At 36.6% G+C, this 72,089-nt stretch overlaps 1 protein-coding gene, 2 long non-coding RNA genes and 1 pseudogene across 4 annotated transcripts; 1 reads left to right on the top strand and 3 right to left on the bottom strand.

Moving 5' to 3' along the window:
• Positions 1 to 29,831: 29,831 nt before the first annotated feature.
• On the bottom strand, positions 29,832 to 33,645 carry LOC147493161 (uncharacterized). Of its 2 annotated transcripts, none has more exons than XR_015198778.1 (2): positions 33,391 to 33,645; positions 29,832 to 30,243 (listed from the first exon to the last, which is right to left on the bottom strand). It is a non-coding gene; the product is annotated as an uncharacterized LOC147493161 (long non-coding RNA). The 2 variants fall into 2 exon arrangements; XR_015198779.1 differs by lacking the exon at positions 29,832 to 30,243 and adding an exon at positions 31,661 to 32,260 and having other exon boundaries at positions 33,391 to 33,606.
• Positions 33,646 to 34,568: 923 nt separating this feature from the next.
• LOC147493160 (uncharacterized) lies at positions 34,569 to 35,848 on the top strand. Its single transcript, XR_015199916.1, has 2 exons — positions 34,569 to 34,889; positions 35,451 to 35,848. It is a non-coding gene; the product is annotated as an uncharacterized LOC147493160 (long non-coding RNA).
• Positions 35,849 to 37,481: 1,633 nt separating this feature from the next.
• LOC147493159 (uncharacterized) lies at positions 37,482 to 38,161 on the bottom strand. The gene is made up of 3 exons (XM_086567763.1): positions 37,882 to 38,161; positions 37,676 to 37,786; positions 37,482 to 37,573 (listed from the first exon to the last, which is right to left on the bottom strand). Exons 1-3 carry the CDS (start codon positions 38,159 to 38,161, stop codon positions 37,482 to 37,484), a joined length of 483 nt encoding a protein of 160 aa, XP_086423889.1.
• A 29,293-nt stretch (positions 38,162 to 67,454) lies between these two features.
• On the bottom strand, positions 67,455 to 67,548 carry LOC147493158 (small nucleolar RNA R71; annotated as a pseudogene).
• Positions 67,549 to 72,089: the final 4,541 nt, after the last annotated feature.

Below are 72,089 nucleotides of genomic sequence, written 5' to 3'. Positions count from 1 at the left end.
TATTTGGCCACTTATTTTAATTTCACATATTTGCTTGAAGACAAGCAAAATGCTGTTTGGAGGTGGTTTGCTAAGAGCCCAAAACTGTACTTTAAACCCTTTAATAGTATTTCTATTTAGCTAATTATGTTATTAATAATATAGGTTTATCACTAATTACGTGATTTTGAATATTTCAGGCTTCGGAGTTGAATAAATGTCAATTCGTTACTAATTAGGCGCTAAAAGGATTAAAAACCCCAAGTCAACACTGTTAAGTGAAAGTCAAACCGGATTAGAGAGCTAAAGAAAAATCAATAGAACTTCAAAAGGTCATATCTTTGGACTCATGCCTCGGAATTAGGCCCATTTTATATCAAAATGACCGGCTCAGAAAGCTCTTTCCAATGGTCTAGGTCTTGACACGATTAGAGTAGTATAAGTTAGTGAAAACACATGATACAGTAACACGACCAGAATTGGAAATCTTGGATTTAACCAATTGGGTTACGGACTTGATTTATGGGTACATAACCTAACTTAAAAGCTCATGCATGAAATTGTAACCTAACCCTCTCCTATATAAAGAGGGTTAAGGCTAAAACAAAGATTGGCTACTCCCCCCATTAGTTTAATTAGTGTAATTAGGGTTCTCTCTCTCTCCCTCTATAGTTTAGTTTAGGGTTAGAATTAGTTTATGTTTGTAGCCACCATTAAACTGCCAATAAAAATACTTTCAAGTTCTTTTATTATGTTTTCCCTTTATTGTTTAAGTAATTTCAGTCCAATGAATCAAAGCTAAACTCCCATTAGAGGGAGGTTAATGAAACTTTGAGAGGACTTGATTTGTTTAGCATAGATTTGTTAATTAAGGTTTAAAGTTTGGATTTTTCTTGACTTAGAGATAAGAAGAGAAAAATCTAAACTAGAGGATTGTGAGTTTTGCCATGAGAATGGAAAACAAACCTTCCTCTCATACTAATTTGATTATGACTAGAGATTATATAATTGAATTAGGGATCATAAAAGTCTAAGATTTATATTTAACCTTTTAGTGAGAATATAAAGATTAGGGTTTCTTAACAATCTATTCTAACACTTCTAGGAATTGAAAAGTAGATTTAATTATCTCTCTAACATTCTCTATCTTTGATTCACATCATTATATTGTTAGTTAATTTAGTATAAATTCGTAGTATCATCATAATAGTTAATTTCTTATTCAAATCATTACTCTCATCTTTATTCCTTTTGTTTGATTAGTTGAATTTCATTTATGTCTTGATAGTTTAAGAGTGGAACGAATCCGTACTCTTTATATTACTTCATTATTTGAGAGTAGGAATATTGATATAAGCACTTATTTAGTTAATTGATTATTTGTGTTTACGCTTAGATAGTTAGTTAACATAAATTTGACTTTATCAGCCTGCTGCCTAAAACTCATGGGGCTATATGGCTGATAATATGTACATCTACAACTACGCGTATTTGATAAGTGCTCAAAAAGTGCATTTTAACCCTTGATTATACCTCTTGTTTAGCCATCTTAATGGAGTAATAGTGCTTGTAAGTTACGTTTTATGATTATATAGGTGAAAAAGAGAGTTTTGTAGAATATTAGAGAAAAAGGGGTAAAACAGAGCAATTCGGAGCATTAAGGATCACATAGGAAGCCTGTGGACAATCATGGAGAAGGGCAAGGAATTGAAGCTATGAAAGATGCAATTTGGACCTGTTTTAAAGCCTTTTTGGAAGCCCAAGGCAAAAGGATTCGTTGCTTGGACCAAAGCCTGCAAAAGAGAAAAGAAGGATGGAGCAAAAGCGGAAAAATAGACTCCTGCGTCTGGGATGCAAGGTCCGTGCGTCCAGACGCCCATTGTGTCTGAGACGCAAGGCCCATGCGTCCAGACGCAAGAACTGACACTGTAGCCCACCTCTTTTATTGTTATGGAAACGAAGTTGGACTTTGAAAGAAGTCGATTTGTAAAAGGAAACAAGCCACGATTTGGGATGTTTCTAGAACTCATTGTAACCCCTATAAATAGAAGACATAAGTGCCTCATGAATCTCACCAATTCACTTACATTCTTGTCTCTAGAACTTGAGGCAGAGAGAGATTAATAAAATATTCGGTTTTCACTAGTCAAGTCTTAATAAATTAGTCTTTCTAATCTTATGTTCTTCGACTCTTCTTCTTCTCGTTCTTCGTGTTCTTCGTTCTTTATGGAAGGCTAATCTTCTCCTTCATGGGAGAAGATGAAACCAGTGCCTAGGGTTTGATTCTTCTGGTTCATGGTGTTTTCCAATCAGGTTAGTTCTTTATGTTTTTAGTTATTAATTCCATTGCCCACACCAGGGGATGGAAGTATAGAATAGGGTTTATGTTTTGCAATATTAATATCATGCTAGTGTTCTTTGCTTTTCTTCTAGTAGTATAGTTTTTTAGAGTTAGGGAAGTATTCTTTGTGTTGCCCTAGAAGGGGTAGCTCAGGGAGTGGCTGCCTAGGGGAAGTATTCTTTGTGTTTGCCTTAAGTGGTGATTCATTGAATGGCCGCCCTATTAGGAAGTACTCCTTGATGTTGCTCTCAGTAATACATTGAATGGCTGCCCGAGCTTACATAAAAGAAAAGAAGATATTAATAGCATAAACATAGGAACAACCTTAAGTAGAGTTATTCGTTAATGATGTTTCGTCCAAGAGGGCATCGGCACTCGCTCGATTGCCTAATTGTAGTCTACTTGTGAGAACAACCATGAAACAGAACAAATCAAAGGTAGCGGTGGATTCTAATCTCTTGAATTCCCTCTCCTATAAATTCTCAATAGTTTAGTTATTATTTTATTTTAGTTTAGCATTAGAATCTACAATCTCTACAATCATAGTTTTTAATCCCTCAAACCCCCTTTCCAGTCCTGTCCTTCATATAACATACACTTAAAAATGGAACGATATCCTACTCATCCTTTACTTATTAAGAGATAATTAGATTTTGATATGCTTCTATTTTGTTCAACGACCATCATCCATCTACATCATCCATATACCATCTCATACACACGAAAGGAGCGCATGTCAAATGGCACCACTGTCGTTTTAAGTTGTTTATGTTTAACGTTTTCTTTCAAGATTAGAACTTTGGATCTTGAGGTAATTTTAGCCGCATCATCCTTCTTTTTGAGAAAGAGAGAAGCTTGAAGGACATCTCGAAGACAAGATCTACCATCCAGGTTAGTCGAATCTTCATTCTTTTTATTTCATTCTTAGTTTAGTTGCATCGTAGTTTCATATTATTGCTTTCTAGTATAATTGCATTTAGGACCTTTTCAACAATTGAAGTTGTAAGCCAACACAGTGAAACATCAAACTTTAGCATTTCTTGTCTGAATTTTGACAAATGGACTATCGTCTGTGGGTCGTGGTACTTAAGCAATCCAAGTGATTCACCATAACCCTAGAAGAGACAGCTTTAGACAACGGGTAAGATACTAGCTGCAAAGCCCAACCCAGTTGAAGGAAAGTAGTTTTGCATTTTAGTATAATTTAGAATAGTTACATATTAGTTTAATTGCATTCAAGCATAGTAGGATAGTTTTTTGTCATGCATTTTTGCATAGCATTTTCTAGTGTATGCCCTGTCATCCATATCATCGTCCGGTAAGAACACAACAGTGGACAGGGTTTAACAACTGACTCACAAGAATACTATGCGAGATTGATACAATGGTCGCACTCAATGATGGAGGTGTTATGAACCAGAACAATCCTTAAGCTATCCCACCCATGCAAGCACAGCAGAGGAAGAAGCTAAATGATTTCTATTCGCCAATCATTAGAGACCCACCTAGCAGTATTGCTTTTCCAGAGACAGAAGCTAACCAGTTTGAACTTAGAGATTAGTAATCTTTATGCTTCCAAAGTTCAGTGGTTCAGACAATGTTCAGCCTTATGTTTGCATGAACAAATTTCTATTAGTCCTCAGAACTTTCAAGAACCAGAATATCAGGGATGAGAATATCAAGTTAATTCTTTTTCCACTCTCACTCAAATGTAATGCATCCGAATGGTTAACTGCACAGCCGATCAATTCAATCAACAACTAGGAGAAGTTGAAAACAAAGTTTATGAACAAGTTCTACCTACCCCAGAAGACAGATGTCATGCAGCAAGCCATCAGCAATTTAAAAGGGAAGGTGACTGAAGAATATCATCAAAGCTAGGAGAAATTCAATAATATGCTAGTCTCATGTCCACATCATGGTTATGATAAGACGACACTCGCTCATTTTTTTCTTTCGAGGACTTTCTACTATGAACAAGCAGATGATTCAGTCGATGCATCAAGGTAAGTTTACATCATTGGATGGAGAGGAAGCCTACAACTTTCTCGAGAATTTAGCTGAAAAAACTCAATAATGGAGTACTAGCAACGAGGACGTAGCTAGAGTGGAGGGGGTGCCGAAGCAATTCGGTAACCAAGTTCATGAAGACCCAGATCAAGTGATACTATCAATTATGGCAAGCCTATCAATAGGACTTGAAACTCTGAACAAGAAGTTTGATCAATTCTCTATGAATCCTCTGAAAGCAAACAATTTCCAAGCTAAACCTCAGCCATCCAAGCCTTGTTATGTCATCTGTGAGCTATGTTCTGATGAAGGCCACACCACTGAAGAGTGTTCATACTATCTGGATACTAATGCAGAGCCATGTAGTATCAACTCTTTAGGAAGAAAAAACTAGTTCAATCAGAGACAAAATTATTGGAAGCCACAAAATACAAATCAGAGGAATTTTCCTCCAGGATTCCATAATCAGTCTAATCAGTTCCAAAATAACCAGTATCAGTTCCAAGACCACCAACAACCATACAGAAATCAACAGTCATACCAGAACCAACAATACCAAGCCAACACAAACAGAGAGTTAGTACCAAATCTTATGAGTGGATACATTTCCCCTACACCTCAGTCGGACAAAGTAGTTATCCCATATCTGGAAAAAGCTATCACCACCATTGTCAATGAGCTGAAATAGAAAAATTAAAGAACCCAGAAGTTAGAGAATAACTTTAGTGTCATTCAAGGCTAAATAGGGCAAATCGCTACCACCTTGACGGAGAGATCGAAATGAGCATTACCAAGCCAGCTGGAGCCAAATTTGAAAGGAAGAGGTGTCTTGCAGGTAGATAACCTGGAGATTACTCAGTCGAATAACCAAGTTAATGTTGTTACCACTATAAGGTCAGGCAAGAAGGTTGATAACAAGATTGTCTATGAACCAGGAAAAGATTTTGCGAAGCCTAAGGTAACTTATGTCCCCACCATCCCACCCAGTTCTAACACTCCATATATATCTAGTGTTGTGCCACCTGCTGAAAAAACTGTTGCAAAAGAAGTTGAAGGAACTACTATGGAAGTAAGTAAGAATAAGACATCATGAGTGACTCCACCTGTCACTCCACTATCTGTTACCAAACCAACCGAAGCCGAAAGAAGAGAACCAATATTGAAGAATCCGCCAACATCGTTTCCTTCGAAAGTAGTGAATACAAGAAAGGATGACCTGTACAAGGAGATTTGCAATGTATTTCAAAATTTGCATATTAATATCTCATTTCTGACCACCATCAAGCAAGTTCCCTCGTATGCCAAGTTCGTGAAAGATCTAGTGAAGAAGAAAACAAACATTCTGAAAGATGCTTTTATCGCTCAAAGATGTTCATCGTACCTACAGAATCTAGCGGTTGTGAACCTAAAAGATCCTAGAAGTCCAACTGTTACATGCAGAATTGGAGATTCTTTAGAGGAGCAAGCTTTATTAGATTTGGGTGCCAGTGTGAATCTTCTACCATATTTCGTCTACGAGAAGTTGGGCTTGAAGGATCTAAAACCGACTGATGTTACTTTACAGTTGGCAAATAGATCAGTGAAGATACCTAGAGGAATCATTAAAGACGTCATAGTCAAGATCGAAGATTTCTATTATCCGATTGATTTCATAGTACTCGACACAGAACCTACATCTGGTAGGCATATACCAATCATTCTAGGCAGACCATTCTTGGCCACTGCAAATGCACTTATCAACTGTCGAAATGGTAATATGACGTTATCTTTTGGTAATATGAGAGTTGAGACCAATGTTTTACATATGTTACAGCAACCATAGGAGGTGTATGCTGTGAACGAGGTATGCATGATTGAAGCATTAGCACAGGATTATCTGACTCATTCATATCCTGCTGACGAGTTGTTGAAAGCTCTGAGAAACTCAGACTGTGAGGAACTTAGTGTCGAGGCAATCAATGTTATTTTGGATTCATCACCTGTCATGGATGACAGCAAGTTGATAAGAGCCCAAAACTGTAGTTTTAACCCTTTAACAGTCATACTTTTAGACCAATTATGTGAGTAATAATTAAGAGTTAACACTGATTACGTGTTTTTATGCATTTCAGGTTTCAAAGTCCATTATGTGCAGAAATGTGCCACTTTAGCGAGATAAAGGAGCAAAGGTCGGTTACTAAGGAGTTCCGTGATTAAAGGCCAAGTTTCAAGAAGACAAAGCCTTTCTAAAAGCCTGGTCAAAAGCTGAAAAGTCAACGCGGGCCGAAACAGCACACAAAGTCAGCAGAACTTCCGAAGGACATATCTTTGGACTCAGACCTTGGAATGGGGCCTACCTTATGTCAAAACGACCGGCTCGGAAAGAGCTTTCCAATGGTCTAAGCCTTGACCCAATCAGAGGAGCAAAAGTGGACGAAAAGTCTGTGGAAGCCAACTGCAGCTGAAGAGGCCTTTTGAATTTGAAAGAATTGGGTTTTGGGCCTGATTCTCTGGCCCAAAACATGGCTCCAAGCCCATGCACGATTTTTGGATCTGAATGTATAAAAACAAAAGCTTGGTAGTTACTTAATGGTAGATAGTTAGACCTAGATTAGATTTAGATTAGTTAGCCTCCATTAATGAATTCTAGATCTAGTTTTTCATGTAGATTAATTAAGTTTAGTTCCATTTCAACTATTGTATTAGATTAAACCTTTGAATCTTTTTCTTCATTTTGATTAGATCAATAAAGTAGTATTTTTATCAATTTCGATTTTGTCATTTCCATTTCTAGATCTAATTTCAATTCCTGTCCTTATTTCATTTTAGTCATTAAATTAGATTTCATTATTGTTTAATTAAGTAAATTTCAATTCTTTATATCATGTATAGTTTAAATGTAATCGGAAATGATTGTGTAATGATTCTCGGCTAAACCTCCATTAGAGGGGGTTGAGAAGCCTTGATGAAAGCTTGATTCGAATATCGTGTAGAATCGCCGTAATTTCCTTTCCACTCTAGAAACGATTAGTTCACCATGAGAATGGGTTTAATCGCTCACATGCTAGTTATGAATTGGTAGGAATGCCATGTGTAATTAGGGATTAGGAAGAACCAATTGTTCTCGCGGCATTCAATTCGGATTACTGACGATTAATCGTTAATAGGATTAAGTCGAGTTAAGGTAGAATCAATCCCCCTCTAACTCCTTATCATCGAATCAACGTAGCATTCCCTTAGTTATTCCCATCGTCGACTAGTTGCATTTCGTGGGTAGTTGCATCGTAGTCTAGTTGCCTTTTTCGTAAATCTCTCATTAGACTTTAAGTTTAGAGTACTTACACTTGAGAACATAGCATGCGAAAGGACTAAGAGTGGAACGAATCATTCTACTCCACTATATCTCATAGGATTGAGAGTAGAAACTTTGATAAAAATATTAAGCATCATAAGATTAGTTTTAGTTTACTTACGTTTTGATTTAATCGTTCATTTCGTGAGTAGACTAATTATTTTACTTTTATCAAATGGCGCCGCTGCCATCTTAGTTTCACTTTCGTATTGTTTTCGTAGTGTTAGTACTGTTCTTAAAGTCCCATTACACCCACCCACCCTTGTTTGATTCATACTGTGGTTGTCCATTTCAGAGTTGAAAAATTCGGGTAAAAATTACCGATCGAAGATGCTCATCCTTTGAGCGACCAGCCTATAGCCTGGAGCAAGAGCGAGACCCGCCCTAAAAACACTGTAATTTGAAAATTACCCGGAGCGCGACCTTGCCCTATCCGAGCGCACCCGCGCCCTTTGTTAATTTTTCCGGATTTCGACAGTTTTGATTTGAACTTTGATCTTTCATATTTTTCAGTGTTCTAACCTGCTATATACACTGAACAAGCGTAACAAGACGCTATTCATAAGCGAAGCAAGGACGCAATCAGGTATTCCTTTCTTCCACACCTCGCTCTCCTGTTAGAGGTTTATACTAGTATATCAGAATTGTTTGGAGTGTTGATGTGTTTAACTAAGTTTGGTTTTAGCCTTGTATGAGATTAAGGTCCGCGGCGAACAAAACACCGACGCCATTACACAACAACGTCAACAAACAAGTCTATCTAGTATACCACCCACTACACCTCTAGCTACTATTTCACACACATCACCTGACACAATGCCCGACGAAGAAGAGAGGCCTCTCTCTGACTTCTACAAAGCCTTGAGCGATAGCCCCAAATCGTGCATCGTTCTAGCGTACTCCAGTGGGATTTCCGAATCCTCCAAATATTTTTAATTTGTTACCCGCTTTTCATGGATTAGACCATGAAAAACCTTATCAGCATCGTGGGGATTGAACAAGTCCTAACAACATTCCACCATCCTACGGTTGGTAATGAACAAATTAAATTAAGGGGTATTCCCTTTCATCTTAGCCGATAAAGGCGCGTCTTGGTTAACTGCCCAAACACCTAATTACGTGGACTCGTGGGCTAAACTTGTTCAAATGTTTATAAAACATTTTACCCACCCCTAAAGACGGATGAGATGCTTTCCAAGATTCATTTCTTTCGACAAAATCCTCATGAAACATTTTCGAGGCTTGGAATCGCTTCACCGATCTCCTTATAGAGTGTCCACATCATAACTTAGCGAAAAGACACGTTAGTTCGTGCCTTTTCAAAGGACTTCTACGCCACCATAAAGAAGTCCTAGACATAATGAATGGGGTAGTTTCTTAAGCAAAGGAGCTTGGAGGCTTATAAATTTTTAGATGACCAAACTAAAGCGAAATAACAACCGGGGTAGTGACGATTACTCCCGCTCCGCTAGTTCTTCTTCAACAGCTTAAGGCTACCAAGATGTTTGAGGTTAAATCAGATCCCGAGCTTAAAACTCTAATTGAATCCCTCACAAAAAGGTAGAGGCCATTTCAGTACAACAAAAGCCAATCCCGTCATGAATGTAAATTCAAATCCATGTAGTTTCTGTTGGAGCCCCTCGAGCATCCCGACTCCCAACGTCCTATAGCCTATGAACAGGGCTTGTTCCATTAATAGTGAACCTAACGCCCTTGGAGACAAAATCCCAACTTCGTTGGAGAAATAACCAAAACGCGTCACACCTCAAGGGTACAATAACTAATATGTTAGGCCTACGCACAGCTTTAACCAAGCCCCACTACGACAAGGACAGGGTCAAGGGAATTTTAATAATTATAACAACCAAGTGCAACCTCGACAAGGTCAAGCACAAGGTCAAAGTAGTTATAATAATTATAATGCTAGTAGAGGTATCGTTCCGGTAAATAATAACTACCCAAATTCACCCATAAATAATTCACTTGAAATAGTTCCAGTCACACCACCCGTGACTACTACACCCACACAACCGGATCGTCTTGACACCTTCATACAAGTGAGCCAAAAACTTTTCCAAACCATGGCTCAATCTAACCAACGGCTTTCTACAACCGTTAATAATTTAACCAAACAGTTAGCTCAAGATAAAGCCCAACCCAAAGGTGTGTTTCCAAGTAACGAAATACCTAATCCTAAAACAACAAATACAGCCTTTGAGGTAACCGATAATACTAGTAGTGAATATGAAAATGTAGGTGAGCTAAAGGCCATCACCACTCTCCGTTCTGGCAGAGTGGTTGATAACAAAGTAACTATGCCTATAGTTACCACACCAGTAGCCCCTACACCTGCTATATTACTAGATACCGAAATAGAAACTGAAGAGCCTACCACTGTAGAGGTACCAGTTACAACAAAACCTAAGAAACATGAAGCCACGGTTAAACACCCAGGTAATACCATTGCTAAATATAGACAGAAACCACCGTTTCCACAAAAATTAGCCATGTTAACTAGGGATACAAATTACGAGGAGATTAGGGATGTTTTTAAGAACCTAACTATAAACCTTCCTTCCTCGAAGCTATAAAAAGCTACCACACCATGCTAAGTTTCTTAAGGAATTGTGTACTACTAGGCGTAAGACCAATATACCAAAAGACGCTTTTTAAATGAACAATTCCCAACTCTATCCTAACATAATGGAATTGTTAAGTACAAGGACCCGGGTCGCCCCATCTTTGTCTATGCACTTTAGGAGATTCCTATCGACGACCGCATTATTAGACTTGGGGGTTAGTGTAAACTTACTCCCGTTTTATTTGTATAGACAAATAGGTCTAGACGAGATGCAACCCACTAGAATGACGCTGCAATTAGCTGATCGATCTATTAAGTATCCTAAGGGTGTCGCCGAAAATGTTACGGTAAAAATTCAGGATTTTTACTATCCGGCTGATTTTGTCATCCTCGACCACGTGTCGCTAACGACTCTGTCCCGATCATTTTAGGGCTTACCTTTTCTCGCAAACCGCCAATGCGCTCATTAATTGCCGCTGATGGTTCAATGTCCATGTCTTTTGGCCATCTTGTTGAAAGTCAATGTTTTAAAACAAAGACACATTACCCGATTCGCCTATGGATGGAGAGGTTAGCATGATCGAGAGCGTTGCTTTCGAGATTATTTCAACAACACATTCCCCGATAATCATATGCCCAAATTTCTTTCCTTTGGAAGTTCAGGACTCAACATTTCCATCCCTACACTAGTCGATACACATATTACGGATGAGGATGAGATAGATGACTTTCTCAAAGATGTAGAGGACTATCATAGTAACGAGGATATGACCAATCTAGATGAGCAATTCGATAAGTTTCTTCGAGAAGGTGATGAATCACCCTATCAAGAACTACTTTGCACAACATCCACCTCGATTCCCTCCTTCCACCCTTTCAAAGGAATCCCGAAGTTTAGAATGGATCCTCGCTTTGTTTCTTCCGTGGTTTCATAATTTTTAAATCCACCTAGTAAACAAATACTAGGAAGGACAAACCATTTGACACCTTCATTTTCAGAATTGAGACAGTCCTACACACACATGAAATGAATTTTGTTTTGTGCTAAACCACATCCTCATTGTTTACAGGCTGTCTTTCTACAACTTATCCATATCCACCATATTCTTCACAACCATTCACTTTTCCACACTTATTTACTAGAACAGCCACTCATTCAAAAATGAAAAATAAGGTGCATGATAGGTTACATAATAGGGTTATCCGACTTCGCTTTCATTTCACTAGGTTGAGTCATAGGAAATCTTGGTGCTTGATTGTGTTTGGATATGTTTTCTATAATATTTATTTATGGAATGATCCACAATTATTTCGGTTGTTGATATATGATAAACTGCATGTTCATACATACGTCTAGATAAAGTCTCGAGTATCTGACTATAAACGACTCAACTTTTGTGTTTGGTGCATTTCCTTTCATTTCCATATATTGGTGAGTGCACCATTAAGGTAACCGGGCCCTCCCTATGGAGTGTGTGGCTGTAAGTACCGGATCCGAAGTCCACGTTTGACATAATTCACGTTTTCCACTCTTGCATGTTTTCTCGGATTTTTGAGTCATGTTTCTCTATGGGGTGAATTATGTCTTTATTGTTTATTGTTTTTCTTTTTAAAATTAAAAAAAAATATATATATATATATATATATATATATATATATATATATATATATATATATATATATATATATTAAAGAATAAGTATAGTAACCTAGGAAGTCTCGAATCTAACTTTAAAAGACCCCATTGCTAAAAACAAATTTTCTAAGCTTCAATAAAAATTTGTTTGGGGTGGGGTGTTCGTGTTTTCGTACTAAATATTTATGTTCCATTAGAGTTGCTTAGGCCGTTTTATTGTATTATGATTCGGGTTGACATAATCCATGAATTTAGAGTTCAATTGTTCGCATAACGTACGTCATGCACGCACTTTGAGGCGTTTTCCACTATTTTATATGTCATCCACGGTCGGAATGGAGTGTTTTATGGATCATTGGATTGGAAATTCTCTCCTGATCATTTCCATATCTCATTCGCAAAAATCGGACCGGTAACAAAGCGGCAATTTTGATTTGAAGTTTCGCAAAAAATCGAAAAAAATCACAAATTTCGATTTTGGGCTTGGGCCCAACCCGCGCCCAACGACAGCGCGACCACGCCCTTCACCTTCACCATCAGTTCACCGTTTTCTTCTCCATCCGCCATTAACGACCAAGCTCCAAAACCTAAAAAAAACAAAATCAAAATAAAAATAAAATAAAAATTTACCCATGCCCCAAATTAAATCCCAACCCAAATCGATTCCAAACACCACCGACCACCACCACTACCGATTTCCATCACTAAAAACCACTGAAAATTCAAAATTTTGGTGCTGCCGACCACCACTCCACCACCACCACTGGTTGTTTCAACTGGTCTATTAAAATCACACCACTACATCACATTTAAACCCCCACTACATTCCAAACTTCCAATGGCTCAACAACGCCGAATTTTGCCGGAGCAAGCTTTTACCGCCGACCACTTCGCTACCGCTTTTTACGGTGGCGAGATGATCACGAGATCGAATAGCTTGTGGTACTTTCGACCGAAGCCTATTACCACGAGGACTTAGTCCGGCGGTTCTATGATACTGAGGGAGTTGGAAGGGACTAGGATTTTGTTGTTGTAGCGAGGGCGAAGGAAGTGACGATCGGTTGTTGTTTGTGAGATTCTAGGCATTCCGCCTAGAATCCATCTGATGTCACCTCGCAGAGTCCCATAATAATGGGGTAGAGCCATTGATGCACGAGACAGTTATTGAGGGGACTACAATGCAAGATCGCATTGTGTCCGACAAGCTTCCCCTTAGGACCAACCAATTGGCTATAGCTCGATGGATTGGTCGGAACATCCGTGGAAGGGAAGGTCGGCGACATTGGCCTGAATCGCCTCCATATCTTATGGATACTCCCAGAGCGGAAGTATGACTTCGCATCTTAGAGTTTTACCGAGCATGATTAGGGGAGTAGGGAGGACTGTTGCCCCCCCCGTGTTGATAACAAAGATCATGCTCAAGTTGAGAGAGCAGCTTCAGCGACCGATCGGACATACATCACTCTCCACCGTAACCCTCGCATCTATAAGGAGTATGTCCAACGGGTTTCGAGATTGGCTGAGGATAGAGAAGAAGAAGAAGAGGATGGAGGAGCTGAGAATGCCGAGAAGGCTGGGGGACATCAGGATGCCTTCGAGGATGAGGAGGACTTGACCTGTTTTGACGCGGATGCCTTGGAGAGGTCTTTGGACGATGCGAACGCATGGCTGTGATCCATCGAGGCATCGCGTTAACACTATCTCGTGGAAGACCTCCGGACTCGACAGCAACGATGCATCACAACTACGAGCTCCATCCGCCGAGAGGATGAGAGGTGGGAACAAATGAGCGCCGAGCTAGAAGCTCAACGCCGGTTCCGGGACGAGTTGCTGACGCGATACCCACCTCACGGGGACTCTCCTTCTGAGGACACACCATCCGTGCACGGCCGCCCGTCGATCTAAGGGTGCCGGTCTTTGGCTCTTGGGAGCTCGGGGAGCGTCTTGAGCATGTTCCCTCCGCCACCAGTTCCGGAGTAGCTAGGGATAGTATAGTTTGAGGTTTTATGTTTTATTTGTAATTTCATTATTGTTATTTATTTTATTGCAAGTTTATTTCCGTAATTTGAATTTTGTAGTGTAATGTACTCCGAATGAAAATTTTAATATAAGGGGTTATTTTCGGTATCGGGTTGTTTCATATTGATCCCACCTTCCTAACTTGTTTGGGGGTGGTTTTATCAATTCAAGCATTATTTTTATAACCCTCGTGTTAGAATTTATTGCGGAGTCAAGGTGAAAATATGGCCATTTAGGCATATCTATGATTGAGTATCATTGTAGGATGAAATCTAGATTAAATAGGTACATTCTATCATAAAATCAACCTAAAAGATACTGGGTTTGAATTAGAATCAAGGATATGAGTTGTTTCCGTTTTCGGTTTGGAAATTTTAGGATTTCTGGAAACTGCCATAATTAGTTTTGGCAACTTCCCGATCCATTTTAGCAACTTTAAAACTATATAAACTTGATACAATCTATCCTCACAACTCACACTACACCTAAACTCCATCACTCACCTTTTACTCCCGCCGATTCCCTCGTTTTATTTCATTTTCCGAAGTTTAGAACTCGGCCTTTTCGCCTCTGATATTTTTCTGAGTTTTGTCGAGGCGCCCGCTTCAAGCCGAAGTCGCGACCTCAAGCTCAAACACTGGAAATTTCAATTTCTTCAGAGCGCGACCGCGCCCTGACTTCCATGGACCAGAAAATTTCCAGTTTTTCGCGCGTAGTATCCGGATCATTCGCAGCTATTCCAAAGCGTAATTTTGAGATGACATCTCCAACATTGATTTCAGAACAGTCTTTCGAAGATGTGTTCCAAAGCACTACTTATGGTGCTTGGTTTCGCGAAGCGATCACATTCGTTGGCTGGGAGCCGCTTATGGTAAGACCGGATGTACTTTATTCTCCAACACTAGCATCTTATTTTTATGATAACTGTATTTTCTTTGAAAGACCAGATGGAGAACAAGTGTTCTCCATCAACATTGATAATGAACCAAGGGAAATTACCGTGTTCTTGCTAGCATTTGTTCTTGACTGGCTATGCCCGGCTGAAATACAAGACCCATGGTGCTATTAGGTTAGATAATATGTATGTCTACACTTATGAGTTTTTGCATGAGTCGTATGGCGCGGGCATTTTCCGTATTGAGGACCAAGGGGAATATAACGCCCTTTGGTAGCCCCGTCCATGAACATAGAACCGTTATGTTTTGGATCATCATGCTAAACATTTTAGGGAATGGCGTTTTCTTACGTGAATGATGCCACTTGCGCCGCTTCTTCCTTGCTTTAGCCACGGGGCGTATGTGTCATGACCTTCCCGAACCTTGATGTCTAGTTTAGCTCGATCCCATAGCATGAGGCATAAGTACCTTCTTATGCCCGTTCTAGTTTCTCGTGATTATGCTATGTTTCTTTCCCCCGTTTTTTGTACACGCTTCACGGATTGGATTACGATTAATCGCATCGCGACCCACCAATAGTATTATTCGATCTTTTCGCGTGCGATGACTTGGCAAGGGTGGAGGATACAACCTCATCCGGGTTGCACCCTACACCCGTCCGACCAAGTGGCTCTTAATAGGTTAGCAATCATAGATGATAAATGGCGGGAAGCCCGGCAAATTATCATGGCATGGCAGGATCTTGAAGGAACCTCACTTCTTTATGGAAGAAGAGGATGAGTAAGATGATGAGTAATGCTTGGGCTTAAAGGTAAGTTTTCATTCTAGTTAGTGTCCGCTTATGTCCCAAGCAATTTCATTCTTGTTAACCCCATAATGGGTAGAACTTCGTATAGAGTTAAGCGTCGCTTTTATTTCCTATATTAGTAATGCGTTCTAACCTTGTTTTACGATGTTCCCCGAATTTCACGCCTTCAATGGTATTTTTCCTACCCTCTTTATTTAATTGCTTTGAGGACAAAGCATGCTTTTTGTTTGGGGGCATAGAAACACGATAATTAAGGCATCTGTTAGGATTAGATAGATATAATATGCATTTATTTTCTAGTTAAAATTTAAAAAAAAAATCAAAAATATAAATAAATAAGTTATGCTATACACTTAGGAATATTGGTATTGTTTCTTTCTCCATGCTCTTAACAATCTAGAAGTCTCACGTAGCTGTTGTATCAGAATAATTGTTAGAAACTTAGGTTAATATGTAGGTAATAATATTTGCATCTATCTATAAATATATTGCATGAGTATCTATGATTGTTAGCAGTAAGTTTCTGAAATCTAGGCTAGAGTACTTATTCTACAAATCCTGTGAGAATATAGCCTAAAGCTTTATATGAGCGAAACATTTGAGAAATGACACAAGGGAGAAGTAAAATCCGGATAGAGATATCACACGTCCACTTGTTTGATCACTATGCCATATCCTAAGCGAGAATTTAGGCCCTTTTTGGATCGATATAGCCAAAAATTCAAACCTATGAATTATTTCCCGCTAGTCGCCCCTCTGAGCCTTTCTTTAGCCTTTCATAAACCACAATCCTTTTACCCTATTACAAAAACAAAAACAAAAAAAAAATAATAATAAATCAACCTACCCAATTTAGAATAAGTCTGAGAATAGAATGAGGAAGAAAGAAGAAGAGAAAAATCTGTGTAAACAAAAGTTAGTTAATTGCTTCAGAAAACAAAGAAAAGAAGTTTCCATCCAAGGAAAAGAAAAATAAAAATAAAAATAAAATAAAAACTCCAAAAATAGAATAAAAGGGAGTCAAAGCCAAAGAAAAGAAAAGAGAAAAGAAAAAGAAAAATATGGCTAAGGATGGAAACAAAGTGTAGAAGCAAAAGTAAATAACAAGGTTTTCTCTTGTTACATAATATGAAGACTCTATTATCTCAGACTTGTCCTTTTTGAATATCCATTTCCTTCCTTCTTAAACCATCTCCTAATCCCCGTAACACCTAATAAAGACCTCTAGCTCAATTAGGAATAGGCTAGTGTGATAGTAAGTGGCAGATGTGTTTGATCGACTCCGGCTTCCTTGTTGTCATTGAGATTGTAAGGTAAAGTGTGCCCACTACAAGCACTAGAGTAGCTAAACTTGAGTGGAAAAATCAGAGTGTTGTATCTTGACTATTATTGTGAGAACCTACTTAAGGACGCTTATTCGAAGTTTCCAGAAACGGACCTTCTAGACATTTCATAGTATTACTCATTGATATATGTTTATTATAGATGATTGATTATTATGCATATATTAGCTTAGGTTTTGACTTGGTTATTCTTGTTCATAGCTAGTGAGATGTATATAGATAGTTTGGAGCATGAATAAGGAAACAATAGTTTATTTCTTAGTCATTGTAGTATAGATGAAGTTTGTGAGTACCTTCACTGGAAAACTCTCACGAGGCTATAACTCGTCCACTAGGGAATTCCTAGTGGTTTAAGGCCTTGTTGCATATGGTCAATGCAATCGCACTCTACGCTAAACGAAGTAGATAGAACTCCATTTTTAGTCACTTATGTTAATTTCTCATCTTTGCTTGAGGACAAGCAAAATGCTATTTGGGGGTGGTTTGATAAGAGCCCAAAACTATAGGTTTAACCCTTTAATAGTCATACTTTTAGACCAATTATGTGAGTAATAATTAAGAGTTAACACCGATTCGTGTTTTATGCATTTCGGGTTTCAAAGTCCATTATGTGCAAAATGTACCACTTTAGCGAGATAAAGGAGCAAAGGTCGGTTACTAAGGAGTTCCGTGATTAAAGGCCAAGTTTCGAAGACAAAGCCTTTCTAAATGCCCACCAAAAGCTGAAAAAGTCGACGGGCGAAAAAAAACACACAAAGTCAGCAGACTTCCGAAGGACATATCTTTGGACTCAGACCTCGGAATGGGGCCTACCTTATGTCAAAACGACCGGCTCGGAAAGATCTTTCCAATGGTCTAAGCCTTGACCCAATCAGAGGAGCAGAAATTGACGAAAAGTCTGTGGAAGCCAACTGCAGCTGAAGAGGCCTTTTTGGACTGAAAGAATTGGGTTTTGGGTCTGATTCTCTGGCCCAAAACATGGCTCCAAGCCCATGCACGATTTTTGGATATGAATGTATAAAAACAAAAGCTTGGTAGTTAGTTAATGGTAGATAGTTAGACCTAGATTAGATTTAGATTAGTTAGCCTCCATTAATGAATTCTAGATCTAGTTTTTCATGTAGATTAATTAAGTTTAGTTCCATTTCAACTATTGTATTAGATTAAACCTTTGAATCTTGTTCTTCATTTTGATTAGATCAATAAAGTAGTATTTTTATCAATTTCGATTTTGTCATTTCCATTTCTAGATCTAATTTCAATTCCTGTCCTTATTTCATTTTAGTCATTAAATTAGATTTCATTATTGTTTAATTAAGTAAATTTCAATTCTTTATATCATGTTTAGTTTAAATGTAATCGAAAATGATTGCGTAATGATTCTCGGCTAAACCTCCATTAGAGGGGGTTGAGAAGCCTTGATGAAAGCTTGATTCCGAATATCGTAGAATCGTCGTAATTTCCTTTCCACTCTAGAAAACGATTAGTTCACCATGAGAATGGGTTTAATCGCTCACATGCTAGTTATGAATTGGTAGGAATGCCATGTGTAATTAGGGATTAGGAAGAACCAATTGTTCTCGCTGGGCGCTCAATTCGGATTATGACGATTATTCGGTTAATAGGATTAAGTCTAGTTAAGGTGGAATCAATCCCCCTCTAACTCCTTATCATCGAATCAACGTAGCATTCCCTTAGTTATTCCCATCGTCGACTAGTTGCATTTCGTTGGTAGTTGCATCGTAGTCTAGTTGCCTTTTTCGTAAATCTCTCATTAGACTTTAAGTTTAGAGTACTTACACTTGAGAACATAGCATGCGAAAGGACTAAGAGTGGAACGAATCATTCTACTCCACTATATCTCATAGGATTGAGAATAGAAACTTTGATAAAAATATTAAGCATCATAAGATTAGTTTTAGTTTACTTACGTTTTGATTTAATCGTTCATTTCGTGAGTAGACTAATTATTTTACTTTTATCACAAGTTCAAAGAAAAATTTGAATCGCCTATGCTTGATGGACCATCTAAAGAGCTTAAGAATGAGCTGCCTAAGCTAGAATTGAAGCCTTTGCCGTCTACACTCAAGTATGTTTTCTTGGGAGATTTGGGAACCTACCCAGTAGTCATTGCATCAGATTTGACTGAGGAGCAGAGATCCAAGTTAATAGCACTTTTAAAAGAATATAAGACAGCTATAGGTTGGACAATTTATGATATCAAGGGGATCAGCCCTATGATAGTTCAACATAAGATTCATTTGGAAGAGGATTCCAAGACTTCTAAGCAACTACAAAGGAGGCTTAATCCAAAGATGAAGGAAGTAGTTCGAGAAAAGGTCGTCAAACTCCTTGACGCTGGCATTATCTACCCTATTTCTAATAGTCAATGGGTTAGTCCAGTTCAAGTTGTGCCGAAAAAGTCCAAAACCACAGTGAGTTGATTCCAACTAGGATTCAGACTGGATAAAGAGTTTGCATCGATTACAGGAAGTTGAATAGTGTATTAAGGAAATATCATTTTCCATTGCCTTTCATCGATCAAATGTTAGAAAGATTAGCTGGACAAGCTTACCACTGCTTTCTTGATGGTTACTCAGGATATTTTCAGATCCATATTCACCCTGAGGACCAAGAGAAGACCACATTCACATGTCCGTTCGGAACATTCGCCTATCGTCGTATACCTTTTGGTCTATGCAATGCACCGGCCACTTCTCAGCAATGCATTATGAGTATTTTTGATGACATGGTGGAGACATACATGGAAGCTTTTATGGATGATTTTTCAGTTTTTGGATCATCTTTTGAGGATTGCCTGCACCATCTCTCCTTAGTCCTTAAACGTTGTTGCGATACCAACTTAGTTCTAAACTGGAAAAAATGTCACTTCATGATAAAGGAAGGGATAGTGATGGGTCACCAAGTTTCAAAGGAAGGAATTCTAGTAGATCGAACGAAGATTGATATTATAAAGGATCTACCCAAGCCGAGAACTGTCAAAGATATTCGTGCCTTCCTAGGTCATGCAGGATTCTACATTCAATTTATCAAGGATTTCAGCAGAATTGCAAGACCATTGTCACATCTGTTAGGGAAAGATGTTGTCTTTGATTTTGATACCTAATGTGTTGAAGCTTTTATGAATTTGAAGGAATTACTCACTTTAGCACCAATCATTCGTGCGCCCGATTGGAGCCAGCCATTTAAGATCATGTGTGATGCATCTGATTATCCTATACGAGTCGTTCTAGGACAAAGAGACAAGAAAGTGTCGTTCGCAATCTATTATGCTAGAAAGACTCTAAATGGAGCTCAGATTAATTATTCTACCACTGAGAAGGAGCTCTTAGCCATCGTATATTCTCTTGACAAATTCCATCAATATCTGATAGGTTCAAAGGTAATAGTCTATACTGACCATGCTTCCTTGCGTCATTTACTCGCTAAGTAGGATGCCAAGCCTAGGTTGATCCGATGGATACTAATTTTATAAGAATTTGATTTAGAGATACGTGATAAGAAAGGAATAGAGAATGTCATTGATGATCACCTTTCTAGATTGCTAGTGGAGAATAAGAAAGACAACTTACAAATCTATGAGATTTTTCCTGATGAACAGTTGCTCAGTATATCAGAAGTACCATGGTATGGCCACATCGCAAATTATCTTATGACCGACAAGGTACCATCTCATTGGAGCAAGCAAGAAAAAGATTTATTCTACTCAAAGGCCAGATATTATTTTTGGGTATAGATTTCATGGGACCATTTCCGCCTTCTTTTGGTTACACCTACATTCTACTGGCTGTGGACTATGTTTCAAAGTGGATTGAAGCAGTTCCTACAAAGACCATCGATCATAAAGTCGTCATGGACTTTCTGAAGAAGAAAATTCTACCAAGATTTGGAGAACCGAGAGCCATCATCAGTGATAACGGTTCTCACTTCTGTAACCGTATATTTGGGAATCTTATGGCAAAGTATGGAGTAATTCACAAGCTAGCTTTACCATATCATCCTCAGACTAATGGTCAAGCAGAAGTTTCAAATAGGGAAATCAAGAGTATTCTGGAGAAGACAATTAATCCTTCTAGGAAAAACTAGTCCCATAAACTACAAGATGCACTATGGGCATACATAACAACATTCAAAACACCCATAGGGATGTCACCCTATCACTTAGTATATAGAAAGGCGTGTCATCTACCTGTTGAGTTAGAACATAAAGCCTATTGGGCAGTGAAAAAGATGAATTTCAACCTAGATCAAGCAAGAGATAGGAGGAAGCTTCAGATCAGTGAATTAGAGGAATTGAGAAGTGATGCTTATGATAAGTCAAGGATTTACAAGGATAGGACTAAAGCATTACATGACAGAAGAATTCTGAAGAGAGAATTTGAACCTAGATAAAAGGTTCTGGTCTACAACTCTCGTCTAGAAATTTTCCTTGGAAAGTTGAGATCTAGATGGACAGGACCGTTTGTAGTAAGACATGTCACACCTTTTGGAGCTATTGAAGTAGAAGACATAAAGAGAAGGACTCGTTTCAAAGTCAACGCTTATCGACTAAAGCCTTTTATGGAGTTATCTACTGGAGACGTGGAGGCCGTTTTTCTCAAGAATCTGGTTTATCAGACCACTGTTGAAGTGGAAAATTGGGGTAAGTTACCTAAACACCTTAAAGATTACATTCTATGTCTTGCTGAACCTGTTACTCTGTCTAGTTTAAGTGTTTTACATGAGGAAGCCAAGCGTCATAAGCTTGACTCCTTAGGATCTCATTAGTATAAGTGCCACTGATAGCCGGACCCTCAGATTTTCTTAACTTTATCCTTTACTGAGAGGAGTTGCAAGCGTCGGGGTCAAAGTCTCATCACTCTAGTAGACTGAGTATAAAATGTCTACAGGAAGTAAGCATGTTGTCGAGAGATCAATTTTGAGATGGAAACCTAAGTGTTCACCACCTGTTAGTTTGTGGGATTTACTCCTTGTTGACCTTCAAAGGAAGATTATTTTTATCGCTCGTGTAGTGCTCGATAAAAGTTCATTTGCTCGTAAGAGGAGAGTGCATAAGCTAGGCTGGTGTTAGAATTGTCATTTTGAACCCTGTCCTAGGTTACAGCCATTAAGAGAAAATTGTTGGTACGGTACAAGGTATACTTTTGTCAATCACCTACTGAGAGAGATCGGAAGAATCCCTACGAAGTGAAACCTAGTGGGTGGGAATACTAGTCTTGAGGATCTGACTATAAAGGACTCAAAAGTCTTGAGAATCTGACTTTAAAAGACTCACATTACATCTTGGGGATCTGACATAAAAATAACTAAAAAAAAAATTAATACATGATTATAAGGACTAATGCGGATTATGAGGATTCATTTTGATTTGAACTAATTGTATTTGATTTTCTCTATTTTGTGAGCTTAACCTTTATATGACAGAGAAAGATCAAAATATTGATATTTGGCATCAATGGTAATATCCTACCTTTTTCTCATCCATTTCATTTACTTCTTTATATATTTAGGTCAATGCATGCATAAGTAGGGGGAGGGTGTACTTGAGAAATGAATTTCAAAAATTAGTTTTCAAAAACAAAAATATTTTTGTTTCTATATCAGCAGCATGAGAAAAATAAATTTTAATGATGAGTCTGGGATATATATTCTATACTGCTTAGTGTTGAGTTTGATAGATAGTTGATATTATTGATTTCATTACCGCTTAGACTATTTATTATGCTCGGACATAGTTCTTGTTGATATAATTCTTTATCAAGGCACCACCATAGTACTTGGTCAGTTTTGTGTACTTTTGCTAGAAGAGAGATTTAACCCCTAGTAAATTGGAAGTAGATTTTTTTAGACTTAGCCCATGAAACTTGAGCTTTATACCCATTCTTTGGAGAGTACATACAAAAAATCCGAGTCTTAGTGACTCAACATCTTTCAGTTCTTTATATCATTGTAATATAGTCTCATTATTCGTTGATTTGGTTAATCACTAAGTGACATCAATTGGGGAGATAGCCATTAGGTCTTGTAGTCTATTCGAAATAGAGTATCATACTTATAAGTCAAGTAGTGAACCCATTCAGCCTCTATCCCACCTAGTAGAACTATCATGTTAAACCCTTTTGAGCCTTACAATAAGCCATTTTCTTTCATAAAACCTTTTACCCTTTACCTAACTCTAGACAAGGAGTACAACCAAAAGCCTTTATCAACCATACCCATATGTTTCTGAGAATACGAGGGAACAAGGAGGAAGAAAGAGCACAAAAGGAAGATTACAAGGAAATATTAGAGAGATTCAATGAAGACCATTATTCTGTTCTAAGTGAAAGAAGATGTGGAAAACAAGCATATCCAATACTATTCAAAGATATACCACTGAGCTAAAGAAAAAGAAAAGAAAAAGAAAAAGAAAAAGTTGAACAAAATGGATGGAAAAGCTAAGACAAAGGAAGAATTTTCTCTACAATATAGAATTTGAAGAAATCTTCCAAAGAAAGAAGCAAAACCCTTAGTGTTTTCAAAAACAACCTTTGAATCATTTTTACCTTTCCATCATAAACCAATACCCAAGCCAAGTTACAACCCATGACTTATCACTACAGTATGGTATGAAGTCTAAAATAGGTGAGAGGATGCTAAAGTGAAGGACCCGACACTTCATATGTGATTGACATTCTTTCTATGAGACTACTTTCATTCAAAAGTCCATTTTTGAAGGTAGTATGGGATGTTCGTATTTATTATTATTTTCCTCACATACATGAGGTAAAATAGTAGACCATCTTTTGAGAGATTCTTTCCTGAGAGTATGACCGGTGAGGATTGAAAGTCTAGATTATCTGCCTATAGTAAACTAGGGATTCTGTTTCTTGGATAGGATAGTATATGAGATTGACTAAGTACACACATAAGCCTTGATTGAGAATTTTTTCAATTTTTACTATATCCCATCATAATCTATGAGTACTTACAGTAATGTAGTAAGTAATAGAGACCGTCTATTGGAGTAAGAACTAAATGGGTAAAGAATTTCTCTCTCTCAAAAATACTATCATTCTTGAACATGTTATTGATTAATTTTGTGGGTATATCACCTAAAACCCTCACGAGACTATAACTTGTCCTTTTGGGGGAACTTAAAGGATTAAAACCTTGTTGCATATAGTAAATACAATCGCGATGCCTACAAAAGTGAGTTAGGATTTTATTTTTTTTATTAGGATGTGATTTTAATCACTTATCTCTTTTTATCTTATTTGTTACGAGACTAGCAAAAAGCTAGTTAGGGGTTATGATAAGTGTTCAAAAAGTGCATTTTAACCCTCGATTATACCTCTTGTTTAGCCATCTTAGTGGACTAATAGTGCTTGTAAGTTATGTTTTATGATTCTACAGGTGAAAAAGAGAGTTTTGTAGAATATTAGAGAAAAAAGGGTAAAACGGAGCAATTCGGAGCATTAAAGATCACATGGGAATCCCGTGGACAATCATGGAGAAGGCCAAGAAATTGAAGCTATGAAAGATGCGACTTGGACCTATTTTAAAACCTATTTGGAAGCCCAGGGCAAAAGGATTCGTTGCTTGGAGCAAAACCTGTAAAAGAGGAAAGAAGGACGAAGCAAAAGAGGAAAAATAGACTCTTGTGTCTGGTACGCAAGGTCTGTGCGTCCAAACTCAACCCTTGCATCTGGGACGCAAAGATCGTGCGTCCAGATGAGACCCTTGCGTCTGAGACGCAACGCCCATGCATCCAGATGCGAGAACCGATATTGTAGCCCACCTTTTTTACTATTTCAGAAACAAAGTTGAACTCTAAAAGAAGTCGATTTGTAATTGGAAACAAGCCACGATTTAAGATGTTTCTAGAACTCATTATAACCCCTATAAATAGAGGACCTAAGTGCCTCATGAAGCTCGCCAATTCATTTACATTCTTGTCTCTAGAACTTGAGGCAGAGAGAGATTAATAATAAAAGATTTGGTTTTCACTAGTCGAGTCTTAATAAATTAGTCTTTCTAGTCTTATGTTCTTTGACTCTTCTTTTTCTCATTTTTCGTGTTCTTTCTTCTTTATGGAAGGTTAATCTTCTCCTTCAAGGGAGAAGATGAAGCCGGTGCCTAAGGTTTGATTCTTCTGGTTCATGGTGTTCTCTAATAAGGTTAGTTCTTTATGTTTTTAGTTATTAGTTCCATTGCCCACACCAGGGGATGGAAGTATAGAATAGGGTTTATGTTTTGCAATATTAATATCATGCTAGTGTTCTTTGCTTTTCTTCTAGTAGTGTAGTTCTTTAGAGTTAGGGAAGTATTCTTTGTGTTGCCCTAGAAGGGGTAGCTCAAGGAGTGGCTACCTAGGGAAAGTATTCTTTGTGTTTTCCTTAAGTGGTGATTCATTGAATGGCTGCCCTATTAGGAAGTACTCCTTGATGTTACTTTCGGTAATACATTAAATGGCTGCCCGAGCTTACATAAAAGGAAAGAATATATTAATTGCATAAACATAGGAACAACCTTAAGTAGAGTTATTCATTAATGATGTTTCATCTAAGAGGGCATCGACACTCGCTCGATTACCTAATTGTAGTCTACTTCTGAGAACAACCATGAAACAGAAGGTCACAGATCAAAGGTAGCGATGGATTCTAATCTCTTGAATTCCCTCTCCTATAAATTATCAATAGTTTAGTTAGTTTAGTTTAGTTTAGCATTAGAATCTACAATCTCTACAATCATAGTTTTTAATCCCTCAAACCCCCTTTCCAGTCATGTCCTTCACATAACATACACTTAAAAGTTGAACAATATCCTACTCATCCTTTATTCATTGAGGGATAATTAGGTTTTAATACACTTTTGTTTTGTTCAACGACCATCATCTATATATCATCCATATACCATCTCATACACACAAAAAAAGCGTGTGTCAGTATTTCCATGAGACCTATGGGGCGGGGATTTTTAGTGCAGAAGACCAAGAGCAATATAACGTAGCCCTTGGTAGCCTATCCCTTAACTTAGGCACTATTATATTCTTTATTATGCTAAATATTTTAGGGGAATGGCATTTTTCTTCTGTGAATAACGTCACTTGTGACGTCTTCCTTGCTCTAGCTGAGGGACGTATGTTGTATGATGTTCCCCAGACCTTAGTGTCTAGTTTAGCACGAGCCCATAGTTTGAAGAATAAGTACCTTCTTATACCTATCTTGGTTTGCAACATAATGCTATGTTTCTTTCCTGAGTTCTGTACCCATTTCACTGATTGGGTTGGGGTTGACATTATGCAAACCACCAATTGCATTATACGCTCATTTCGTGCTATGATTTGGTGGGGGTGGCATCTACAACCTCATTGGGTTGCACCTTACACCCCATCAGACCAAGTAGCGCTTAACAGTTTAGCAAAGGTAGATGATAAATGGCGTGAGGCCTGGCAGATTATCATGGCTTAGCAGGATGTAAAGGAACCTCATTTTTTATAGGAGGGGAAGTCAACGCTTAGTGTTGGATATAAGGTAAGTTTTACTTTCTATTGGTGTCTGCTTATGTCCCAAGCAATTTAATTCTTGTTATTCCCATAACGGGTGGAACTCATATAGGAGTTGCATCTGTTTTTCTTTACCTATATTAGTATGTTCTAAATTTGTTTTGCAGGTGCTAAATTTTCCATCGCGTTTCCATGGTATTTTCTATCTTCCTTATTTTTATACTTTGAAGACAAAGCATGTTTTTGTTTGGGGGTGGCATAGAAACATGCAGAATTTAAGGCACCTATTAGGATATATATATATATATAATATGCATTTTTTTTTCTAGTAAAAAATTTTAAAAAAATAATAAATATATAAATAAAAAGTATTTATACTATGCACTTTGGAATATTGGTATTATTTCTTTTTCTGTGATGATAGTAGTCTAGAAGTTTCAAGTTAGCTCTTAAATTAGAATAGATTTTAGAAACTTAGGTTAATATATACGTAATAGTCATTGCATCTTTCCATAAATATATTGCATGAGCATCTATGTTTGTATTGGCAGTAAGTTTCTGAAATCTAGGCTATAATACTTATTCTACAAACAGTGAGTAACTCTCAAGGACAAAAATGCCAAAAAGTAACTCTCAAGGACACCTTTTATTTTTTGTAACTCTCAAGGACCGGGTAGATGAAAGGTCAAGTATACCCTTGACGCGAAATAAAAAATGGATCGGGTAGATGAAATGTCAAGTATACCCCTGACGCGAAATAATTAACGGCCCGGCCCAGAAAAAATGACCTGGTGTATTTAGTATGAACATTGAATGTTCATACATGAACATTGAATGTTCACAGTCATTGGGTATGAACATTCAATGTTCATAGTCTTTTGGGTATGAACATTTGATATTCATAGTCCTTGGATATGAACATTCAATGTTCATAGTCCTTTGGGTATGAACATTCAATGTTCACAGTCCTTGGGTATGAATATTGATTGGGTATGAACATTCGATGTTCATAGTCCTTTGGGTATGAACATTCAATGTTCATGAATGTTCACAGTCCTTGGGTATGAATATTGATTGGGTATGAACATTCAATGTTCATAGTCTTTTAGGTATGAACATTCGATGTTCATAGTCCTTGGATATGAACATTCAATGTTTATAGTCCTTAGGTATGAACATTGATTGAGTATGAACATTCAATGTTCATAGTCCTTTGGGTATGAACATTCGATGTTCATAGTCCTTGTTCCTTTGCATATGAACATTCAATGTTCATAGTCTTTGGGTATGAACATTGAATGTTCATAGTCCTTTTGGTATGAACATTGAATGTTTACTATGAACATTCAATGTTCATACATCAATATATTGTATAAGGTACATTCACCTATTTGGATATGAACAATCATTGTTCATACACCAGCAGAAGGTATGAACATTCATTGTTCATAGTAAAATGACAGAAAGGGTAAAATTGGAAAATATTTATTTTAAATCCGGGCCATTTGTCCTTGAAGGTTATTTTCACGAAAGGGTATAACTGGCATTTAAAAAAAATAAAATGGCCGGGCTAACTTATTTTGTCCTTGAGGGTTACTAAATTTGAAATCGTAGGTCCGTGAGTTACTAATTGCTAGAATTTGTCCTTGTGAGTTACTCACCAAAAACTGTGTCCTCTAGACTTCATTTTCTCCAAAATTGGGTGTTAGGCCCAATTTCTTGTTCTACAAATCCTGTGAGAATATAACCTAAAAGCCTTATATGAGTGAAATATCTGAGTAATAATACAAGGGAGAAGTAAATTCTAATAGAGAAATCACACATCCACTTACTTGATCATTAATCATATCCTAAGCGAGAATTTAGGCCCTTTTTGGATCAATATAGCCAGAAATTCAAACTTATATGAAATTATTTTCCGCTAGTCACCCCTCTGAGCCTTTCTTTAGCATTTTCATAAACCATAAATCCTTTACCCTTTTATATAAAAACAAAATAAAAATAAAATTATCCCACCCATTTTTGAATGAGTCTGAGAAGTAGGATGAAATGGAGAAAAGAAAATAGAAAGACCTGTGGAAAACCAAGAATTTGTTAGTTGCTTCAAATAAGAAAAGAAATTTTCCATCCAAAGAAAAGAAAATAAATAAATAAATAAAATAAAAAGTTAGAACTCCAAAAACATAATCAAATAAGTCAAAAGCTAGATTGTATGGGTTTGTATTTGAGTTTTGTGGAACCATTGAAGTTTACAATACTGCGTTTTTCATAAGACTGCAGAGACACTATAAGATAGTCCAAAGTCAACAATCGCAGGGTAGTCGTTTGTCATGTGGTTGAAAAGTTCGACTCTCGCATATGCAAATGGAGAAAGTTGAAAGATTTGGAGTTGTCCTTCAATAGCGAAATGAATCCGGGTATTATGGCGAAAGGATGTTTTCATTGGCCTATTCGTGAGGGGGGATTTTGCGATTCAATATTGTCACCGAGAGATGGAGAAAGATTGCACTACTACTGACGGGCTGCTTCTAGAAAAGTTTCAAGGTTTTCCAGTTTCAGGGAACAATTGCAATTCTGTTCTCCTTTATGGGTGTTAGGTATCGTACCGAAGAATTGGAGCTTCGACTTTTAATTGATAACTGTGGGGATGAAGGTCGGATGTTTAAGTTGGACAATTTGTATGTTGAAGGCATCCGTCAACCCCATTTTGTGGACCTACTAGATAATGATGTTGTAGTTTTCAATTGTGGAAGGCAGATGGTGTGGTATAATTTAACAAAAATCGAGGATTTGATAATCAAAGAAATCCCAAAGGTTGGTTGGAACGACGTTCATCAAGTAATGTCAGAGTTTGTGCCAAACGGATGACGTATGAGTATTTCAAGGTATGGTTGGGAGTCGAGTTGGGACGGATGGAAAAAGTTTGTGGACGAGAATTTTTGAAGATGCAGTAAGAGATCGTTCTCTCCTTATATTAAATGTGCATTCTTATAGTTGGTAGTTGGACAAGTTCTTGATAAGCTTATATCGTGTCCTTGATTTCTTTCCAAGACACTATATAAGCGTCCCAAGATAAGGCATGTTAAAGAGAAGGTAGATATAATCTGATGACCAGGCCTTCCCTTAAACGGACATGTCCATGACGGACAAGTTCATGTAAAGCATATACAGTGCCATGGAAATTAAGCTTATATAATGTCCTTAACAACTTTTATATAGATTACTAACTTGTTTACATACAACATTATATAAGCTTTTAATGACACTAGATAAATACTCGAGGAAAACTGTTTTTACAGTATATTTGTAAGGCTTTGAATATTATTACATCTGACGTTTTTGAGATTTTTGAGATTATATTGGTATAATGATTCAGATAAATCTTAAGACAATGATTTATTTATATCATACAATGTGTCTATTTCAAACTATTCTAGATAAAGAACTAGTGTTTCCACCATTAAAACCTTAAGAACAAGAGTAGAAAAAAACTAGAAAGACTAGAAAGTGATTTTTCAACCATCAAACCATTACTCCAAACAAAAGATTTAAGATGAACAACACAACCCAAAACACCATTATTACTATCAATAAATCAATGGCATACACTATTCATCATAAAACCACACCACGACACAGTGTTATGCATAGTAACAAATCTCTTGCCCAAGTTAAAATCCCTAATCATCAAAGACGGCTTCAAACCTAACATCGCCTTCACCCCACAACCTCAGATATCATCTGCATTGTAGATCATGCAAACAATATCCCTTCCCCTCGTCTCATATGAACTGAGAAAGATGAAACACATACATTAGAGGAAGGATTCGTGCAATTGAAGCAGTTCGAGATTTGCAGAGAAGAAAATAGATCACAACATAGTGTAATTAAGATGACAGCCGTTGTTTTCTACTTACAACTTAACTTTATCATTTATTCCAGATCTAACGGAATTTCGGTACTTTCGGTTAATATTTTGATTTTTCGGCAATTCAAAAATTTATCTCATTCAAAAATTTGGTTGGTATGTTTATTACAACTTTGCCAAATGTATCATTAAGTGTATGTATTTTTATTGTAGGCATTGTTGTTGGGGTTGTCAATCATAAACAATATGTAGTATTATCAATTGGCAGTACCACTATGCTTATATAGTGTCCTATTATACTTCTATAATGTCTTGTGAACGCAAAATGCTTAACCAAGTCCCCTTCTCCTATATAACACAAGTCATCAGTTCGACGTTGAACTTTCCTTTATAATTTCTTGGAGGCTTCTATAATGTCTTCTGGATAACAAGTTTTGACCACCATTAAATGAACCAAGTTGATATAGTTCTAGGTAGTTGAAAATATGTATTAATTTCACCTTGTACTTCTTGGTTTAATTTAACAAAGAACGTTCCCTTCATACATGCCTATAAAATCCTTCATACTCATAACTTCATATACTCTTCACTACTTTTTCACTAGCAGTACAATCTGTTTCTCTAAATCTTATGATATGGCAAAGTTCTGCCATGCAGTCATTATAGGGTGGAAACCAGGTATATACAGGCACTGGACTAGCTGCAGGGACCAGGTAACTGTAATTCTCTCAAAATGTTTTTCAAACCGGATTCTCATAATTTTGTTTACTTCTAAATCCCTTTGTACACGGGACTGTGAACCATTTCGTGAACAGGTACAAATTTGCTGACTAAGACTACATTGGATGTAGTTCTATCGTAGAGGTGGAATTACTGCTTAGAAAGAAAAGAATCAACAATTACTACAATGAGCTCAATCAGACATTAGAAGAGACAACCGTACAACCCATACTCACTGTCAGCACTACTACGAGGGAGACTTCTGTGCAAACTGAGCACAATAGTCAATCAATTTTACTTAGGAACGTGGCTCTCCTCGATCATTATTGGCCTACTTGTTGTTCTTATTTCTCTAATGGTTAGGTTGATTTTCCTATTATAGGTGCAAAATTAAAACTATGTATATGTATATTTTGCTTATGTATATATACTTCGCTATGTACTAGGTTGATTTGCATATATGTTGCTCTACGTACTTAGTTATTTTGCTTATGTATATGTACTACGCCATGTACTAGGTTGATTTGCATGTTGCTCTATGTACTTGGCTATTTTGCTTTCACCTCTCTCTAACTACACTATTGTGTAAGTGTGCTTCAAATATACTGCAACAGAACATATGGGCCCAAAAACTAGGCTTTCTCTTAAACGGACTGTCCGTTTACGGACATGTTATATAGTGTCGTGAGCAGCTTATATAGTGTCTTGAACAACTTATATAGTGTCATGTATAAGCTACCCACGAACAAGTTAATAAGTGTAAATTAAAAAGTTGTTCAAGACACTATATAAGCTTCCCCACGAACAAGTCTGTTAACGAACATGTATGTTTAAGAGAAAGCCTGATCAAAATACCGAAAAATGGATTACATCATCACAGTCCCCACATTACACATCACAAAACTACACATTCACATCACTTACAATGACCTACTAGGGCATCAAAGAATTCATCCACGATACAGGCAAAACTACACACTAACATACGGGTTGGGCTACCACGGTACCAAAACTTCAATCCACCACAAGTAGTTTTCCAATTCCACTCTTCCACAGGGGAGATAAAAATAAATTATGGAGGGCTTCTTTGGCATTCCAGGATACCATACGCCTTGGACGATTTCTAGTCTTCGTCATTTTGAAAGCAAAAAACAATCAAATTCTATCTCCTCGAAAATGCTCATATCTGAATCCATATCAGAGTTTTTTCGTTTTATCGACTGTAACAAGTAACAATAAACAATACGACTAATTAATACCAACTATAATTAAATCACAACAACACATTATATAGAACCTCTCCGACACTGTAAAGTGACAAGGACATAGATATTTTGCTTATGTATATATACTTCGCCATGTACTATGCTTTCTCTTAAACGAACATTGCCCGTTAACAGACATGTTTGTAGTGCAGCTTATATAGTGTCTTGAACAACTTATATAGTGTCTTGAATAACTTTTTTAATTTACGCTTATTAACTTATTCGTGAGCAGTTTATATATGACTATATAACTTGTTCATACCTCAACTAACATAAGCTATGAACAGTCACTGTTCATATGAACAATGATTGTTCATACCTCAACATAATGTATGACCAGTAAGAACACCTATTAGAGTATGAACAATCATTGTTCATACCTATTTGGGTTGTTCATACATTAACATAAGCTATGAACAATCATTATTCATATATATTTGGGGTATAATCAATCATTGTTCATACCTCAACATGAGCTAACTATGAACAATCAATGTTCATACCTCAAGATAATATATGATCAGTAAGAACACCTATTGGAGTATGAACAATCATTGTTTATACCTCAACATGAGCTATGAAAAATCATCGTTCACCTATTTCAGTATGAACAATCATTGTTCATACATCAACATAAGGTATAAACACTCGTTGTTCATAGCAAAACGACAGAAAAGGTAAAATCGGAAAATATTTATTTCAAATCCGGGATATTTGTCTTTACGAGTTAGTTTTATTCAAAAATTGGTTTTCAGGGTTATTTTCACCCGAAAATCGTCCTTGAGAGTGATTAAAAAAATATTGGTTCTAAGAGTGATTTTCACTCGAAAATGGGCATTGGGACAAATTTCTTATTAATTTAAAAACAAATTATTAAAAAGGTTTTAGTAATTTCTCAATAAATCCACCAAAAGAGTTCAAGAAAATATTCCTATAAGAGAATGCCAGTGTACCACATGTCAAAGTAATATAAACATAAAACATCTAAACCACATAATCATAACTTTAAAAAGCTAGCTTAAGCCTTAAACCCTTTCTTCAACCAATAAAACAAGAAACAAAAAACTAACTCGAAGAAACCATACCTTAAAGCCAGGACCAGGGAAACGAATAGCAGAAGTAATATCATACAAAACATCATCTTGATCATTACCCAAACACTTAACCCGACCTTGAACAACAACTTGAGGTGTAAAATGAGTATCAACCTCTAAAGGTTCAACATAACTCTTCTGTCTAACTGTCCATTGGTTCGACCCAGCCATATGGGTCTTTCCAACCAAGATGATCCCAATAATCCACGTGGAATGCTAACAAGATTACTGGTACCTCTTGAGACCAAAGCAAGAAAATAGACCCGGGGCAATTAGAAGAGTTTGAGAGAATGTGATGTGATAGTTTTTTTTCTGTCGGTAAGACTAAGTCCAATGGTTTGGAGTGCTACAACACTAAACCACAATACAACAGTAGATTGGGTTAGCCGATAGCGTAATCGGACCCAAAGGTTTGTTTTTTTTACCCACCAGTGGTATAGGCGTGTAGAGGAAAGCCCAAATTAGTCGGCCCATCTAGCCACCATTGGTAATGGCGAGTGGAAAATTAATTTTTGCTTTGTATCCGCCATTGGTAATGGCTGGTATATTTTTCTATTTCAAACCCCCTCCCCATTTTACCCTTTCTCCTAACTCTCTCTCTCTTTTGCTACCGAACTAAAATTCTAGCCGCCACACAGTATGACGTGTAGATTAGATTTCTTCGATTTCTTCTGCCTACCACTCGTATTGGCGTGTAGACTATACGCTATACTATTAAAACTTGTGGTATAGAAAGATAAAGTTATACCGATAGTGTTGGCGAGTTAACGTTTTGACACACCATTAAATTACAATTCCCGTCATATATTTAGTGTTTTGCTCCATAATTGGACTTTGCCTAAAGTCTTCTTTATTAACTTTCTGGTAATTCGGTTATAAAGAAACACATAGTTTTAACGGGATCCTGATTTTGAGATCCGAATAGGAGTAGTACTTAATTTAGTCCAACACATCCAAAATGGTGGAGGCCCAATAGGTACTAAGTGAAATTTAAACACGAGTCTAACATAATGCGGAGGTTTCAATTTTCAAATAATTGGGGGTTTAGTCAAACTGGTATATATATTGGGGGATTTGTATAATTAACCCACACCGTTTTAACCTTTTGGCCTGCGTGGGAAGAAACATTCCAAAATTTTGCATAGAGTAACTCGCATCCTAGAAGGCATACATATCGAATGAAAAAGCATACAAAAAAAACATGTTTTGTTCACAAGGTTACTAAGTAAGAGTAGCCGGCCATCGGTAGAATCAGATAAACAATGGGTACTCATATGTTGGTCCAATCAATTGATTAAGCACTATATATAGATCACTTTTGAAAAGTGAAGGGTCAGAAGAAAGGGAGAGTTTCTAGCTACTTTAATTGAGAGAAAAATAGAAGAGTAATAAAATGTCTAAGATCAACAATAAAGCAGCCATGTTTAACATTGTTTTCATGCTCTCACTTCTTCTCATCATGTCCATGGCAGAGGGCAGGTTTCTTGGTCGTAAGTTTTTATCATAGTAGATTATATTATAGTGGATTATATTGAAACATGATTGTTTCTGTCAAGCCAAATGACATAGTGTCAAAGTGTGAAATGTGAGAAGGCGTGTATCTGGTTTTTTTTTTCTTTTTTTGTCAAATAGATTTATAGTACATATTTAGAACTAATAAATCTTTATGCACAAACATTGGAGTATTGGACACAAGTTATAGATATTAAAAATACGTGCGACCAATATTTATTAGCATGTTGTGTGGTCACTGGTTCGTACTTACTCTTGGACACAAGTTATTTTCTAAAAGGTGTATTTTACAAAGGGTATATGTTTACAATTATTGTGGAGAATTTTCAAAAGAATGAGTTTGAATCAATTAGTTTGTAGTTTCTAATTGGAATCCTAATTGAAGCATGTATAAAAGATGGATATAACAGTTCCAAAAAAAAAATTCAAAAAACCAATTTAAGAGCGAGGATACGCAACTCTATATATACTATATATTTTGTTCGGTGCACTAGATGGGGTGGGCAATCTAATCAATATGTATCTGATGTGATTAACAGTTGTATTTGGAAGAGGGAAAACTCCACAATGTGATAAAGTTGTTGGAGTACAAGGTGGTGATACTTGCTTTGGCATCATACAGAATAGCAATTCAACAGCTGCAACCTTTGCTGCTATCAATCCCAATCTTAATTGCAGTGCTCTCTTTGTTGGTCAATGGTTGTGTGTATCTGGGACACTTAACTGAAATTGCTACACTCATATATGCGATTGGAAGGGTAAGTGATGCAAAAATAAGGAGAAATTAGCATATATGTTGCATTTCTCTAGATGAGTTAGCAATGTGTCTTTACACCCAGTGGAATTTCGTTACTCTTTTATATTTATTTTTATTTTATAAACAATGGTTGTTATTTTATTTCTTGATTTGATGAATAAAACTAGTGTTAGTAAACAATGTCCTTTATCTGTTATTAAACTGGTCTTTTATTTTTTTGCATGCAAGAAGGAATATATTATTACTTATAAAAAAGAATGTTACATCGAGTGGAGAGAGGTTACAATTGTATTATGACTTGGTAAAAACATCCAGTCCAAGTTAAAACGATAATAAACCCTGTAAGAGCTTTCTAAAGTCTTAATATAACTTGGTCTGGTCGGGCTCCAAAGACCATCTCCCTGGTTCATGGATGAACCTCTCTTCGCAACAACATCAGCTCCAAAATTTGTCTCACGGTAGATGTGTGTTAGTCTCCAGTGAACAAGTTTTTGGGTTGCTCATAGCCAACGAGCTTTAAGAACCCAAGGCATTCTATCCCCGCTTAAAGCTTTGATTGTTGCAGTCGAATCACTTTCAATCCATAAATGCAACCAACCATTGAGCACTGCTAATTCAGTTGCCAATACAATTGCAAAGCACTCCGCGTCGAAATTAGTGGTGATCCCTAGGCCATATGCTTGGACTCCTATAACTTGGGCAGCATGATCCCTAAAGATAATTCCAGCACCACCAATCCCTGGATTACCGATGGAGGAGCCATCAGTGTTTGCTTTAACAATTCCATTATCGGGGGGTATCCAACTAACCTCTTGTATGCAATTTTGACATGGTTTCCCTTTGATGTTAAAATAGTGAAGAACTTCCAAGTCATCAGGTGTGTTAAACATGTACCATGTAGCTGCCTTACCCAAGGCCTTGACCCCTTTCATGACTTCATTCTTGATGTGAGCATAGTTCAAATTTATGTCCTCGAAGTAAATGTGATTCCTCATCTTCCATATCTGGGACATAATGTGTGCAACAACGGAGTTCCATACCTCTTTTCTGATATGGCTAAGGAATTTGGGGGCAGTAAGGATGCCTTGTAGGCTAAGAGTTGGTTGCACCTTGTGCACTTCAAATAGCCAAGCCCATAACTCCTTTGAAATGGTACATTCCCAGAGCATGTGGCTTACTGTCTCCTTAGTGTTTTTGCAGAGTCTACATCTCTATACCATGCAAATTCCTTTCTTTCTGACCTTGTCATTAGTAGGGACTGCCTTTTATATAAGTTTCCAATGGTACTTGCAGTTTTAGGATGCAAGTATTTGTTCCAGACCCAGTTGTGCCACCCCATAGCTTGTTCGTTGCTCGTCAAATGCTGCTTTGACTATGAATCTTCCATCATTCGCAGGTCTCCATATTCTAGTATCCTCATTATCTCCAATAGGTTGCTGCATGAAGTTTAGGTCGATGCCGACTCTTGCAAAGACTTGCTGCACGTGGATTGGAATATTCCAGTTTCCCTCTGTAATGATGTCCAATACCTTAGCTTTGAGAGTCTTCCAGCTGATACCATGAACTTTATCTACTAGAGTGGTGCCTACCCAATCATCTTTCCACAGTTAAATAATCTTTCCTTGACCCACTATCCACCCCAGATTAGGTGTCATTTCTCTAAGAGCCCATCTAATTCCAGGCTAGATAGATGATTTTTTGAAGTAAGTTATCCACTCTCCTGAGGCCATGGTGAACTTAGCCTGCATATATTAGCTCCATTCAGATTTTCCAGCAAGAAAAGTCCAAGCAAGTTTCATGAGCAGGGCTAGATTCAGCTCTCGAAGTTAAGGGTGATGCCTTTCTTTACTGTGGGGTCACTCGACCATACAAAGTTGCTAATTGCTGCTTGCATTCTTTGATACACTGCAAAGGCCATTTGTATACTGACATGTTAGTTGTACACTGGGAGGCTGTTAAGAATTGATTGAGCAATAACAACTCTTCCTTGGAAAGAAAGCATTCTACCTGCCCATCCACTAGCTCTTCTTTTCACTTTATCCACCAATATCTGAATACTTGCTTGAGTTATTCTTCCCTTACAGATCGGAGCACCCAAGTATTTCTCAGGGAGAGAACCTTCAGAGAAGTCAAAAAGTTCAACTACTCTTGCTTTCTTGCCTTTATTCATAGCTCCTAGGAGCAACTTGCTTTTGGCGGGTTGAAATATTGACCTGCAGACTGCTCGTAGACATTAAGCAAGTTTTTAAGGTGCCGAAGTCCCCGAATGTCGCCATTCGCAAATATAAAAACATCGTCCGCAAACAGAATGTGAGTGGGGCTAGGGCACTTTCCAGCTGCTATCATATGTTTTATCTTGCCAAAATGAAACAACCAATTTATTCCTCTGCTTAGAACATCTTTCGCTATGTCAAAGAGGATGGAGGAGAGAGGATCCCCTTGCCTTAGACCTCTACCAGCCTCGAAGAACCCACATGGTCCACCATTGATCATAACAGAGATGTTAGCACTTTTGAGAAGAGTGGATATCTAGGATCACCATTGGTTGCATAACCTAAACCTTCCAAGCACTTCAATCAAGAACTCCCAACTGAGAGAGTCAAAATCTTAAGTAATGTCGAGCTTGATGCCTACATTCCCACCTTTGGTCTTCTTGTCCAATTCATTGACCATTTCCGAGGCAAAAGCAATGCCTACTGTGCCTGTTCTGCCTTGAATAAAAGCTAGTTGTTCTCCGCTAATGATCTTGCTCACTATGGATTTAATTCTCAAAGAAAGGATCTTAGTAATAATCTTGAATAAGAAATTACTTAGGCATATAGGTCTAAAATGATTTACATCAATAGCATTTGTGACTTTAGGCACTAGAACTAGAAAGCTAAAATTTATGCCTTTCGGGAGAGCATTATCTCTCAAAAAAGATATAACAGTGTAACATACATCATGTCCAATGATGCTTCAGAAGGTATGATAGAATATTCCTTGGAAGCCATCTGACCCAGGAGCACTGTTTGCATCCATTGAGAACACTGCATCTCTGATCTCATCTATAGTTGGCATGGCTGAAAGTGTTGCATTATCCTCCACTGTAACCAGATTCGGGATCAGATTCATAAGAGTACCATCCATCTCAACTGTTTGATGCTTGTATTTTTCCTTGTAGGCATCAACAATGTACCCCTTAATCTAGTCCTGTTATTTGAGTAAGTCACCTTCCTTGTTCTTTATTTCAGTGATTTGCACTTTTGCCAGGCGCATTTTGATGGTGGCGTGGAAGTAGGCTGAATTTCTTTCCCCCTCCAAAGCATCTGATACTCTGGATTTCTCCTTGGCCATGGCAGTGATAACATTTGTAACCTCTTCAATTTTAGAAGCCTTATCAAATTCCATTTGTTGTAAGGTGGAATCTGTTGGGTCATTGATCCTTTAGAATCTTATCCATTTCTTCTTCGAGGCGCTTAAGATGCTGATCATGATTACCAAAGACTTCGAAGCTCCAGCTTTTCAGTTTTTGCTTGAGTCTTTTAAGTGTTTTTGACCACTTTTCCGATAGGCACATCATAAAGAGGCTCATTCCAGTTTGCTTCTACCATATCCTTAAGAGTGTCATGATGAATCCAGGCCTTTTGAAACTGAAATGGGATGTTGTGGGGCTTGGGGATGCGAGTATTCCAGCCCACAATTGGACTATGGTATGAAATCTTTCTTTTGAGAATTCTGCTCCTCCATCCAACATTGCCTTGCAACCATCCTTGAAGCATTCTTTTACTACCCCATCTCTTATTACACCAAGAGTATTTAAACCCCAACGTGGTGGAGTCAATGAGAGCATTCGAGTGGATAAAATGGTTAAAATCATCCATAGCCGCTAAACAAGGAGTGCCACCCCTTTTTCTTTCAGCTACTGAAGTAACAATATTAAAGTCTCCTATTACTGCCCAAGTATGGTCGCTTTGACCCAATAGAGAAAGCTCCTGCCAAAACTCTCTACGAATGCCATAAGAACTACTTGCATGCACAAAAGTCATAAGGGAGTTCTTAACTTTAACTGTAATCTGCTGCTATGGAAGACTAACAAGGCTAGGGGTTAGTCCATCCCTCCAAAATATCCATAGGTTGCCTACCCTGTGAGTGGTATTATTATGTAAGAAATTCGCACTAAAGCCAAGTCTAGTCAACACTGGTGGCAGAGCATTAGGTGGCTTAATAAGAGGTTCTGCTATACATAGAAACTCAGGGTTGTGAGTTAAGACAAGCTCCTCAATATGGTACCAAGGTTCCTGCCGTTTGACTCCCCACGCATTCTAGTACAGTGTATTCATTTAGGATTGGAAGAGTTAACCTTCGCCCTTGTACTCGGTGCAGACAAGTTTTGCACCTTCCACATAGGCTTATATCCCTTCTTTGTTCTGACTTGTCCCCCATCATGTTCCACCTGATTCGCCCACTTCCCATTTAACAAGTTATCACCTTCCTTGAGGACCCGAAACCTATTAGGAGTGACAAGGTCATCTACTGTTGGATCATAGATGGTGGCCTCCTTTTCCTTTGCTGCTTCAAAAACAACCGAAGCTGAAGAGGTTATCATGCCAGAAGATACCACCCTAGTTTCATCAACTAAGAGAGTGTCATTTCTTTCTTAAGTCTAAGTCACATCCAAGCCAGTCCCAGTCTCACCATCTACCTCATTCTGATCTGTACCTCGAGTAGACTCACCAGCCATGTGAGTTGCTAAAGCCTCTTGCAGTACTTGCTCCATGATATGCACAGCCATACCAGTCCCAGTCTCAACCTCGACCTCATTTTGTTCAATACCTCGAGCAGACTCACCAGTCATGTGAGTTGCTTGAGCCTCTTGCAAGACTTGTTCCCCAACATTATTCTCATCATTTACTATCACATTCTCCTGCATATTTATAGTACATCTCTACATCAATAGCAGTTGGAATTCCATAGCAGTTTTGTGTTGCTATTGGAGGAGTAGAGATGTAGTCACCATTTGGGTCCTTAGTACCACTTGTTCCTGCATTTTGCTTATTCTTGTTTCTCCTTCTCTTATTTTAATGTTTCCTTGCTTCAGGAGTTGGTTCTGGAATAGTAGCTTCCTTTGTGGTTTCTTCCATTCTTGTGTTTTTCTAGAGCACCCTACATTCTACTACCAGATGACCTACTGACTTGCAGTGTCCATAGTACTTTGGCATATTTACTACTTCAATGTCTTGCACAAAGGAAATTCCTTCCTCCTCTTCCACCCATATCTTATTTGGGATAGATTTAGAGATATCGACATCAACAAGCACACTAGCATAGAAACCAAAGTCTCTTTCTAGTGTGTGCTTATCCACTCAAATTGGGTAACCGATAGTTTTATCCATTGACATCAGGATTTTGTAATCCCAATATTGTTGGCCCAACTTAGGGAATTTAATCCAGAAAAGAGCTTTGGTTTTGGTATGAACATCAGGATCAAAGTCTGGTGTCCATTTTGAGAGCCTTAGAGTTTGTTCCCCAAACCTCCACGGACCCCCTCCCCAAATTTTCCTCCAATAAGTTTCACTGGTTAACCAAATAATGAAGAATCCTTATTTTCCCAAAGGAAATAATTTTCTGGTCACCTTGAGGGTTCCATTTAGCAGCCGCTATTGAGCGTACTTCTTCCAGCTTAATTTTATGCAAATCTAACCTATCCACCAAGCAATACTTGCAGTAATTTCGACCCCTTTCAACTGCTTTCTTGGGAGCTTGATAGATGGCATGTTGCCTTTAATTTCCGGTATAGGTAGGTCCTCAACATCCAGGTGTTGAGGTTCATCACCTCTTACTTTGTCAGCAGAGGAGATAGTTCTCCTTTGAGCTTGGTTCTCCACTTGGTTAGGGGCCGAAAGAGCTAGTCTTGCTTCTGCTAGGACTCTTTCTTCAGCTATTCTCACTCTTGCAAGCGGTGTACTCTCAAATTCCGATATATCCATCGTTAGCGGTGGAGTTAATCGATACTGATTTGCAAGAACCCCCCCCCCAAAGGGGAAGTTTCTAGCTTCTTTTTCTTACTCTTATCTATTTGACAGGATAGAAATTTGCTAATAAAAGTAAAAAAGTTTACCTGATTACTATTTTGCCCTTCCAATAAGTCACTCTGAATTCGCCTCACTCACTCACTCCCAACGGTTAAAGTACCAGAAAAATAAACAAATTATCACACAATACTTCAATAGTACTTTTTTTTTATCAATAAAAAAAAAACGTTATTACTACTAGCAAAATGCTCATGCCCTACACATGAATAACAAATAAAAGTTACCAACGGAGTATTATATCTGAATGTACACAAAATAAAGTAATGACAAAGCACAAACAAAATTTATTATATACGGGTAGAGTGTACACTATTTAAATGCTGTCAAATTTTAATGAAGAAAATTAGATTACAACTGGCAAAAATTAACGCATACAATTCACAAAATATTTAGCAAGAAACTCAAATCTTATAAATGTGACTACCAAAAAAAATCTTTACAAAATGTCGTTAATCATCTCCGACTTTTGTCTAATTCGAAATCAGATCGGAAACTATTGTAAACAAAAATAAATAAAATGTAAAAACAATATATAACTTAAAATCTAAAATAAGTAATGAAGATAAAATTTGAAACGACAAAATTCAGAGAGAAAGTTGTGTCCCTCTAATAGTCATTGGTAGAACTTGAAATGGACCTTCCTTTCAAGAGCATAAATGGATTTCATTAATTTTTTGTTGAGGGTATGATACATTATGGTAATAGTACACAGTTCTTATTCTATAGATTCTTAACTTTCATTGACATAATCTGCAAAACAATAGAGAGCAAGGGACGATGTAGAACTACAAAAATGCATTTTTATTGAGCAAGGGTTGTTGGCTGGGTTTAAGCTGTCAACTTTTAGAGCTTTTATCATAACTGGCATTCATATATGCATGGTCAATTACGAACATCCATAGATCCCCTGGCTATGAGTCCAGAAACACAAAGACAAAAACTTTGTAAACATGAGAATATGGAATATAAATTGTCAATCGTGAAAATACATTCACAAATTAGAATATAGAGAAACAAATAGAAGGAGCTACCTTAATTCAAGAGTGATATATAGAAACTCCACCTTTTTTTTTTTTTTTTTTTTCCTAAAAACCCCTAATTAAGCTTGATTCACGTTCGTGGACTAAAATGCCACAATCCTGTTTAGAGCGCAATCACAACTCAATGGAAGACTAGAAGAAAAAGGACCATTTATACCCAACCCAACAGCAAATAAAACCCCAATAAAAGACTATTTGGTACGTAATAAAAGAAAAACATAGAACAAATTAAGATAGTCACAAGTACAATAAAAGGCGAGAAAAATTGCATCACTCAAATACGTGTTAACAATAAATACAAAGTAGTGACCTATATCAACACTATAAGCATTGAAATACCGACAAATTATCCAACTCTTGAACTAATTATTATACCCAAACTATCTAGAAGCTAAGCTCTAAGTATAATCTACCAACAAACAGTGGATGGGTCGAGAAAGTAAACCAATTCTATAAAATCATAAATAGCCATCGCAAAATTTTCACAGCAATCCCGGCCAAACCACAACAACAACAACAACAAATCTCATCAAGAACATTCAATGGACAGTTCATATTACTATTCCACTATCTATCCAGCTTCATTCTCCAATCTCACATACTTCTCTTGCACCTTTAGCAATAGGACTTGAATTCCCAACTACTATATCAACTGGTCATATTGATACTCATCAACATGAGTCAACCACTTCACCATCTTACTTCAAACCTTCAACCATTTTCATAGTACCTCCCAATCCTGATGCTTTAATGGAACTGCTCATGACTCACCAACTAATGTATTAGGCAATAAGATAATTATTAAGCAAAGTTACAATGATATGGATACGTGTGTTCGTATCCGACATGCGCTGATACGAAGTGTCTGACATGGCGCAATACCAAAAATTGAGGTATATTACATACAATGTGTCCGAGTGTGTCCAACAACATGTGGATACATATTCGACACGGATTATTTTTAAAATATGGTGTGTCCATGTAACATAGTTATTAAGGGATATATAAATTAAAGTACACAATTGATCAAAAGAAAGGTAAGAAGAAACAACTAACGTTGGATGTGGAATATGGATGCGGTTCTAAGACAAAGAACTGAAAGTCTTTAAATGGTTGTCCGCTTCCCATAGGTCATCTCAAACATAGATTGCATAAGAAAGTTTGGCAATCCATTGATAGCACATTCTTGGTCGAATACCGTCAAGGGTGCAGAACTTAGAATGTTTTTACATGCAAGCAAACTTGGAATGTTTTCATCAATGCCTTTTCATTTTTCACCAAAATTTCCTTACCTATCTATTAACCCCAAATAAAATAAACTCACCTATTTGATGAGTATGAGAAATAGGATAAAGAGTGAAAAAGTGAAGAGAAAGACTTGTCTAAAACCAAAATCAGATACTTGCTTAAGAAAGAAAAAGAAAATAAGAAAAACAATAATAATAGAAATTTTTTCCAAAAAGAAACGAAATGTCAAAGTTAAAATTCTCAAAAGTCAAATCAAAATGAGTCAAAAAGCCAAAAAATGGCTAAATATGCAAACACATTTTAAAAACAAGAAAGAACAAAAGGAATTCTCTAGTGTCATGATCAGTCCCCAAATAGGTGTTTTTATCCTCTTATAATGCTTCAATTTAGTCAAATTATATGATCAATAATGTAGAAAACTCATGTTCTTATCGCTTTTTCAGGATACAACCCTATTCTTGACCAAATACCTCAAAAGACGTGATCTAGAGCCAAAAGGAGCCTAAAAGGGACAACTGAGAAAAAATGTCATAAGGCAATGGTCAAAGTCAACTCAAGGGTCCAAAAACTCAAAAGCTCAGGAAACACTCCAAGGCTTAAAGGACCAAGGACTCAACCCTTTGCAAGACAAGAACTAAGCACAAAATTCTCAAAAGACCAAAGGATCAAAGGATCAAATTCCCACAGACATGGGTTTGGGCCCAAAAGGCTTGACCCTAATTACTCAAAGAAGGCACAAGAAGCTTCTACATTAGGTTACTTGTTGGATAAGATAAGATGAGGGAAAACTTGTACATCTCTACACATATATAAGTGTAGAGATGCCCACAAAATAAAGGAGCTAGTTAACTAATTAATAGCTAGACTCTAGTAGGAGTAGGAGATAAGAATTTAGTTAATTGTCTTTATTTACTTTTAATTCATTGTTTTCCATTTTCATTACTTTCAAGCTTGAAGCTTTGTTGAATCTAGTTGGTTTTCTTCCATTCGAAGTGTTTAATCTTGTTTTTCATAACAATAGTTCTTCAAAACATCTTCTCAGTCATTCATTTATCCAACCAAAGTTAGTTATACTCATTTGAATCAATTAAATGAGTATAACTTGCTAACCAAATTACCTTTCTCTTATCTAATCTTCATGTTTCTCAAGCTAAAACAACTCTTAATTTCATGTTTTCATCATCAAAATAGTATATAATAACTAGTTCTCAACATCATCATACATCAAAAACCATACAAAAAACAATAGAGAAATCAAAAAAAAGTTGGGGTTTTCTCCATCACCATTCTTTCATATTAGATATAAGATGAACAACTTCAAAACCACAAAACCACACGATTCTACTATGTCAAATGGTGTCGCCGTCATGGATCTATTAATATGAGAAGAAGAATGAATCAAAAGGGGAGTATCTCTCTTTTCTTAAAATTTCTCAACTTGTTTTTCTTATTTTCAAGTTTTCTTTACTGTTAGATCTTACTGATCCGTTTTATTTATGATTTCAGGTCTCACTCTAGGTTGAAAACAACTTTGTGAAGCAACTTGAGGAAGCCGGTCAAAAGTTGTTGGAGCACCGACCAGGACCGCCAGCGCCCGACTCGCGCCTGCCTGATCCGACCCGTGACCCGCCCCACCACCTTGCTGCACCAGGACAAACCCTTGGCTCAGATTGAAAGCTTTGTTCAGTATATCTCTTTGCTTAACTCGTATTTGTTAAAATGTTAATGGTTTGAAACTAGTTAGATTTGCAATATTTAGTGTTTTTCAAATTAAAAAAAAAAAAATAATAATAATAGAAATAAACAAAATAAAATAAAAACAGCTTAGTTTATTGTCATTATTAGATAAAGTTTAAGTTCTTTTTAGGAAATTTCATATTTTGCTTTTATCATTATTAATTATGGATAATTAAAAAATTAGGATAATATATATCAACTTGCTTAAAGATAAGGTTTAGCGATAATATCAAACTTAGGCTTAAAAGAGGCAGTATTTGTCTTTTAGTTTAAGTTTTTAAACTTACCAAGTATTGGATATTTGATTAACTTGGGACATTTGAATACACGAGGCGAGTCGTGTAACAATACGCTCGCGCATTAAAAATTAACTTGGAAATTAAAATTTTAATCTTTGACATTTATTGTTATATTTTCATAATAACATAGTTAATAGTTAAATCACATTTAGTTAAGTAGTTTAACTTAGTTAATTTTTTGCTTTACATTTCTGTTAATTGAGATCACGAAGGCAAATTTGTAAACCTATTGGCTTTGCCACCTTTCCAACCCAAAATGTGGGTTTAGTATAGAAATTTTGTAACCGAAATAACATAAAGCTCAAAAGGTGGGTTTGACGTATCGAGACACCCAACACTCGGTAAAACCCCACCACATTACCTCCATCCCCAAATACGTGCATGCACACTTGGGAGGTAATTTCTTCACTTCCTCACAACTCCCAGTCAGAGGATACTTGGTTGTTTACAAAAGCATGCTTGCGTGACTCTGTGTTAAAATTTAGTATTGTATTTACTTTATGCGCTTAAGGCTAAACCCAAGCCATAACAAAACAACAAGTGGGACTAATCTCCTCTTTAGTTAACGGATGTTGTGTGATTCAAATGCTACATTGACTAAAGAAAATTTTAAAATTAACCAAGCAAAGCCAATCTAGTCACGTTCACAGGACAAACACTTAGCACGAAGATTGAGAGTGCACGTGGATACTACTACAGAAAAGCTCGTTAACCACTGTTATATATAGTGGTAAAAGCCCATTAACCACTATTTTAAGGTCGTGGTAACTACCATAACAAATACTTATAACAAAACCGTGGTAATAAGTACCTTTTATATACCAATGTTTTGTCCAAAACCGTGGTATATGATTTCCGAAACCGTGGTTAATAGTCTTTACAACTGGATCTATTTGGTGATAACCGTGGGAAATATTGATAATAATTACCACAATTCTTACAAAACCGGGGTTTATAGATTTTTTTTTTTTTTTTTTAAAAAAGCCCTTAATTATTTGATGTTCATTGTATTCATTTAACCTGGAAAATTATTAACAACCTGCAGCATGCCCAATTTCACCATATCCACATTGGATTTAAAAGCACATTACTTGATATAAACAATACATAGTGCAACAAACAAAATAAACAAATTTAGACATCCAACACACAACATTGAATTGCTAAAAGAATTTGATAATATTTTCTACGACGTCAATAAAAAAAAATCATCCAAATCTACTTGTTCAATCTAAAACATCAAAAGAGTAATATACTTGTTCCATAAAAGCTTCAAAAGAGTTTGACAACGGCAAGATCCTTGGTACGAAGCATCATAATACCTTGTGATTGAGCAATATGCAAGTGGTGAGACCAAGCACCACACCTTAACTGGAAGAGGTCAAAACCTAACTAAGACACCACCGCCTGCCTCGAACGTTCCATTATGCTAAATGAACTTAAGAATTTCAGGCAGCCGAATAACATCAAGTTCCTCTTGTGTATATGTAACGTTAAATTTGTCATCTGCACGATCAAAGATCAAGAGGTAATGTAATAACTAAATAATGAAGATTAACACAAAAAATAGAATGCTAAAGTGTACGGTGACTTATACCTTATTTTCAAAATAATTATCCGAACAAGCTTCCATTATTTCCCTCATAAACTTCATTCTATATTACCAGGTTGGTACGGGCCCTACAGACATACATGGAAAATATTCATAATCATAAATTTTTCTAAACACATAGTATATATGCATAAGAATTTGTTTACCATAATTCTCTCCCACTTCACCGACCTTTACATCCTTTCCTTCAAGCGTCTTTGTATTGTCATGACTGCACTTCAAAATAATATCAATGTAAAACTTAATTAAATGCAAGTAAAAAATAAGCAATGTAACGAATTATTGCATTTACATACACACTCATGACTCACCTCCATATCATTAGCTGGTTGATTATGCTTTGAATCGAACCAATTTAAAACTATCAAATGTCCATCCCCTCCCAATTTGATATATTGAGACGACGATGCTATTGTAACTAAAATCATAGAATCTGGTTGATTTGGGTCATAATTTAGTATAAACAAAGTAAGACTTCCATTCAGGAACTTGGCATAGCTTGGTTCCTTGTTATGTTTGGTGCCAGAGTAGTTTGATAATAAATTTGTGGAGGATTGGACCCAATAGAACCAAACAGACTTTTTATTGTAGTAGAAAGAGAAACCAAACCTCCTTCGGTCCCATTCAAGGATGAGACACTACTAGTAGTGAGCTTCTATCCTTCCGTCAACTTTTGCCTGGAACTAATGCGACTATTGGATGATCAAAAGACTGCCAGACAGTGCTGTTTTTTTTGTCAAACGACACAAGGTTTCCCAACTCAATCATGTTTAAGCCTACAACAGACTTCCCAATAGTGTTTCAAGACCAAACTAATGTACCATCGACATCCGGAAAAATAAGTAGACAATAAACTACTTGAAATATAGCAGCAACATCATAGTTACATTCCTATTAATGTCCTTTTATGTGTAGAAGGTGGTAGAGTCAGATGGTTTCAACACAAACATCATCAAAGTATATAATTCTTGACATAATCTCCTTAAGGTTAAGTACATACCTTAGTAAATAGTTTGAAGGCTCCTCCTTGTAAAAAGAAGCCCAAGCAACAACAATCCTTGCTTCACTTTTCCATGTGAAAGAAGTCGTAGGTAGCAATTACAATCCACGTTTCTTTTTTCCTAGCAAAAAAGCCTAAGTAGCCACAATCCATGTTGCACTTCTTGACTAAATCCAATGAGAGGTAGCCAACATGAAAACAAAGATATATTCTAAACCTGCAAAAAATTGCACTTCAACTCATGAAGTAATTCCATATATAGGAGTAATAGAAGAACTGAATGACATCCAAAAGTGATTCTCTAGCTACATATCCAACAATAAATAAAATTGACAAAACACTATCTCTTATATATACTAGAAAAAACTACATGATTATTCTATTTTATTAATTCTACCAATTACCAAAAGACTAACTATCAGACAACATAGGCATAGTAGAAACAATGAGAAGCATTAAAATGTGCCTTACCTCAAAGGCTAAAATAAGGCAATTCCTATACTTTTCAAAGGCAAAAAAAAGTTGGGTTTCTGCTGATCCTATCCAATTCCTATACTTTTCAAAACTTAAAAGTAAAACAACCCCATCACACAAGTACGAAGCATCAATCTTTATATATATATATATTATAGCTCTACCCTCTTCAATTGAGGAAGCATTTTTAGAGTGTCCACGTGTCATGACTAATTAAGAAAAAGTGGGAGATAAAATAGGAAACAAATATTTATCGTTGTCTTTAGATATATATTATAGTTATACCCTCACCAATCTATTTTTTGGAGCACTAGCAAAGATTCCAATTTTTTCTAAACTCAAAAATATGATATAAATAAGGAAACAATTCTATCTAGAGTTTCACAGAGTCTTTAACTTTTTCTAAACACTATAGCTAATTACGAAAAAACAATCTCATCTAGAGTTTCACAGAGTCTCCAACTTTTCCTAAACAATATAGCTAATTATGAAAAAAAAAATATGAGACAAAAAACTAAATTGCTAAAAATAATAGTTTCCACAAAAAATGATTTTCCTAAAACCCTTTCGATTTGATGCGCCATCATCCACTGTGGGATTTAGACATTTATTAATAGTTAAGGATTCCAAAAATCATAATTCCGACCACAATAATTACGACATATTCCAATTCCTTAGATATATATATTATAGTTATACCTTTACCAATCTATTTTTAGGAACACTCTCGTAGAGACTCCAAATTTTTCTAAACTCTATTACTAATTATAAAAAAGTAGGATATAAATAAGAAAACAATCCCATCTGGAGTTTCACAAAGTCTCTAACTTTTCCTAAACACCATAGCTAATTACGAAAAAAAAAAAAAAAATCTCAATTAGAGTTTCACTAAGTCTCCAACTTTTCCTAAACAATATAGCTAATTACGAAAAAATACATGAGACAAAAAACTAAATTGTTAAAAACAATAGTTTCCACTGAAAACGATTTTCCTAAAACCCTTTCAAATTGATGCACCATCCACTGTGAGATTTAGACATTTATTCATAGTTAAAGATTCCAAAAATCACAATTCTGACCACAATAATTATGACATATTCCAATTAAATTTATGAATTTATAATTTTTCAACACTATAATGTAATTTCATATATATATATATATATATATATATGAAATTACATGCCAATTTTATAAAATTACATTATATATATATATAATGTAATTTCAATAATTATAACTATATATATATATATATATATATATATATATATATATATATATATATATATATATATATATATATATATAGTTAAAGTGGACGTTGGGCTTAAATAAATTATATGCCAAACCAAAACAAATTACATGTGGAAAATTAAATTATACAAAAAATAACATCACAAAATATATATTTAAAAAAAACAAAAAAAAACAGCAAAGCAATAATGACAAATATTTTAAAATATATATAATACTGAATGAAACTATCGTCAAAGAACAATTAATGGGGAACCGAAAACTTGATGCAAGTGCATCGAACTAACCTCAAATAATATTTAACGGGAAATCGGAAATTGGATGAAAATGCAAGCATTAAACTAATCTTAAAAAGTAATTAATAGAAAATCGGAATATTGATACAACTGCATCAAACTAACCTCAAAGAATAATTAGCGGGAAATCAAAACTTGGATGCAAATATATCAAACTAATATTAAAAAAATAATTGTCGGGAAATTGAAAACTGGATGCAAATGCATTGAACTAACCCTAAAAGATTAAATTAATGGGAAATCATACTGGAATACAACTGCATTAAACTAACCTCAAAGAAAAATTAATTATAAATTGGAAACATGATACAAATGCATGGAACTAACCTTAAAGAATAATGAACGAGAAATCGGAAACCGGATGCAACTGCACTGAACTAATCTCAAAAAATAAACTGGATGCAAATGCATTGAACTAATCTCAAGAAATAGTTCACAAGAAATCGGAAATTAGATGCAAATTCATTGAAGTAACCTCAAACAATAACTAATGGGAAATCGGAAACTATATGCAAATGCAACCTTATCAAATAATAAACGAGAAATCGGAAACTTGATATAAATGCATTAAACTAATCTCACAGAATAATTAACGAAAAATCAGAAACTAGATGCAAATGCATTGAACTGACCTCAAAGAACAATTAACAGGAAATTGGAAATTGGATGCAAATGTATTGAACTAACCGTAAAGAATAATTAACGAGAAATCGGAAACTGGATGCAACTGTATTGAACTAACCTCAAAAAATAAATACTAGGAAACGGAAATTGGGTGCAACTACATTGAACTAACCTCAAAATATAAATAACGGAAAATCAGAAACTTGATGCAAATGTATTGAACTAACCTCAAAACATAATTATGTTATATGTTGTGGGAATGTCTTGATAAGTATAGTTTTGCATTTAAAATGATGTTTATCTTATCTCTTTCCGTATGATTGGAAACTCCTTGCTATTCAAGTAGCTTCAATATATATGAACTTCGCCTTATAGGCAATCTCACAAAACTTTAATTAAACTGTTATTATTAAACAACAAAATGAAGTTAAAGGGTTTTATCAAAAGGTGAGTTCTTTTTTTTTTAAATGGAGAGTGAGGTTTTCACGTTATAAGAAATTTGGATGAGTGATTAATACAATATTAATATATAATAGTTTTGCATATTTGTAAATATTTTTCAGCATAATTAATATAACAACACCCGTTTGTAGATAATCTTTGAAAATTCCACATAGTGAAGCATGCATAATTTAAATAATAATTAGCGAGAAATCGGGAATTTGATAATCTTCGATGATCATCAAACATAATTTATTTTTTATGTCATGTTTGCAAGGACACTATAGATGGATCAGTAGAAGTTGGTATTGCATACCATATTAAATAATTAAAAGGAAATCAGAAATTGGATTCAAATACATAACTGAGATAAAAAATAATTAACGGGAAATCGGAAATTTTATATAAATGCAATAAACTAAACTCAAAAAGTAATTAACTGGAAATTGGAAACTGGATGCAATTGCATTAAACTAACATCAAAGAATAACTAACGGGAAATTAGAAATTAGATGCAAATCCTTTAAAAATATTTAACGGGAAATCAGAAACAGTATGCAAATACATCAAACAAACCCCAAATAATAATTAATGGGAAACCGAAAACTGAATGCAAATGCATTGAACTAAACTCAAAAAATAATTAACAAAAAATCAAAAACCAAATGCAACTGTATTGAACTAATTAACCTCATAGAATAATTTGTGGGAAATCGAAAACTAAATACAAATGCATTGAAATAACCTCAAAGAATAGTTAATGGGAAATCAGAAACCGAATGTAATTGCATTGAACTAACCTCAAAGCGTAAATAATCAAAAACTAGATGCAAATGTATTGAACTAACCTTAAATAGTTATTAACAGGAAATCGGAAACTAGACGCAAATGTAATGAACTAATCTCAAAGACTAATTAACGAAATATTGAAAAATGAATGAAACTGCACTGAACTAACCTAAATGAATAATTAACAGAAAATTATAAATTTAATGTAACTGCATTGAACTAACCTCAAAAAATAATTAACGGAAATCAAAAACTTGATACAAATGCATTGAATTAACCTCAAAGAATAATTAACATAAAATTGGAAATTGGATGAAACTGCATTGAAATGATTGGACTAATAACCTCAAAGAATAATTAATGAAAAATCATAAATTGGATGCAACTACATTAAACTAAAATCAGAGATTAACTAACGGGAAATCTGAAATTGGATGCAAATGCATTGAAATAACCTTAAAGAATAGTTAACTGGAAATTGGAAGCCGAATGTAACTGCATCACACTAACCTCAATGCATAAATAACTGGAAATTGAAAACTATCAAACTAACCTAAAAAATTAATTAACAGAAATTAGAAATTGGATGCAGATGTATTGAACTAACCTCAAAGAGTAATTAATGGGAGATTGGAACCTGGATGCAAATGCAATAAACTAATCTCAAAGACTAATTAACAAAACATCAAAAACTAGATGCAACTGTACTTAATTAACCTTAATGAATAACTAACGGGAAATCATAAAGTGGATGCAATTGCACTGAACTAACATCAAATAATAATTAACGGGAAATTGGAAACTTGATGCAACTGCATTGATCTAACATCAAAGAATAATTAATGAGAAATTGAAATTTAGATGTAACGTACTATATTGAACTAACCTCAAAGAATAATTAATGGAAAATCAGAAACTTGATGCAAATGCATTGAACTAATAACCCTAAAACATGTTTGTATTATATGTAGGGGGAATAAATGTCTCGACAAATATAGTTTTGCATTTAAGTAGCGTTTATCATAATTTTTTTATTATGATTGAGAATGTCATGCTATTCAAGTAACTTCAATATTATCTTCGCCACATTGGGTATTCTCACAAAACTTCAATCAAACTTCTATTATTAAACCTAACAACAAAAAGAAGTCGATGGGTTTTATCAAAGTTTGGTGTTTCCTTTTTTTATAGAGAGTGGTGCAAGAAATTTAAATGAGTGATTAATATAATTTTCATATCTCATAGCTATGCATAGTTGCTAATATTTTTTATAATAATTTAATATAATGGAACCCGTTCGTAGGACGGGTTCGAAAGCTAGTTACATTTTAAGTAGCTTATACAAACTAGTCAAAGTAAGCAACATTGAACATGTTCCCTTAAAGGGCTATGGCCTCATTCAAATCAAATGATTAGAGAAGGATTGTGTTAGTAAAGCCTCCACTGCACAAGCTTTGCATCACTAAACACAAAACCAACATTGAGTATTTGAGTCTAAACAATTGATGGGGATCCACTATCTTGTTTCTACATCAGATTAAAAATGGGTTTAGACTCATTACCAAATGGCTTAATCCAGCAAATCTTAGTGCTAGTTATAATACAAAATCAATGTTGAATTCAAGTACCTTGTTTGTCTTCTACTTTTTAGTACCCACACGACAACTTCGACATCCATTGCTTTCACAGCACAACACAACTTAATAAAAGAAGGATGTGCGAGTTAGTTGAGACTAGAAGTTTTACAAATCCATCAAATGAAATAAACACCGTGCCTATTATGCTACAACTTCAACCTTAGTATAGTTGAATATTTTCATTAACATTTCAAAAACATAACCTAACCCCATATAGACAAGCATTCAAACAGTTCAAGTGCTTTTTACAACTATACTAATAACCAACAAAAACAAAATCAGTGAAGCATCCAGGCCTGGAAGTATCCCCGCAAGAAAAAAAATTAAGGAAAACCCATTCTTACTAATAAAACATTAGAAAAGATTGATCTTTTCCAGGGATTAAAAAGGGCAATATCGAAAAATTCAAATCCAAACAATTAACCAATCATGGAAACCAAACCCTAATGCATTGAATGGTGTTTCAATTCAAAGTACAAAACCTTGAGAAAAAAAAATTTGAGAATCAAAACCGCAATAAATTGAACAGGGTTTGATATTGTACAGGAAATTACTGATTACCTCAAAAATCTCGGTCCAAGATGATCAAGGATGGCTGCAACCCATAGCGATTCAAGTAGATTAAGGAAGAGAGGGAGTTGTATCTCAAATTTTCTTTTGGAGAACTTTGTTGATCCATAGCGATGCAAGCAGATTAGGCATGCGAAGGTTGCCCAATCTCAAATTCTTTAAGTTTTTTTTTCGATGATAAATTTTGAAAGTGGTTAGTGCTAAATGATGTTCATTATCGGAAAAAAAAAAAAAAAAAATGACCGCTTTATCCACGGTAGGGTTATTTTTTTCAGTGAGTGAGTCTCAGGGACAAAACCGACAAAATAATCACCGGCAGAACCACTTTTTTTCATAATAAGCCAGAAGGACCGGGTAGATGAAATCTCCAGTCTACCCCTAAAACTTAAAAAGCCAACTTAACCACCCACCATCCTTCGTTTGTTCTTCAAAACCCCCAAAACTAGAAACTCCCCAAAATCGGGCGCACAACCCAAAACACTGAGAACCCCAAAGAAACTGAGGCGCAATCAATTAATCATTCTAAAGTATTCAAATAAACCCCCACATGTGGCTGTGCTAACCACTAGGAATTCAATTAATTCCTAAAATTGAAAATTTTTGTTGATTTTCCGTTATTATATCGCTCGCCCAGAGCCGTATTTGCAATTTGCAAGCACAACCATCACAGCTTTTGGGGAACCAGAATTCTATATTTGAGTGGAGGTTTTTGTATAGTTGTAGAGATGATCTTATAGTGTGAGAAAATGTTTTCTTTTCTATAGAGCAGAGAGTTAGTGGTGTTTCCTCGCTTAAGGCGAGAAGAAAAAAAAAATACACATTGTTTACTTCAATTTGAACATAATACATTTCTAAAAATCTTGTAATATGCTCACCATCAATTTGGACTATGAACAATGATTGTTCACACTGAACAATCATTGTTCGTACCCGTAGTGGACACTTAACAATCATTGTTCATACCCCTAGTGGACTCTGAACAATCATTGTTCATAAGCCTAGTGGACTATGAGCAATCATTGTTCACAGTGAACAATCGTTGTTTCATACCCGTAGTGGACTATAAACAATCATTGTTCATACCCCTAGTGGATCGACTATAAACAATCATTGTTCATACTCCTAGTGGACTATGAACAATGATTGCTCATACCTATTGCACTATGAACAATCATAGTTCATACTGAACAATCATTGTTCATACCCGTAGTGGATCGACTATGAACAATCATTGTTCATACTCCTAGTGGACTATGAACAATCATTGTTCATACTCCTAGTGGACTATGAACAATCATTGTTCATACCTATACCTATTAGACTATGAGCAATGATTGTTCATAATACGAGTGGACTATGAACAATCATTGTTCATACCCCTAGTGGATCGACTATGAACAATCATTGTTCATACTTATACCTATTAAACTATGAACAATGATTGTTCATACCCCTAATGGACTATGAACAATGATTGTTTACACTGAACAATCATTGTTCATACCCCTAGTGGATCGACTATGAACAATCATTGTTCATACTTATACCTATTAGACTATAAACAATGATTGTTCATAGTCTGAGTGTTCGTAGTCCGAGCGAACTATGAACAGTCATTGTTCTCACTGAACAATAATTGTTCATACCCTTAGTAGACTATGAATAATGATTGTCCATACCTATTGGACTATGAACAATCATTATTCACACTGAACAATCATTGTTCATACCCCTAGTGGATCGACTATGAACAATCATTGTTCATACCCCTTGTGATTGTTCATACTCCACAACTTATAACAACTTATAACAACATTTACAATTAGGCTAGAAGTGGGGGAATATTTGGAGGTGGCATGGTATGGGAGGTAGTGGCAGAGGGGATAGGAATCATATTGCGATGGTTATGAAATTGTTTTGTCTCTAAACCATTCAATATCTCCATCATTACTACCCAAAAAAAACTAACAAGATGATCCAAAGAAATAACTCATTTGTTAAGACATAACCACAAGTTCATCAACATCATCCCCGGACAAGCAAAGTTACTAAAAGTCACCATGGTCATTCATCAATTTGCAGACCAAATCTTGAGAAGCACGATCATACTTCATGGCATCACAGACGTGGTGGTCCTGCATCATTAGTGCAAATGTCATCAAAGTTGCACTGTATCCCTTTTCTCGTCATATGAGCTACAGATATCAATGGGAAGTGTGGACATGCATGATCAAAGGCACTGAAATAGACAAATAGTTCCATAAGTTCTGGAAGAGAGGAATTTTAATGACGGAACTCATGCTTCATCATGTTGGATGTTTTTTTTCTCGTTGAGTTGTAAGAAGAATCATTTCAACAATATATAACACCCATCAGAAGAATAAGACTGGGTGCTTTGAAATTTAGTGAACTTTTATGCAATTGAATTGTCCAATTTGGAAAACTGAATTGTCTCAACGGTATATTGGACTTGAATTTTCAATCACCTTCAGACTGGCAACTAAACCAACCTTGAAACCTCTCCAATAATGTTTGCAATCCCATTAAAAACATACATATTATTGATAAACCTTTATTATACCAAAAGTCCTGTACATAACCCTAATACATCATAAAAACTTTTGTCATATTTACAACCATTGGGGATCATCATTCCACCACACTATAAACCCCAAGGAAAAAAAGTTATCAAGTTTCCACGATGAAATTGATGTTTGTGTCATTGACTGACTTCACTAAAAATTCTTTACTTGATGAAACCTATGAAGCCTCCACTCTAGTCTTGGGCACCATTTGCTTCTTCGAATCTGTGCATTCCTGGAATTTGGCCAGTTCTAACTTAATTTTGAATAATAATTCGAGCTAAAAGTAAAAGAACAATTAATGGGACATCTTTTAAAACTTTATAAAGGCAATTTTGAGAATTTTAGCTTCTACCTCCACATTGCAAAAATCCCGGGATTCTACCACAATTTGGAGTCCATATAATTGAAGGTATTCTCTTCACAAATTGTCGCCTCCTTGACCCATCCTCCCAAAAAATTGGAATCTTGGATCATCCCCCAATGAAACGAGAGATAAGCTATCCACTCCCACATCCTCAACCCTGCCTCCTCGGATTCCCAATTGGGTGTCCGGCTATATTCAGTTTAACCATGCCTGCATTTGGTGGAAACCATTTAATATATACAAGCATTTGTTCTTTATGCTTTTGATAAGGGTTACTTATAAAACAAATGGAAGGGTGAAAGTGGTATTTAAAGAAGAAAAAATACGGGCCAAGTTATTTTGTCACTGAGGGTTATTAAAATAGAAAAATTGGGTTCGTAAGTTGTTCCACGGATGTAAATGGTTTTGAGAGTGATTATCAGAATACCATGTCCTCTAAAATTGTTTTGAATTAAAATTGGGCCTTCGGCCAATTTCTTGTATTTTTTTCAAAACATTAGCCACATTTTAAGTGAAAATGGTGGGGTATATGAATATCAAAAAACAAATCAGGCGATATTGGGTAGTTCTGTGGTATATGACATCTATATACCACTGTTTTACGAAACCAGTAGTATTTGATTGTACTAAAATTAAAAAAGCTAAATATACCGTGGTAAATGACTATTAGTCACCGTTATTAGGCAAACAGTGGTATATACTAGTTGACCAACTATGGCTAATGTGCATTTATGTAGTAGTGGGAAAACTACCAAATTCCAGTGGACCAACTACCTTACTCACTCCCCTCCCTCATTCCATTGTGAGTGAGATTCTTAGTAGCACCCCACGTGGTGAAGTGGTGATCTTCTCTTTTGAAACGTGTAGATCCCCAAAACATAGTTTTGTGCCTAACTGTCCGATTCGAATAGGGCATAGCATCAAATCAATAGACTTTCAAAGATTTTATATACAATTCAAAAAAATGAATTTATGATATTTGTGCATCATCCTTGTTTGAGCATCTATGGCTTATCAATATGCATCGCAGCCGTCATGGAATTACAATGCAAACCCAGAACCTTGCTTTTGTTGTAGTAGTCTGTATCATTGGGCGTCTCAATGCACATCATATACCGAGTTCGAGCCTCCTATGGAATATTCTTACGATTACGAACCTCAATTTTCAAATTTTCGTAGTACCCAATGCATGCAAGAGTTTTCTAATCATGCAGAAAATTCATGGAATTCCACCACAAATAGTCAACCATCATTGATATATCCTCCTGGTCAGTCAGAGTTCGGTTTCACCCAAAGCCCATTACCTCACATCACCATCATTGTCAAATTCATATCCCACTCCACCATCTATCACAGACCAATTTTACCAGAAAATGGACAAGCAAACAATACTAACTCAGCAAATAGCAACTACCTTATGTTTTCTCCAATCCACTTCAATCGATATCACATCTAAGACTAATATTCTCCCTACAAATCCAAAACCAAACCAACAAGAGAAACAAGGTGTTACTATAACAGAGTCAATTGCTAAAGCCTATCCTGATATTTGTGACCAATTAAAACCACATCACCATCCACCTTACTATCGTGTGAATTCCAGATCTTATAATGATGATTACATCCCTAAAGTTATAGTTTCTCCCACTTGTCCTAGTACACCATCACATATGCATGAGAAAACTCTGGAAGAAGAAATTCTAGAGCATGTGTTGGACTTGACACACTTGGCCAATGACAAGGAGGAATTTTTTGAAGTAAAATCTATGGTGAAAAGTGTATCTCAATTTAGTTTGGCCGTTAAAGACTTATTGATGGAACAAATTTGTGACATCCTTACTATTTCATATATGAACCACAATTTTGTGGAAATGCCAAAACTAGATGAAAAATTCTCTGAATCCTCGAGATCATGTGAAGAACCACCACCCAACCATCACCATCCCAATATAACACCTCTTGAAAGCTATCATCCATTCATAAAAAATCCACCCATTTCTGAGGATTGCTCCACTGAACCATTTCAAAGAAAACTCAAATTCACGCTTAAGCCAATTGCCTTTGAGATCCTTCATAATTTTCTAAACTTTCCCAGCAAAGAGACTTTGCCCAACATACAAACTCACGAGTCTATCATTCTAGTTAATGAGAATCTTGCTTTAATTGAAGTACCGGGAAAAGAATAAACAAGATCTATATATAGTGGAATGTGGATCCCAATCTAGCTTAGTCGTTGTGGACTTAACGATGGATGAAATCGATGATTTTCTTAAAGATGCTGGCATTAACCCTAATTTTGTAGATACACCCAAGCTAGATGAAAAGTTCTTAGAGTTCTTAAAAGCATGTGATTATGAGCCCGTCATTCAAGTGGCTGAAAGGCCTAATATGTTATATTCCACATCATCTGAACTTCATGAAGAACAATTACTACCACACTCACACTCTCTTAGACAATTCAACCATGACAGATTATTACATAAGTTCCATGATGGGTTACATAAACTTTCTCTTATCATTCTACATATTACACTCCAAATGCATCATTTCATTATGTTTAGGGGTATATGCTTTAATATGTTTTCCTGGATTGATCCCCAACTATTTAGATTATTAGTATATAGTTAACAGCATATCATCCATTTTATGTATAGTCTTGGGGAATCTGACTTAAAATGACCCCACATATAGTCTAGAATATCTGACTATAAAATATTTATATTATGTTTTCTCAATGCATTCTATGGGAGTGCATCCTTAAAGTAAACGGGCCCTCCTCTTGGAGTGAGTCATTGTAAGCGCCGAAACTTAGTCCACATATAGTCTCACACATTCTATTATATCTTGCACTTTTACTCGTATTTTGAGTAGTGTATCTCTATAGACCGAGTATACTATTTTTTATTTCTTTATTTTACACTTCATTTTTCAAAAATGTTTGTTTTTCCTCATTCTCATAATAAAAGATTCTCGATACAATAATAGTTATATGATTTTCTAAAACACGGGCAATGGATTCCACCTAGACCATCCTTAGAAGTACACAATCTCCATTCTTCTAAAGGCAGTTTGAGGATCAGTTATGTGTTACTAAGAGTCACCCATATCACCATGATATTCGTACAAGACATCTTACATCTTGCAGAGTAAATCCCCCAACACACATAACTGAAGCCACAGTCTGACTTGATTGGGTTCAATAAAGAGCTGACACGAAAGTTGCCTAAGATCACCTCTTATGGTTTATTTTCAAACTTAGCTTTAGAAATCACGGCTTTTGTACAAGTTATCTTTATATATCTCTATATAGTTTTTCAAAAACTTGAGGATATAAAAATTTAAAATCTTATGTCCCAAAGTAACCAAAATGATACTGGATAAACGTATGATTTTATATTCTTGAGTAAAACCCTATATATGGTTAGAGATACCTTTTGAGAAAAAAAATAACATATAAAAATTTGAAAAAAAAAAAAAACGACGAGGCGTCGAAATCTAGAATTAAAATAATGGTGTAACCCAAAGTGAAATCATTATCTATTCAATTCTATCTTATATGCACCTCTCTATTATTGTCTCGAGAATCTGATGTTAAAAGACTTGATCATTTTGTACAAAAATTTCAAAAATTATTTTCCCCCTCCCTTTCTAAAAATCCTACAAACTTTTCAAAAATTTCTAAAAACAATTTTTCTCCACCGAGCAGTACTCAATGGAGACGTGTACCAACTCCTTCTAAAATTTTTATAGCTCTTCCAGTTGATATAAAACTTGATATTTGGAAAAGAGTTCACGATACAAAACCAGGTCAAGGAAAAAGTTCTTTCGCATGCAAAAGACGTGTAATTAGGGGAAACTGGTGTATGCGTTGTCAAACACCAGATTGCCCTGGCCTTCAACCTCTTAGCGAAGGTTTAGTTTTCATAGTTTATACTTGTTTAACACCAGCAAGTTGTCAACAACTTTTACGTGTCATTCCATCATCTGGTTGGGAATGATTCGTGTTGTGTTCAGTCTTGCAGATCTGACTATAAACAACCTACCTTTTTACAGCTTTTTCAAAAATTTAGTCCAAAAAAATTAATTAATCTTTAATTTCAAAGTTTGTAAATCCAAAATAATGTTCCATTTTCCTTTGGTCTTGTAGCTTTCTTTTTTTATTCATTCCTCCATTCGTACACCTTGCTTTCAAGTTTGACACTCTATTTCTATTAAAGCTCATTCGTGTTTAAAACTTATGTCATCTCAGCACTTCAAGGCGTTTCTCCATCATCCTTTGTGTTATTCACCCTTGGATGATAGCATGTGATATACTGTTCGATTGGTTTTTTCGAGTCGATCGTTTTGGTAACTCATTGGTCCAAATCGGACAAGTAATGAAGTGGGAATCTGCATTTTACATTTTTCGAGGTACAATGGACAGGATCAGAATTATTGCATTTTATATAGGCTCGGGCCAAAAAAATTAAAAACCTAAGAAAGGGCATGTGCAGTGTATGTGCCTACCTCTTTTCTACCCCACGTGTTCGCCCCCATCGCTCTCCATCTTCCCCAACCAAAACAAAACCCTAGCCACCGTAACTCAACCCGTGCCCACCCCTAACCAGGTCGAGTCCGCCCCTTTACCCACCAACACCACCCACCAAACATTTCACAGTTCACTCCAATTTTTACCCCAACAACAAATCTCCACTCCTATTTCACCAATTCATAGCCGAAATGAACTAGGTCATAAAAATCGTTCCGGAACAAAATTTTGAGCATCTGTTCAATTCCATTCTTTTTGGCATACATTTCAAGGCAGAGATAGAGATAAGACATTGGGAGTCTTTGGTAGAGTTGGTGCATACAACTTACTCTCCCTCACTCACTCTTTCATTTTATAATAGTATGCACCGAGCGACGGATGGTAAGGTTTTATGTACGTTTGTTGAGGGTACGTTTGAGCTTACACCTGAGGTTGTGAGTGAAGCCATCGGGATTCCGTTGAAGGCTTACAATCAGATAGAACGGTCTCCAGAAAACAAGTCTGTGGATGTTCTGATCATCGAGTCACGTCTGGAGGGTAGGAAGAACACCGCATCTCACTGCGCTTATCAGAACTCACTGGGGAGGAATCACTTGGCAGTTTTGCAATGGATAGCCTACAATCTTATAGGCTCAGCCAAACCCTCCGAAATCAGTAAGAGTATTCTGCATATTCTTTGGATTCTGCAAGAGCAGAAAAATAGTTTATGCGTAGTTCATTTCATTTGGGAGAAGCTTCGTAAAGTCCGTAAGACTTATGCTTCCCTCCCTGTGATTTCAACTCTCATCATGCAACAATGGGATTTTGAGCTTCCTAACGACACAATGGAAGTCGAGTATGCTATGGTAGGTCCCATCTATGCCCACTATGTCCAGCAATACTGGCATCCTCCTGCATCTAGAGCAGCTGAGCACATTTATGCTAGTCCAGAACCTGAAGACTACTTTGCTCCAAGCGCTACTCGCCAGTTCACTCAGCCGATAGTTGGAATTCATTTCCTCCATGAGGGCCAGAGACTCCTCCACAAGCAAGTTCTCAAACGCAAACTCAAGAAGCCATACTAGCTAATTAGCAAGCCTTCCAACACGAGCAGAGATTCTTTCAACACAATGTCGCAAAGACATTGCATAATGTTACAAAGACATTGCGTAGGATATAGAATGATGTCACCGGTAGAGAATGCATAAACCGTCGTCAACCAAGAGAAGGATCTTCTCGACATAATGACGAGTCGCACATGGAATAGGTGAAGGCTAAAGGGTTGGGTCAAGACAGCACAAGAGGTCAGCGACAATCTAAAACACACCATGAAGGAATACTTGGCCAAATGTTTGATAGAAGTGACCGACAATATCCAGCTGCGAATTCTTTTACAGAGGTTGGGTATCTCCCCAAGATACCACCAGAAGGAAATCAGGTGGTGTAGTTGGGTAAGACCAGAACCTGGTGAGCTGCTGCTTAACTCAAATGGGTCGGTGAAGGACAATATCGTGAGATATGGTGGACTGATAAGAGATGAAGACAGTCAGGTGAAGGTGGATTATTATGGCAGATCGAGACAAATCTCAGTCTTATACCAGGAGCTACAAGCTATAGTTGCTGGTCTAAAGGCTGCTATCGAGATCAGCGCGAAGTATATAAAAGTTGCATCTGATTCTCTCAGAGTTGTAAACATAGTAAACTGGCATTAGCAAGCGCAGTGGCACTGCAAGAATCTAGTAGCTGAGCTTAAGAGTCTTAATAGTTTGCTTGTGTCTCTCTGAATAGTTCATATTTTTAGATAAGGTAATAGGGTAGTTGATTACTTGTCTAAAGTTTTTGACTACCCGGATATGGATGTGGTGTACTTTATACCTCCCCTAGACTTAACTCTAGATTCCATTGTAAAGGATGATAAAGCAAGAACTGTGCACCCAAGAGTTAGCTGATCTATAAATAAAGGTTGGGGCATCCTTAACCCCTAGCTTAGTATTATATATATATATATTAGTATTATGTTAGTAGTATGAATGCATGTTTAGAATTTTCTTATGCGAAATTTGGTATATGAGTATAGGGTAATACAAGTACATCATGCCAAAATTTTCTAATTTCTGCATTGTATATGTTTTTCAAAAATAAATACAAAAACCCAAAAATTTCATGGTAGAATAATTACATAACTTACTATCTAGACAAACCATGTATTTCTTGTTTTATATCCAACAACCCACGCTCCAAACTTGTTTGGGGGTGGTATATTTTCATCACGAAGAACAGAATACAGGTGTACTACCGTTTCTATTCATGTTCCTATGGTAATCTCTTTCTTTATATCTTCATACTTTGAGGACAAAGCATATTCCTATTTTGGGGTGGTATAGTAACATTCTGCAAAAACTATGCATTTCTTATATTAGATATATTAGTATATTTCTTTCTTTCTTAAAATATTTTCAAAAAGACCAAAAATAGTTTTTCTGTTTAGTACTAAAAATATTGTTTCCTTTTTTTATGATGAATACATGATCTAGAAGTCTCATTATAGCAATAGAGTAAGGATTCGCTCTTCGAACTTAGACTAATATATGTACAATAGTTAGTTTCTGTATATTCTTTTCATGAATGGCATGCATAAGCATTTGATTGTATATAGCAGTGAGTTTCCAAGACCAAGGTTAGAACAGTTAAATTCCATATCATGTAGGAAGCTAGCCAAAAACCTCATCTGTATGTTTATTGAGTGATGACTGATAAGAGCCCAAAACTGTAGTTTTAACCCCTTAATAATCATACTGTTAGACCAATTATGTGAATAATAAGTAAGAGTTAATACTGATTACGTGTTTTTATGCATTTCAGCCTTCAAAGTCCATTATCTGCAGAACTGTGCCACTTTAGCGAGATAAAGGAGCAACAGTCAGCAGAACTTCCGAATGCCATATCTTTGGACTCAGACCTCGGAATTGGGCCTACCTTATGTCAAAACGACCGGCTCGGAAAGAGCTTTCCAATGGTCTAAGCCTTGCCCCAATCAGAGGAGCAGAAGTGGATGAAATGTCTGTTGAAGCGAACTGCAGCTGAAGAGGCCTTTTTGGACCGAAAGAATTGGGTTTTGGGCCTGATTCTCTGGCCCAAAACATGGCTCCAAGCCCATGCACGATTTTTAGATCTGGATGTATAAAAACAAAAGCTTCATTCTTTGTTAATGGTAGCTAGTTAGACCTAAATTAATATATAGAATTCTAGATCTAGTTTTATTAATAGATTAAGTTTTAGTTCCATTTCAATTCCTGTTTTAGATTAAATCTTTGAATGATTGTTCTTGATTGATTAGATTAATAAAATAGTTAGTTGTCAATTTCGAATTTTGTCATTTCCATTCTAGATCTAAATTAAATTCTTGTTATTATTCCATTCCAGCCATTAAATTAGATTCATTATTGTTAACTAAGTAAATCTCAATTTCTTACATTATGTTTAGTTTAGATTCAATGGGAAATGTTGGTTTGATGACTCAAGGCTAAACCTCCATTAGAGGGTTGATGAAGCCTTGATGAAAACTTAGTGGTTAGTATAGAATTTGGTAGTAGAATCTATTCCACTCTAGAAGGTCGTGTTTAAGCCATGAGAATGGGTGGGCGACCTCACATGCTAGTTAGTATCCGGTAGGAATGCCATGAACACTAGGGATTAGACTTGAAATTCTTGCCGTTAAAACGTAAGAATAGAGATCGACAATCTATACTAGGTTATTAAGTTGGAGTCGAGGTGGATTTAATTCCCTCTATTTCTTTATCTAGAGTCAAACAATCGTATTTCAGTAGCTTCGTAGATTATCTTTAGTTATATTTTATCTTGTTATTTATTATATCTAGTTATTTAAAATAACGGCGTCTTGTTAGCATAACATTTAAGTAAAAGCTCTCATTGACTTAAGAGAGATTTCTTAGACTTAGAAAACAATCCATGCTAGGGAACTAGGAGTGGAACGAACTTCCTACTCCACTTAGTGCAATTCATCGAGTAGAAGCTTTGATAATAGACACGAAAGTTAGTTTAGTTTACTTACGTTGTGAATTTATCGTTCATCTCTTAAGTGTAGGTAGACTATACTTTTACATTTATCAAATGGCTGCCATCTTAGTTACACTTTAGCATTGTTTTCATAGTAGAAGTAGTCAATTTTAAGTCCCATTAAACCCACCCACCCTTGTTTGTTTCATACTGTGGTTGCCCATTTCAGCGTGACAAATTCCGCGAGAAAATACACGGAGCGCGCCCGCGCCCAAGGAGAGCGCGACCCGCGCTAAGTTACTGGAATTTTGTTTACCACTGAAGCCCGCCAGCGCTTCATACCAAAAGCGCGACCAGCGCCAAACACCGGAACTTCGACTTCCCATCGAAACCCGCCCCATTTGGGCCGACCATACTAAAAACACTGTAATCTGAAAATTACTTTCGCCTTGGGCCTTCTATCTGTGGCCTTGTCATTAAAATTTCCGGATTTCCACAGTTTTGATTTAAACTTTGATCTTTCATATTTTTCAGTGTTCTAATCTCTTCTATACACTGAACACGCGTACACAAGACGCTATTCATAAAGCGCAAGGAAGGGCCTTGTCGGGTATTCCTTTCTTCCATACCTCGCGTTTCCGGTTAGAGGTTTTCTACTAGTATATCGAAATTGTTTGGAGTGTTGCATGTTTAGTTAAGCTCAACTTAGTCTTGCATGAGATTAAGGTCTGGTCGAACAAAAACAACAAACGTAATTACACGGCAACAAACAAGTCTATCTAGTACACAACCCACGACACCTCTAACTACTATCACACACACCATACGACATAAATGGTCAAGAAAGAGACTCTCTCTCTCCGACTTTTACAAAGCCTTGAGCGATAGCCCTAAATCGTGCATCGTTCTAGCAGACCCAGTGGGGGATTTTCGAATCCCCCCAAACATATTTAATTTGTTACCCGTTTTTCATGGGTTAGACCATGAAAAACCTTATCAGCACATGCGTAGGATTGAACAAGTCCTTACAACATTCCATCATCCTACGGTAGGTGCGGAACAAATTAAACTGAGGGTATTCCCTTTCACATTAGCCGATAAGGCGGCGCCTTGGTTAACGCCCAAAGCGCCTAATGCGGGACTCGTGGGCTAAACTTGTTCAGCTGTTTATGGAACATTTTTACCCACCCCTAAAGACGGATGAAATGCTTTCCAAGATTCATTTCTTTCGCCAGAATCCTCATGAATCATTTTCTGAGGCGTGGAATCGTTTCACCGATCTCCTTATAGAGTGTCCACATCATAACTTAGCTAAAGACACGTTAGTTCGTGCCTTTTTCAAAGGTCTTCTACACCACCATAAAGAAGTCCTTGACATAATGAATGGGGGTAGTTTCCTAAGTAAAGGAGCCTCGGAGGCTTATAAATTTTTAGAAGACCAAACTAAACGGAATAATAATTGGGGGGGTAGTGATGATATCCCCCGGCCCGATAGTTCTTCTTCAACAAGAAAAGCGCGGTATGTTTGAGAAGAAAACCGATCCGTAACTTAAAAATCTAATCGAATCTCTAACTAAAAAGTAGAGGCTATTTACGCTCAACAAAAAGCATATCCCGTCATGAATGTAAACTCCAACCCATGTAATTTCTGTTTGAGTCCAGAGCACCCTGACGATTATTGTCCTCTAGCTTATGAACAACAACCACCAGAACAAGATAATGTTTACTCTATTAATAACTATCCTATTCCTAACGCCCCTTGGAGACAACATCCCAACTTCAGTTGGAGAAATAATCAACAAGTAACACCTCCAGGGTACAATAATCAAAACGTTAGGCAAGCAAACAATTATAACCAAGCTCCACCTAGACAAGGTCAAGGGAATTATAATAATTATAACAACCAAGCGCAACCACGACAAGGTCAAGCACAAGGTCAGAATAATTATAATAATTATAATACCAATAGAGGTATCGTTCCGTTAATAATAATAATAACTATCACAACCCACCCATAAATAATCAACGAGATAGTTCCAAATACACCACCCGCGACTACTACACCTACACAAACCGGATCGTATCGATGCCTTTATACAAGTTACCCAAAGAACTTTTCCGGACAATGACTCAATCAAACCAACAGATCTTACAATCCATAAATCGGGGCATACAACGGTTAGCCCAAGCGAAAAGCAAGCCACCAAAAGGCGTGTTTCCGGGACAAGCAATACCAAACCCTAAAACAAAGAAACCGCCTTTGAGGTAAACGGTAATTCTACGCGAAACTACAATCAGTAGGTGACCTAAATGCCATCACCACTCTCCGCCTGGAAGAGTGGTTGATAACAAAGTAGCTATGCCTATAGTTACCCTATCAAGACTCCTACACCGGATATCGAACTAGATACCGAAATAGAAACCAAGAACCTACCACCGTAGAGGTCCCAGCTTAAACCACAACCTAAGAAACAGAAAAGCCAAGGTTACACTTCAAGTCGAGCCATACACTAAATATAGAGAAACCACCGTTCCTCAAAAATTAGCCATGCTAACCCGGGGATACAAACTTTGAGGAAATTAGGAACGTTTTCAAGAATCTAACGATAAACCTTCCTTTTCTCGAAGCTATTAAAAAGCTACCTAACCACGCTAAGTTTCTTAAAGAGTTGTGCACTACTAGGCGTAAGACCAATATACCTAAAGACGCTTTTAACCGAACAGCGGTTCCCACGTTATCCGAAAACAATGGAATTGTTAAGTACAAGGACCCCGGGTAGCCCCATCAAAAATGCACCTTAGGAGATTCCCACCCGACGACCGCCTTTATTAGACACGGGCGAAGTGTTAACTTACTCCCCGTATTACTTGTATAAACAAATAGGTCTACGGAAAATGCAACCTACAAAAATAACGCGTTGCAATTAGCGGACGGTCAATTAAGTATCCTAAAGGTGTAGTGGAAAACGTGCTTGTTAAGATTCGTGGATTTCTACTATCCTGGCTGATTTTGTTATCCTCGATACGAAGTCGTTAATGACTCAGACCGATCATTTTAGGGCGCCCTTCTTGGCAACCGCCAATGCGCTTATAAATTGTCGCGATGGAAAGATGCCCTTATCTTTTGGCCATCCGTCGTCGAGGTAAATGTTTTAAAATGATGAAATAGTTACCAGATTCGATGCGTAGATGGGGAGGTTAGCATGATCGAGTTTAGCTCAAGATTATTTTAACAACACGTTTCACGAAAACAATATGTACAAATTCCTTTCTTTTGGACCTTCTGATTTTGTAAATGACTCCTACTTAGAGGAAGTCAACACCATCCTGGAGTCCACACCAATTGTAGACCCGTCGGTTGCTCCATATACTGATTACGAAGACTTGCTACCTAAGCAAGTCTTCATTACGCAAGATAAGGACACTTATGAAACATCAACGGACATTCCGTCCACACCAGTGCTTAAACCTCTTCCCGAGGTTAAAATATATTCAACTTGATCCGGATGGTAGTCACCGATAATTATATCTTCTCTGTTAACTAAGGATGAAGAGACATGTTTAATAAGGGTGATTAGGGAACATCGGTCTGCGATTGGTTGGTCCCTAGCCGATATTAAGGGAATTGACCCCAATGTTTGCACTCATCGTATCCATTTGGAGGATAACGCGAAGACTTCTCGCTAACCTCGTCGCTTGAACCCCTGCCATGAAAGAGGTGGTTAGGGAAGAAGTCTTTGCGATTACTTTCGATCGCGGGTATTATATACCCAATCTCCGATAGTGAATGGGTAAGTCCCATTCATGTAGTTCCTAAGAAATCGGGGAGTTACCATGGTGCGTAGCGGGAAGGGTGACTATGTTGTCACTCAAGGTCCTATGAAATGGAGAATCTGTATTGATTACAGGACATTTAAATGCTATGACACGAAAAGGATCACTTTCCGCACCATTTATAGATCAGATGCTAGAACGTCTAGCTGGTCATGCCTTTTATTGTTTTCTGGATGGCTACTCTGGCTATTTTCAGATTATTATTGATATTGATGACCAAGAAAAGACAACCTTCACATGTCCCTTCGGAACATATGCCTATAAACGAATGCCTTTTGGCCTTTGTAATGCCCCTGGTACCTTCCAGCGATGTATGCTTCATATATTTAGTGACATGGTAGAGCGCTTTATGGAAGTGTTCATGGATGATTTCTCTATCTATGGAGACTCTTTTACAGAATGTTTGTCTAACCTGTCTAAGGTCTTGACACGGTGTGAAGAAAAGAGCCTCGTTTTAAATTGGGAAAAGTGTCATTTCATGGTCAAAAAGGGCATAGTACTAGGTCATATTGTATCTAGTGATGGCATCGAAGTAGATAAAGCCAAACTAGATAAGATAGCGACCACTACCTAAACCACGGATTTGTCAGGTGAGATTAGAACCTTTCTAGGCCATGCAGGGTTTTATAGGTGTTTCATTAAAGATTTTTCGAAAATAGCTAGGCCTTTAACTAACCTGCTGTTGAAGGATGCAATCTTTGATTTTAATTTTAACTGTAAATAGGCTTTTGAAACCTTAAAAGCCGCCCTAACCACTGCACCTATTATACAGCCTCCTGATTGGTCTAAACCTTTCGAACTCATGTGTGATGCTAGTGACTATGCGGTTGGTCTTTGTCTTGGGGACGAAACTAGATAATAAGTCCACTTTATTTATTATGCTAGTAAAACATTAAACGATGCTCAACGGAATTATTCAACTACTGAAAAAAGAATTCTTAGTGTCATTTACGCTTTAGATAAGTTTAGTCCTTATTTGGTTGGTTCTAAAACTTTAGTTTACACGGACCATGCAGCCCTTAGGTACCTTCTTGCAAAGAAGGATGCTAGCGTAGATTAATCCGATGGATTCTTCTCCGCAAGAGTTCACATTAGAAATAAAGGACAAAAGAGGGGTCGAAAACGTGTTGCCGACCACTTATCTAGACTTACAAATGACGATAGTAGTGATTCCGAGTCCATCTGGGACTCTTTTCCCCGATGAGCATCGTATGCTATTTTTTCATCACCGTGGTATCGCGGACATCGTAAATTATTTAGCGGCTGATGTTATGCCTTATAATTGGACAAGAAATGAACGTAAGAAGTTCTTGGCCAGAGTCAAGTTATACTACTGGGATGAGCCCTACCTTTTTAAGTATTGTGCGGATCAGATTATTCGTCGTTACATTCCCCAGTGGGAATATAATGAAGTTCTATCGTTCTGCCATGACAAAGAGTGTGGTGGCCACTTTAGCGGAATGAAAACAGCAGCTAAAGTCCTTCAATGTGGATTTTATTGGCCTACCCTTTTTAAGGATGCTCAAGTGCATTGCAAAGGCGTGTATTAGATTTGCCAACAACTTGGGCGAAATCCGCGAGCGTAATATGATGCCATTAAATCCAATCTTGATAGTAGAAATTTTTGATGTTTGGGGTATTGATTTCATGGGCCCTTTCCTATTTCCCACGATTATATTTATATTCTAGTTGCCGTGGATTACGTGTCTAAATGGATAGAGGCCCTAGCTTGCCGTAGTAGCAATGACCATAAGACCGTGGGTATTTTTATTAAAGAATATATTTTCTGTCGGTTTGGCATTCCTAAAGCCATCATTAGTGATGGTGGAACACATTTTACAGCAAAGTTGTTGTTGCATCCCTAGTGAAAAAGTATGGAGTTACACACAAAGTAGCAACTCCTTATCATCCACAAACTAGCGGACAAGTATAAGTTTCTAATAGGGAAATCAAAAGATTTTAGAAACAACGATAAAACCGATAGGAAAGACCGGTCGAAGCGTCTATCGGATGCCT

This window comes from Coptis chinensis, chromosome 6, assembly GCF_015680905.1.
Source record: "Coptis chinensis isolate HL-2020 chromosome 6, ASM1568090v1, whole genome shotgun sequence".
Taxonomy (NCBI): domain Eukaryota; kingdom Viridiplantae; phylum Streptophyta; class Magnoliopsida; order Ranunculales; family Ranunculaceae; genus Coptis; species Coptis chinensis.
Note: the sequence above shows the minus strand (reverse complement) of the source record. Positions and strands in the feature narration are given on the sequence as shown.

What these genes read in the sequence shown, in the direction of transcription:
- LOC147493159 (XM_086567763.1), bottom strand. Translation starts at nt 38,161, where the DNA reads ATGATCAATGGTGGACCATGTGGGTTCTTCGAGGCTGGTAGAGGTCTA. An exon ending in TGTCTACGAGCAGTCTGCAG is followed by an intron (nt 37,787 to 37,881) that starts GTCAATATTTCA and finishes ACTTCTCTGAAG; the next exon opens with GTTCTCTCCCTGAGAAATAC. An exon ending in AAGAGCTAGTGGATGGGCAG is followed by an intron (nt 37,574 to 37,675) that starts GTAGAATGCTTT and finishes TGGCCTTTGCAG; the next exon opens with TGTATCAAAGAATGCAAGCA.